At 42.7% G+C, this 72,089-nt stretch overlaps 2 protein-coding genes across 2 annotated transcripts; one reads left to right on the forward strand and one right to left on the reverse strand.

Moving 5' to 3' along the window:
* The first annotated feature begins 4,046 nt into the window (after positions 1–4,046).
* On the forward strand, positions 4,047–4,888 carry tmem126a (transmembrane protein 126A). The gene has a single exon (XM_015944817.3). The coding sequence runs from the start codon at positions 4,200–4,202 to the stop codon at positions 4,809–4,811; it is 612 nt and encodes a 203-aa protein (XP_015800303.1). The 5' UTR covers positions 4,047–4,199; the 3' UTR covers positions 4,812–4,888.
* A 4,559-nt stretch (positions 4,889–9,447) lies between these two features.
* LOC107375953 (ras-GEF domain-containing family member 1C) lies at positions 9,448–39,625 on the reverse strand. Its single transcript, XM_015944805.3, has 14 exons — positions 39,468–39,625; positions 20,644–20,859; positions 19,639–19,761; positions 19,341–19,478; positions 15,311–15,532; positions 14,101–14,175; positions 12,187–12,285; positions 11,784–11,886; positions 11,624–11,703; positions 11,438–11,533; positions 11,259–11,354; positions 11,047–11,170; positions 9,684–9,756; positions 9,448–9,606 (listed from the first exon to the last, which is right to left on the reverse strand). The coding sequence occupies exons 2-14, from the start codon at positions 20,851–20,853 to the stop codon at positions 9,582–9,584; spliced, it is 1,464 nt and encodes a 487-aa protein (XP_015800291.3). The 5' UTR covers positions 20,854–20,859; positions 39,468–39,625; the 3' UTR covers positions 9,448–9,581.
* Between the last annotated feature and the right edge of the window lie 32,464 nt (positions 39,626–72,089).

Genomic DNA, 72,089 nt, shown 5'->3' on the forward strand with positions numbered 1-72,089 from the left:
AAATGTTACAGATACAAGGAACATTACCGGTGCTTTAGCTCACCTAGTAAAATGTTAGACTCTCATGCAGAAGACCTAGGTTTGATTCTGGGTATGAACATAGTTTGTTATTTGGAGTTTCTTTTTTACATTAATGATAATTTTTTTTACAGTAATAAGACGGCCAAATTTTTATTTGAGACTCGCCGAAAGGCATTGAATTCACGGATAAAAAGATGTGGGTTCAACTTTCATTTTGGAACAATTTTTCAAGCAAGGGAAGGGAATGATCTGAGCATGCAGGAGGACAGACCCATCTTGAACCTTTGTCGGCTGTGCTGAAGAGAAAGGTACAGAACCAAATTATTTAATTAATTAGCTGCGTGTTCTCCTGTCCTCTGTCCTCCGGGCCACACACACACACACACACACTGCACGTTCGGCCGGCCGACGAGAAAGTGCAGCTGCAGAGACAGAGGCACATTATTTTTATTAATTTGCTGTGTTCTTCTGTCCTCCGGGCCACACACACACACACACACACACACACACACACACACACACACACACACACACACACACAGGACTGTCTCAGCTGTTATTTTTGTTAAGGAGTGTGCACGTACAGCATGCGCGCCTCGTGCACGAGCCTACTATTGAAGCTGCTGTTACGCTTTTGGCCTGAGGGGGCATTCGCGAGCATAAAAATTCAAAAGTCTGAAAAGTCCCTTTAACTCATTCACTGCCATTGATGACTAAAGTCGTCATTTGCATCTTTTTACTGTATGGGCATCGGAACAAGTCCCAGCACCGTGAGAATAAACATCTCAGTTCTAAAGCCGATCTTCATCCGCATACGTCACATGTCACGTGATCAGGAAGCAGAAAATCCATGTGTTAGATCATTTTGGGCCGCTGCTTTAAAAAAAGTGAGGCACGAACTGGAAAAGCTTCTGCCGATCACAATTCGACAACGAATTATGAAAGAACGGATAATGCTCGAAATGCGCGGATTCTTCCTGATGTAAGAGGTGAGGCTCCTCTTTGTTTTGGTAGTTTTGGCATCGACATCATCCTAGCGCACAACGTTCTGTGACTCTTAAAAAAACTGTAAAAACGGTGAGAAACGCTGGCAGCGAAGGGCTTTACCGATCAGGAAACGGCTGGCAGTGAATGAGTTAACATAGAAAGTACTTTTTTTAATCTAATCTGTATCTGCTCTGTCTTCTCAAACCCCCAGTCAGCCGAGACATGTGGCTGCTCATACTGAGCCGGATTCTGCTGGAGGTTTCTTCCTGTTAAAGGGAAGTTTTCCTCCCCACCGTCGCTACATGCTTGCCTAGTATGAGGACTGCTGTAAAGTCACTGACACAAAAAGTCAGTAACTCCTTGCAGTTTACTGGGTTTCCCAAGATAGAAAACTTTGACCTAACTGGAATAATGAACTGAACTCAACAGACTGTTTAGCGGGCTCAACTGAATTTTTTCCACCTAATAATGTTAGCACTTTTAGTTAGAGTTGGTGTTATATAAACAAACTGATTTGTATGGAATAGAATTTGGGCTTAAAACAAAACTAAAAAAAGAAACAAATATAAAATGTTTAGAATCTGAATAAGAATATTTGAAATATAAAACATAAACAAACAAACTAAAGCTTAAACACTATAAAAATGTCAATAAAATAAAGATAAAATAGAACCCCGCTTACAAAAATATAAAAAAAATACATATTAAAAAAATAATTAGCCAAACAAAAAAGTTACCTAAAATCTTTTAATGGATAAATATGAATAGATGTTGGTTAACCTATCCTCTACTTCCCTTTGTTGTGGTTTTCTTTGTTTTTTTCATTGCTTTTGTTCTTAAGTCCAGGACTACAAATACGCTTCACAAAAGTGACGTCATCGAAGCAGACACGGAGAAAACCGAGGGAAAATGGCTGTAAGTTCAGCAAACTTCCCACAGGAGGAAAGAACCACCATAAATCTGGTCATTTGGTAAGTAGCAGCTACTTTGGGGAGAGGAGATTATGTGGTGACGTTGTGACGTGCCGATTTCTAGTTTGTAGTCATGCTAATTACGAACTAATAAATCTCAAAGTACGTGACTGGCATGGTCGAAACACCCATCAATAGTTTTAATTTAGATTGCAGTACAACATATGTGCGATCCAGGGCGTAAGGCAAAGCGGATTAGAAAATAACGTTTTTAGCCCCGTTGACTTGCATTCATTTTTTCATTCTTCTGGGGACCCATGGTGCGGAGGTGATTTAAGCTCCCTGTTAAGCTTGGTTTATGCTTGACGCATTTACTTTCCGCTTGGGGATGCGGCTCGTGGATAGAATGCGCATCACAACTTGCAGCGTTTATGGTTCATGCGGCTTGTCTCTGCAGTGAGCATGGGCGTAATTTTCACTTTAGAGGTGGGGGGGGGGGGGGGACACGGGGAGGGGGGGGGGGGGTAGGTATCTTTACAGTGTGCTCTAATGGGAAACAGGCTTCAACACAAATGGTTGTTTTCCACATGGCCCTAGAGCTCAATCATCGACATCTAAATATTGGACAATGGGTTTCCGTAGCCTCCAATAACACGTTTTTGAGGCCACAAGGGAGGTGGCCATCACCGCCATTTTGACTGTGTCACAGGTTCCGTCAAGCCCAGACAATTCCACAAAAGGGAAGAGAGGTGGAGCTGAGGGTGGGGCTGTAAGGCTGGGATCAACTGATGACACCCGGTCGAACTAGCTACAAGCTAACCAGAAGCTAACGCGGAGGTGGGAGCTAAGCTAACGGAGGTGGCAACCTAGCTACAACCAGAGTTAACTGTGCACAACACCAGAGCTTCTGAGTCAGAGATACGCTGGGCTGACCGCTGGGTAAAACCGGGTGGAACACAGAGGTCTCCCGAGAGCTCCACAAGCTGGCAGCCGCACAGCAGACAAGTGCCGCTGCAATCTGAGATGCGCAGAGCTGCCGCTTGGGAGAACTGGGTCTATTAGTGCAATTAATGCCACAGCAAGTCATTTTGTCCAACAATTGCACAAAAAAGAATACACAAACACAGAGACTGAAAATCCCAGAACAGTTTCCAAGCCAGACGAGGCATGTCCCCCCATCCCCCCCCAAAAATTACGTCCATGGCGGTGAGCCAATATTCTCCCAAACTGTAGGGGGCAGCATGGAGCTCTATGGCATGCATCCAACACTACACTATAGTGTACACCATACACCACACACTACACCAACTCAGCTCTTTTAGAATTGGTGGAGTGTTCTTGTTTCCACCAGGATCACCGCTTTTCCCTTTGTCCCCCTTCCTTGCCTTCACATATCGGTCCCTCATGTTTTTCCAGCATTTTAACAGCATCCTTGTCTTTTCCGACAGTGCGAGCTATTTCATACAAATGTCTGTATTTACGAACCTCTGCCATAACTAGTTCTTGCCAGTCTGCCATGTTTTTCCGTGTTCGACCGTCCGCGTGTTAGAAAATTTCCTAGGTGCGCGGTGCGGAAAGTTTGGGCCATGCGTAGGCCAGGTGGTGGGGCGTGGTTGTTAAAATGACGCGATTTTGCTGCGCGGAGCCGTCCGAACCTCGTATTTGTATAGGAGTAAGTACACATAAATATAAAAAATAAAGAATATTCAATGCTAGATTCATTATTGTTTGTTTATTTTTATATTAACGTGTTCTTGCACAGCCAATGGGAAATCTCCCGTTTCTCCCGATTACCAGTCCGTCACTGCTGTGGGAGTAGCCTACCTGATATAATTTTACATTGGATTTTATTTATATTTATTTTGTATAATTATATTTATGTTTTAATGCCATACCTTGTTAGCCTAGTGAACTTGACCAAATTCTTGCTTTGCAAAGAATAATACATTTATTTAGTCTGGCTTGCCAGGCTAATACCTTGTGTCTGATTTCGTGAAAAAGCTTGATAAAATCTCTTTAGTTGGGTAAGCCATAGACAGACCCATCTAAAATGGCGGCTGGCTACTACGGCAGCTCCAGTCTGTGTGCGCGCGACACTCCTTGGGGCGTAACTCTTTGCTGCAGCAGCTAACGAATCCAACCGCATTGAATTGTGGGTATTTAACATGTCTGCGCCCGTTTTTTGCCCAGAGATCATCGACGATGCCTGACATCTGCCCAACTACATGTAATTAAATTGAGTTTTCGCGGACTTTTCACGTTAAGACTAAACTTGTGAAGATGTCTGAAAACACCGAGGGGAAGAGCGGCTCTCAGACCTTTACACGGGCGATGATAGCCGAGATGCTTATGAAGAATTTTGAGAAACTTCCTGACTCAGATCAGAAACTGTTTATGTATGGACCTTTGTGTGTCGGAGGAAACGCGGGGTTTGGGGGCCTGATCGCTAACAGTCTGTACCGGAGGGCTCTGAACGTGCAACCTGCGCGCATCGCCTCCAGCCTCCCGATGTTCGTGCTGCCCTTCCTGACGACCTGCGCTCTGTACCAGGCGACCGTGGTCACACCGCTGCTCACCGGTGACCTAGACTGTCCCTCCTGCTCCTTGATCCGAGGCGCACTGGTCGGTGTGGTCGGTGGTGGACTCTACCCCATGGTCTTGGCTTTACCCCTGAACTTCGGCCTGGCAGTCAGGTACAGCACGTGCCTGCTTCCCGAGAAGGAAAACCTGCTGCGTTTTTGTGTGGACGTCTCCAAACCGGTTTTTAATAAAATGAGACCAGTTATTCTGATCCAGGCCTTCTTCGGGGCCTACCTGGGCTCCAGGCACTTCAAAAGCTACTCAAAACTGACCCAGATCACCTTCAGAGCGGAAGAAGAGATGCAAGAATAACGCCAGTCTTTTAAACGGGTGTAAATGTGACTTTACCTGAGATGATTTATCTGCAAATAAAATCAACTGGTGTGTCAGCATCGACTACATTTGTGGGGGGAACAAAGCCAGTGGCTGAGATGTTAGAACACATGGAAGGCGTGACTCCGTTTGCCATTACAATATATATATATATAAACAATTATATATATATATATATATATATATATATATATATATATATATATATATATAAATAAACAATTATATATATAAATAAACAATTATATATATAAATAAACAATTATATATAGAGAAATAATTTTATATATATATATAAACAATTATGTATACATAAAAATAATTTTTACGTATATAAATAATTATATATATAAAAATAAGTTTATATATGTATATATACAGATCTTTATTTAAGTGGCATGGGGAAAATTATGTTCCTGTACAAAATCAATGTGTCTTATTTAGAAGCAAAGAAAAGCATTCCCACAAAGCCTCAGATGTTTTAGATGATCTAAAACCTAATATTGCAATAAACAAATAAAAAAATGGAAATAATGTATAGGGCTTACAAAGTATTTTAAAATACATTTAATGAATTCATAAAGATTTAACATAGAAGTAGAGGAAAAACAATGCCATTAACATAATTTTGAATATTTTTGTTTTAATGCAAATAAAAAAAACACCAATAAACAACACTGAAGATGTTTAGAGATTAAACAAGGAGGTGCTGGGAAATTGTTTTTATAAAATAAATGAAATATTTCATTAATTTATCTCTTAAGTTTAATTAATTGGGCTTAAATGTGTTGTTAATAACTTATTCTAACAGCTGACTTGTACTATGTCACTTTTTTTAAAGGCTCTGTCAACTCGTCAGTACCTTTTCTTCATAGTACTATTAACGGATAATTGAGCTAGGTTTTTACGAATTCAGAACCAAACATGAACAAAGGTAATAATAACAGAACACTGAAGAAAATGAGAAGTAGACAAAAATACTAGGCATGTTACATTTTATTAAAGACCAGTCACAAATCCTGCAGTGATGTCAAAGTCAAGGGTGTTTCGTAATGGCCCAGACATCCCAGTACTTATACCGCACATAGATTTGTATGTTACACAAAAATAAGGATGGATTTGGCAGTCTGGTAGCAGTTGAAAAGAGCTAAACCGATGCTATGTAGGTGATTGTCATTGAGAATACATAATTATCAGCACAGTTTTCATTAAAACACAATTTCACCATGAATGGCAAGTTTGACATCACATTTCTGTCAGTCAATAATAACTTATCCACGAACGAGTTACAGTTAAAGCAAGTTAATTCATGAGGAATGAGGCTGGAGGGTTAAAACCAGTCTGTTACAGAGGGGAATGGTTCTTCAAGAGAAAACACGGACATCAATCGATTACGGCAAACCGGATGTTTTAAAGAAGCGTATAATTACAGAGTTCCCACTCCTCTCATCCCACCCTCAGCTAAACACAAGAAAATCTCCACAAAACAAGTAAACATTTTGTTATGACAAACAGTGACTCATATGGCACAAGTTTCCCTTCTTTACTTCAGAGCAAGACAGAAATCTAAATTTCCTTCCACACACACACACACACACACACACACACACACACACACACACACACACACACACACACACACACACACACACACGCACGCACGCACGCACGCACGCACACACACACACACACACACAAAAAACACTGCAAAGTTTAGTAGTTAGTTCTCTTAAAGGTGGATACACTTATGCCCCTTTAAAGACACCTGACATAGCTTGTCATACGACTTCAGATTATGTAAAAGAAAGTGACGATAAAAACTTTACATCTGTCAGCACAGAGATCTCCAAATAATATATCAGACAACTGAACATCAGTCAGAGGAAAACTTCCTGACAGAGCAGAAAGATGAGGGGTACGTGTCACCTGTACACCATCTACACTTGGCCAAACGTCCGCTGTCCACACATTACGCTAGTTTTCCTACGCTAACGGCACAACACCTAAAACCATGAGTAAACACGTTTAGACAGGTCATTATCCCACCCGTCTTCCCCCAAAATAAATGAAAACAAAAAAGAAGAGATGAAAAATGTTCTCATGCAACACAAGGACGGTGAGCTTATGAACGCCCACTACACACGCCATTCCTTCCGTTGATTTGTGAAATTTGACAATTGTAAGAGCTAACCAGCACTCTTTTATATCACTGATGTTCTGGTACAATACTTAAAGCAGAAATCTGGAGTTTTCCCCTTCAGGAATTATATTTGCCTTGAAATCTAGACAGACCGTAGCAGAAGCAGAGCCGTTTTGCTCTGAACGTTGGTCTAGCCGCAGCCCAACCAGTCGGGAGGCGGGGGCTGGTGTCAGGAGCGAGCAAATCCTCATTGACTCCCATGTTAAAAATACCAATTTCACAGCAGAAATAAACATGTTTACAGCCTGGTACCAAAACACGTTTTTTGTTTAAATGATCTAGTTTACACTCATGACAACTCTGAGGGGGGTGAATTTTTTTCTCACTCTTCTGTTTAAGTGTATTAAAAGCCTAAAATTCTGTATAATTAATGAGCATCAGACCCACGTGACCGCAGAGCTAGCTCCGTGGAAAGGCCTCAGTAGAGCCTCGTCTGGCTTGGAAACTGTTCTGGGATTTTCAGTCTCTGTGTTTGTGTATTCTTTTTTGTGCAATTGTTGGACACAATGACTTGCTGTGGCATTAATTGCACTAATAGACCCAGTTCTCCCAAGCGGCAGCTCTGCGCATCTCAGATTGCAGCGGCACTTGTCTGCTGTGAGGCTGCCGGCTTGTGGAGCTCTCGGAGACCTCTGTGTTCCACCCGGTTTTACCCAACAGTCAGCCCGGCGTATCTCTGACTCAGAAGCTCTGGTGTTGTGCACAGTTAACTCCAGTTGTAGCTAGGTTGCTACCTCCGTTAGCTTAGCTCCCACCTCCGCGTTAGCTTTGGGTTAGCTTCAGGTTAGCTTGTAGCTAGTTCGACCGGGTGTCGTCAGTTGATCCCAGCCTTACAGCCCCACCCTCAGCTCCACCTCTCTTCCCTTTTGTGGAATTGTCTGGGCTTGACGGAACCTGTGACACGGTCAAAATGGCGGTGGTGGCCACCTCCCATTTTAGCACAAAAACGTATTATTGGAGCATATGGAAACCCATTGTCCAATATTTATATGTCGACGGTAGAAATCCATAAAGGTCATCTACCCTAGAAATCCCAGAAACAAGGAGAGGGTCTTAAAGGTGTAATACATTTTTCTGTGAAAAACTGGATTTCTGCTTTAGGCGTTCGTTAGTTACCTAATCAACAGAGGTGGAAAGTAACGAATTACATTTACTCACGTTACTGTAATTGAGTAGCTTTTTTGTATATTCATACTTTTTAAGTCGTTTTTAAAATCTGTACTTTTACTTTTACTTGAGTAAGTTTTTAAAAAAGAATTGTAATTCGCTACATTTTAAATCATATCCGTTACTGAATAAAATTAAATTGTAGGCTTAATAAATGAAAAATATTACGTGTAGCAGCGTCGGAACGGAAAGAGACACCTCCATGAGCACCACATCTAAATCGCGTGCGGGGGGGGTGGTGTACACTTTTACTCAAAAACATCAGTTCAGTCGATCAACTCGCTGTTTACTTCCTCTCTCCCTCCTCTCCTGAGGCTTGGAACCCGCACCTTCGCGCACCGGTGTGACGTCATCAGAATTCTGCTCGCTTCGGTAACCAGACTCGGTTCCGTGTTTGAAACGTGTTTGTCTACCGCTCCGCACGGAAGCAGCAAAATAACGTTTAGCGCTCCTACCAAGCGGATTATCAGCGCTCTGCTCATAAAACAGAAGACCTGCAGGCCTCTGTGAGTTAAAACATCCTGATACTGTTCAGGTGTAAACATTGTGCTCCATCCCTGTGTTTGAACTCAGAAGATGCTTCGTGATGCCACAGATATGTGATGATTTAGCTTGTTTCTTTATTTTACTCCAGAATAAGAGATTAAAGTATTACTAAAGCAGTTCAATGTAGTTGAATTAGTCATTCAAATGATTCTAACATGCTGCAGTGTGTGTGTGTGTGTGTGTGTGTGTGCATACACGAGCGAATTGTGAACTGCCGTTGTGATTTAGCACTACTTAGATGTAGCCATCCTTACACTAACAAAAATGTAACTAAGTAACTTTTACTGTGAGTACATGTTGTTTATGATACTTTTTACTTTTACTGGAGTAAAAATTTAGGCAAGTACTTTTACTTGTACTTGAGTAAAAAATTATCAAAGTATTGGTACTCGTACTTAAGTAGGAATTTTTAGTACTCTTTCCACCTCTGCTAATCAAGGTTGTAAATGAAGAGGGCAGAGAGAGATAAAGACATTAAACATTGAGACAGCGTCAGTACGGCTTTGACATGATAAAGTGGTTCTCCCTGTAACTCGTACGTCGTGAAGTCGTAAACATCTCCAGAGTAAACACACACATAAAGAGAAGGAGGATGGAGAAGCCGTGTCCCTCTCCAACATCCTGCAATTTAGCTCCACTTATCAGAATATCTTAAAATATGTTGTTTCACACTTACGCTGATGAATCCTGTTCATCAGTTTTTTTTTCTTCCCATATTTTGTTCATTAAAAAACACCTTAAGTACCAGCTTTAGGCTCCTTCACAGTCCAGTTTAGTGCAATGAGAACATGCGCTCCAAAATGTAGGTGGGAGGGTTGCTTGTCGCCATTATTGACTCATGTCTTCCCCAGGACGTTAGACCTGAGAGTAACAAAAGGGGGAAAGCTAAGAAAATGTTCTCTATTGGATTGAAATACATTTTTATAAGTGTCCCTCACCTGAGGGCTTTCCACCTGTCCTTCTCTACCTGGTTCTCTGGACTCTCACTTTCATAGGAAGCTAGGTAAAGCCCTGCAGAGGGGAGAGAAGAAAAGGTTTATTTATAAGGCACTTTTCGCAGACGGAAGTCACAAAGTGCATCACGGACAAAAACAAACAGAATTACAATAAAATGCCAATACAACATTGAATACTAAAACCAGAAAACTAACAGAGTTAAAATATCAAGTATTAGTGGTGTGAATTACTCGTTTAATCAATATATTTGCAGTGGTTTGTAGCCAAAGTGAATACCTTGCAGGCAGTACTCAGGGCACAAAAAAGCCCCAAACCTCTGCCTCAGCAGGACCAACGCTACGACATCACAGCTGAGCTTCAGAGGGCAGGATTTGTGGTCTTATTACCTGATGTTTGGACATCTAGCTAGCAACGCGACTCTACCACTGACCTGAAACGTGGATGTTTTACCTCCACAAATAACTCAAACCAGGAGGAGCTTCTGCCGTGAGTTGAAGTTGCTAATGCTAATGGTTAGCTTAAATTAGCGGCTAATTAGCGGACGTTAAACCGACAACAGCCTTCCCCGTCGTGAGTCACGATGGGAGAGTCCGTGAATGTTAAGTGAGGAAGATCTGTGTGGATTCTCAAATCCGTCAATTTTCTATCAGAAGCTAAAGCAGGAGAGGTGTAGGAGACAATTTTCATGTTCAGCCCGCATGAAAAAGTCAGACTGACCGAAATAACATAAACCAAACGGTAAAACTAGCACAGTGTATCACAGAGAAGGTATCAGGGCAGTTACTGAAGAAAAGTAACAGAGCCTTTCTGGTTACGAGAAAACATGAGATACTAAGTTGGCATTTGTGCCACACACATTTTAAGGTGACAGGACATTTCTGTAACTTGGAGTAAGTAAGAAAGCTAACCAGGAATGAATGTGAAAACAATAATTACAAAACTGGAAACTGATATAGTAATGTGACCAGCGAGGGGAGGGCATATATGGCCAGAGGGGGGCTAAACAGGAATAGTGGTCACTAAATAGGATGGATGCAGAGAAAAGACCATAGTGTGATTATTTATTAAAATAAAATCCATTTATGAGACTTAACAGAAGAATCTCAATAACATACTGTACTATGATTGGTAAGTTGTCTCTTACTATGCTTAATTAAACAGAAAAGGCATACATGTCTAGGTGAAACGAGTACAAATCACTATGGTAACTGGGAATCTTCATCTCTGATCCAACAATATCAAGCACCGTATTATCAGGTAGTGTAGTTTGGAGCAAAGCAGTGAGTGGTCTGAGATTTCCATCTATAGAGGAGTAATGTCGGACAAAACGAAAGTGGTTCTCACCATCCTCGCTGAAGATGGGAGCAGTGTGGAGGTAGTGTAGGATGGCCTGATCCTCCTCAAAGGGACACTCCACCTGCTTCCACGTCATGAACTCTCCTACTTGTCGTGCTAATTCCACAAATTTCTAAACAAACCAACAAACAAAGAGCAAATAGACTTTCAGTTTGGTTGAATTTCATTAAATAAAGAGGCAGAGTTGGATGGAAAGGCACCTCAAAGTTGACATGGCCATTGGGCAGGCGATTTGCACACCCTTCGTTCAGGAAATAGATATCTTTGATCAGCAGGCTGAAGAAGGGAATCACAATCTGAGGAGGTGAGAACACAAAGCATGTGAGGGTTTGTAAACAAACCAGCTGAGCTGATATTTCTTCCCAGCAGTGATGCTCACCTTTTCCCTGTTGCTGTTGGCAGTCCGAGAGCGATGAGCGGCCCCCCTCAGGGCCGTCCGATAGTTGTAGAAGTTTCCTGTAGGATCCATCTGGTGCTGAACAACAATTACAGCACAAACGCTTGATCAGCTTTGGGTTTTCACCTGCCCTGTGTGTGATAAGGTTACTCGTTGAACTGTGGTTACCTCTAGGATGAAGAACTTGGCCGTCTTGGCTTTGCTCCAAGTCTTCTTCAGTCGCGACACAGGAGTCATATTCATCCCAGCTGCAGGAAAACAGACTGATTTTAGCTGCTCATACCAGAGTGGTCACAAACCTGCAGCATATCCGTGAATCAGGACTTACAGATGATGGCCATGAGGGAGTTGAAGTTTCCGATGTTGAAACACTCCCTCGCCACATCGATGAAGAACTCTATGACCTGAGCCCGCTGCTTCTTCTTGGCTGGCTGTGAAAGGGAGACAAAAAAATATATATTTTTTTAAAGTTTGAACTTCATCTAAAGAGAATTCTTCTTTCTCCACTGATGCAAGCAATGACAGAGCAGCTGTAGTAACCCACTCTGTCCACAAGGGGGCAGTGATGCTCTGTAGCTGCATAAGCAGACTCACAAATAAGACAAGAAGAATCCTCTAAAATGTTCTTGAAGTAGATCTTTAACCCTTTTCTGTTCTTCATGAGTCAAGCGTATCATGTCCTGAGCAGGAGGGTGTTTTATCAGCGAGAACGGCCTTCGTTGTTCACTCACCATGCAGATCTCCGTTGCTACCAGGTAACACAGTCTGTTGAACCAGCGGACATATGCTTCCAGGTTGGAGGTTTTCTTCTTCTGATCACTGAAACACGGCTGCATTTCAAACACACACACAACAGCAGGTAAGCAGAGAAAGCACTGCCACAGTACAGGGTAAATGAAAAGTGTGACATATCTGAGGTTTCCCCTCATTCTGACACCTTCAGGTCATCTCAGACATAAGAGGGCTCTGATAGTGAGTAAGCACACCTGATTGGTAGTTTCACGTATGAATCTTTTTTGTGTGCTGCATCCTACATCCCTATCAACACATGCTCTGTTTGTTCTCCAACCGGCGATCTCCCTCTTTTCAACCCATCTAGTCAGAAATAACATTTCAATATCCACAACAATATTCTGCCTGAGACAAATGGCATCCCATTTGCTATTCATGAGTACAGATTTCTCATTACAGATATTACAACTCGGCTGCAGCTAAATTCTGATTAATCCTATTTCCAGTTTAAAATATGTTTATTTCTGCTGAATCCAAGAAAAATACAGTTGATTATTTTATAAATGAGTTTTTTTTTTGCTGCTGCTCTAACACACATAGTCGTATTTATTTGATGCAGATTAATTAAGCACCATGGTTGTGTTTGTGGATATAAGACTTTTAGAGCCACGCCACCTACTTTTCAAACTCGCCTGTAAACGGGGCGTTCCCCGTTTAGCACAACAATAAAAGTAATCTGAATCCCGTTACAGTGTGAGTCAGTGGTTCTTGTTGCTGTATTTCTAACATTAGCTTTGAGCCAGCTCTGACTGAAGCCTTAACAGAATTTCTGAGGCATAATTTCACATAAATGTTTATGAAACAAGCTCAACAGAAATGATCAAACACTTGCTCACACTCTCCATCTGAGAACTGGTCTATAACTGTTTGCAGAAACTTTGAGGTGCTAAATCTTAGAACCACAACTGCAGCAAATGTCAGCCATTTGCCTCGTCACCAAGAAGCACAGCAACAAGGGGACATGTAATGATGTCTTAATTTAATGAAGTTATAATAGTTCTATGGTCGATACAAACATGTTTATGAAGGTCTTTGCTCTAAAACCCTCTAACATGAAGCAATCTCAGCAGTTTTGGTCTCGACATTTTCAGCACCTCCCAGATTGAGTCGTTTAAGGTCTCTGTCACTTTAAAGACACACTTAGCAACTTTTTCATATTGTTAAATGATTTTCTTTGGCCTGTATTTGCCAAAATACCCCATTACAGCAGGGCTATTCAACTCCGGGCCTCAAGGGCCGGTATCCAGCACATTTTAGTTTTAACCCTGCTTCAGCACACCTGATTTCAATCAGCAGGTGAATAACAGGCTTCTGCAGAGCTTGATGAGCTACTGCACTGGTGATTCAACCACAGAATCTAGTGTGCTGGAGCAGAGAAACCACTAAAACGTGCTGGATAATGGCCCAAACTTGAATAGCCCTGCTTTACAGGGTTAATGAAATGTCATTCAGACCACCAACGCCCAGAATTTCATATTTGCAACTTCAGAGTGGCTGGCCTCCAGCAGCACTTCCCTCTTACATGTGAGAGGCGGTCCTACCCACTTGTGACGTCACAAATGGGGACCTTTCAAAACGGCTTCTTTTGAGCACACAATTCTTAAAACCAAACACGGACCGAAAACACACAGATGTTTTTCTTTCATGTTTAGAGTGTTTACAGAGGCTGTAGAGAACAGCATGGCAGCACAAAAGGATGCAAAAGGGAAATTTGCACGATATGTTGTTTAAAATGTTTCTTTTCCCCTAGAACGCTGGGATTACTTAGAGCCTTTCTACTTGATAAATCCCAGTTCAACTTTCAATTTCAGTGGTGTTTAATAGTTTCACATAAGCAGAAAACTAAATTGTACCTGTGTTCCATCTAGTGGGTCTTTCTGAACAAAGGCTTGGACAAACTCCTCTGGCCCAATACGGCTTAAATGTTCCTGAAAAACAGACAAACAGAAATGTTCGTCTGGGATCACGTTACCAGAGAAACGAATGACCTACATTCAGCACTGTATCAAATCTTTATGCAAACATTTAAACATCTACATCCTAACATTTGCTTACACTGCTGCAACATGTGTCCTAAAAGTGAACACGAACACACACACACACACACACACACACACACACACACACACACACACACACACACACACACACACACACACACACAATGGAGCTGCAACCATTATTAACTATTTCATTTCAGTAATGGAAGCCAATCGATAAGAGGAAGTTATGACTCACTGGTGTCATATTTCCACAAAGAAACACTTGAGGAGAAATTTACTTCCATTGAAAGACAGCAGTGAACTCCCGTGCATGTGTAAATCAAACTGACTCAGTAGACCCATCACACACTCAGAGCACAACATGACATTAAATTAGCTAGTTAGCCAGCAACGGCATGTCGCTGAAATCTACAAATAAGACAACAAACAAATCAACAATGTGTGAATTGTGCATGCCTGTCCATCTCTGCCTTTGTTCTCTTATATGTCTGTGTGTGTGTGTGTGTGTGTGTGTGTGTGTGTGTGTGTGTGTGTGTGTGTGTGTGTGAGAGAGTAGGAAGCTGTCAAGTCACATAAATCCTCAGCGGTTTTATCCTCTTTGTTTACCGCCCCGGGCACACTGCTGACTTCTGGGGTGATGTCACTGCTCAGACAAGGGTACAGCCTTACTCAGCCGTGCTCAGAACTCCCCCCCCCGGAACACGTGCACTGATTGACACACATGAACTGGCTAAAAGCACCGTGCACGGGCCTGTAGGGACGCTGCGGAGACCCTTGTCCTCCCTCTGCTTTGTTTTCTCTCTTTTATTACCACGGGTGACACAGATTTCTGAGGAGTTATAATCACAGATAAAGCTTCCTGTAGTTCTTTCATCTTTTATTTAAAACCAAGGACCATGACATGGACTAAATCTCCACTCATGCTTCATTATTCTTAGCGCATTAGCACTCCTCAAACATCCCTCCTCATGCATCCTTGTTATCATCTCTTATCACGACCTCTGTCTGACCCCTGAGCCCCCCCCCCCACCCCCCCCCCACCCCCCGCCCGTGGACTCACCAGCTCCACGTGGGTGAGCTGCTGTGCCAGCGTGTAGGGGTCGTTGCAGATGGAGAGAATGTCCTTCTGGATGGGTGGAGGTTTAGTCTTGAAAGCCACAAGCTTGTCAGAGATGGAGGAAGCGTTGAGGGAGACCTTGACGATGCTCTCTTCCCCCTTGCTCATCAGGGCCAATCTCTGGCTCAGCTTCTGCAGCATCTGGTTCATGGTTTTCCAGTACGCCTGGAGGAGGAAGAGGAAGAGCTATCAATAACATCTTTGATGAATCATTTATTAATGGACGTAGATTAGTGACCGACAGAAGAACCCGTGGGTCGGAGCTGCATCTTTTAGTCTCAGCTTTCATTTCTAACCACAGTTAATCTGTTTAATTATCAACAGCCATTGGTAGGCCGAAGGTGGCTGATGATGTGTCTATGCCCATTTGACTGAAGTGTTTGTTCACCACGAGCCTAGACGAAACGTAAAGAAGCTTTTAACAATGTCCATCTAGTAAGGACTCGCTCTTTGAGATAATCCAGTTAAAGATGGCCAAGATATTGAATCAGTTTCTGCAAACTAAAGAGACTTTACAGACATCAGGCTAAAAGTTGGTGTGGTAGCTGAGAGCGATCGTCACAAACAGAAAAATCAAGATAAAAGGATTATTTCAAACAACACAAAGCCTTGAACTCTTTGACTAGTAGAGTACACTTAGTTCCTTTATCTTACTCAATCAAGCACCGAACCGAAATAAAAACAAACAAACAACTGAAGTAAAAGATTTTGCCAAAATACTGGTTTACTTGGGACTTCTTCTAGGATGAGATTAGGAATTAAGCTGGAGCTTATTGCTTAAGCTATATTATTATTATCATCATTATTATTATTGTCTTGCATCATATTATAACTCTTATTGCCTAAAATGAATAAAAAATAGGAAAAAAAGCATTATTGAAATTTGTATAAATGCTTTCTATTATGACTTCAATGAACAACTCAATGTTGATTCATTCTTTTGGTTTAACAAAATGAATCAATATAGCAAAACATTATTTTTCATCATCAAATTAGCTCTATAAATCATTTTAAGTGGATCCATTCATACAGATACAGTTATACTAGAGCTGCCTTCTTCTGAATCTGGTATTTCTGACACCTTTGTAATAATACTAATGCAGTTTCAGTTAAATCACCTTAATGCATTTTCACATTTAGATACATTCAGATATGACTACCACATATTCACATTTTGTGTTTTGCTGAACAGCTAGCTGAATGTGAGGACACAGAGTGTGTGGGTGTGGATTTCTAAGGATTTTACAAAAGGTGCACAAACACACCCTTTACGTCAAAATCATGTTCCTAAAATCAGTAAAAGGGTGATTCTCAGAACTCGGTGCACTTCTCTGTCCCACAGGTTTACCACAAAGATCTTCATTTAAAGTTAACTCATTCACTGCCAATGACAACTAAAGTCGTCATTTGCATTTTTTTTTTACTGTGTGGGCATCGGAACGAGCCCCCGCACCTTGAGAACATCTCAGCTCTAAAGTCGACCTTCATCTGCATATGTCACACTTCACGTGATCAGGAAGCAGAAAATCCATGTGTTAGGAGATCGTTTTGGGCCGCTGCTGTAAAAAAAGTGAAGCGCAGACCGGAAAAGCTTCTGCCGATCACAATTCAACAGCGGATTGTGAAAGAACAGATAACGCTCAAAACGCGTTGATTCTTCCTGATGTAAGAGGTGAGTCTCCTCTTTGTTTTGGTGTCGACATCATCCTAGTGCGCAACGTTCTGTGACTCTTAAAAAACCCCAGTAAAAACGGTGAGAAGTGCTGGCAGCGAAGGGCTTTACCAGTCAGGAAACGGCTGGCAGCGAATGAGTTAATCACTAAATACATTTTAAAACAAGAAATTGAAAGGTCTAAGTTCCTTTGCATAATGACGCACAAACATTATTTAAAAATTATGTTTTTATTTGTTTTAACGATTTTCCAAACAGTACAGGTAAACCAAATGAGCATGTCTCCACTGACAAGCTTTCAATCCAGTGACCACATGTAGCTAGAGCAGTGTGTGTAACCCAAGGGGAACGAGCAGAATTTACCCAAACCACGAAGGCTGCCATGGAGAGAACTAACGCCACCCCTGCACAACGTTAGACGGAGAAGGAGAACTTTCATGTCAAAGCGCTGAGCATTGTGTCTTATTTCAAGATATTTCAAGATGGTGCAAAAAAAAAAAAAAAAAGAAAGTAAAATTTCAAGCTAATAGAAATATTCATTAAACGGGACTGGTGTGTTAACCGATACATAGAACACTACTACTACTACTACTACTACTACTACTACTACTACTCAATAGTAAAAAAGTAAAGAGTTAGCACACTGAGCCTGTAAACCATTCACGAGCCAGACGGGAGGTAAGACGTGGTTCAGCATTAGTGAGTTTTAATGAAATTATTCTCATTTAATAATCAGTTCTACTATTGGAGAATCATCGCACATCTGACTTGTGGTGTGAGAAAATGTCTCAGGGGGTAGAAGTCGTGAAAGGTTGGGAAACACTGACCTATTCAACCCTGTTACTTGGTATATTTTCATATATTCTCTGATAATGCTAACAAATTAGTTAAATATCTATTGATCTGCATACCAAGTTTAGGTGATAAAATAGACAAAAAACCTAAACTAATGTTCATGTTTAAACATATTTCCCTAATTCATGAAGACCATTTTTTGTAGTAAGCTGCCAAAATCTGCATATTTAGCACAAAAGCAATGTAATGGTACAAAAATATATGAGTGCTTAGTGAGGGATGAAGTATAAAACATTGCCAGCATTTTAATCAGAATGTTAAAAATGCTTTTACACTAGTGTGTGTGTGTGTGTTTGTGTGTGTGTGTGTGTGTGTGCGCGCGCGTGTGCCACTCCCTCTTGATGACTGCTCAGTGGTCATTAGGTCAGTCTGCCTCACAAATGACCTGGAGCCACAGCCTCCACCCCCGGCCCAACACACACGCACGCACACACAAACACACACCCTGCTGAGGACAGCCAGCTGCTAGTAGCAGCACATTGATTCACCACCTCTCCTCCCTTGACCTTCCACCGACCATCCCCCTCTCTTCTTCTCTGACTTCATCACTTCCTCCTCCTCCTGCTGTTCCACCTTTTCTTCTGTCCGTGGCCCATCCCCCGATCTTCTCCTTGTGTTTTCCCCGGAGGCTGCAGATGTACCTTCTTCCTCCCTCTGCTCCCATCACCTGCATTAAGCCTGTGTAACAGCTGGGTTGTGACTACTCAGCCGAGACCCTGACTGTCCATCACACTCAGCAGAGGAGATTACTATTTCTCACCCAACACATCCTGCTTTTACAGCAACCGTTTCTCGTTTCTCATTAGTCACACACAGATGCTGCATGTGCTATACTATTTGACATGCAGGGAAGTCGGACCCCAGGCGTGTCGGGGTGGATCCCCTGAGGTAAATACCCTCAGGGTAGAGTCAGGGATTCGGCCCTCCTGATTGGAGCACACGTGACTATCTGCTCCTACTGTCAGTCATCAGTCTTCACTCTGAACATGCAGCTGTAACTGCACATGAAAACATGGCACCCAGGTAAACCGTGATGCTGACAGACGCTGACTGTGTCTGTAGGTGACTTGATTCTTGTTAGTACACACCACTCCTTTATGTCCAATTATCCACATGCAAATCTTTTCCTTTCTGATGTCAGCCTCGTTTTGGATTTCATTTTAATTTATATCATTTTATTTTTCTCATTTTATGAGCATTATTGTGAGCACCTTGAGGTAGGCCTTGTGATACCTTTGTGCCTACAGCATGTCCTGTTGTTGTAAATTGACAATAAAGCTTTCTAATTCTAATCCAAATACTAATTCTATATAACTATTGGGCCAAATGGGGCAGAAGATTTACAGGAAAGGCCAACTGGCCCCTCTACCAGTGTCTGACTGACTGGTCAGCTTCCATCAGAATCTCTCACAAAGTGGAAGAATTGTATCTTTATGTTTCTAATACCTCGTCACACGGAGCTATCCGGTGGATGAAGTCTTTCAGGTGTCCAACCATCGTCTCGTCCCTGAAATCTGTTGGGAATGTTTCCGTCCATTCTGTGAGCAGCTGCAGGATCTTGGGACCAAATTTGCGCACTTTAGCCTGTTAGTGAACAAATAAATCAGGTGAACAACTTCCTGTACTTGTAGTACAAAAAAGGGGTCATTTCTTAGATGCAGAACACAACGACTGAATGCTTCCAGCTCATTAACTGGTCTGTGCACGCGCCGGAACGTGGTTTCATGTGTGGTGCAGTGCTGACCGTGTCCAGTGGGCTCTGATCCAGCTGCTGCTGTTTGATGCACAGCTCACACACTCTGGAAAGCAGCTCCAGAGGAGGAATGAACAGACGGGCGCTCAGCAAAAAGGTAAACACGTAGGCTTTCTGTCAGAGGTCAGAAGGGGACATTTAGTATGGTGTTCCCACTACAGCTACCCAAAAATACCTGTAATTAAGAAGAAACACTTGAATAAAAGACCTGATGCTGCTTAGATCAGATTCAATGATGTCTTTATGATTTTCTCATACAGATTATTTTCTGCAAAATCAATATGACTTTTGAAACAGAAGTTTCCACACCCAACTGGAAAAGGACTAAATCCAGATTAGCTGAAGAAGAGACGTTGAAAGGTGCAATATGTAAGAATGAAGTAAGAATGACATCCTGTGGTAATATTTGGGTACTGCAATCCATTTTCCTAAATAATAACGTACTATCTCACTACCATTCCAGAGTTTCATGGCTGTTGCCAGTAAGAGTAAGAGGAAATTTGAAAAATGATTAGGAACAAGTAACAGTTTCATCTCTCGATCACTAAAGAAGACGTGTAAATAAAGTTTATAGCTGAGGAGGAAACAGTGAAAAAGCCGCACGTTTCAGATGACATGAACAGAAACTACAGATGGAGTGATGGGACTCAGAGGAGTGGTTAACGGTGTTTGGTTTGATCGTGGACGTTTTACAGAGACACAGTGTCTGTTAATCTGAAATGATCAGCTGTGAGTTTCGTCGTTGTCCAGAGGAAAGTTCAGACAGAGTTCACCTGCTGTGTCATCTGTTAGCCATGCATGTCATATCATCAGCTCAACTGTTGCCAGGCAACGAACACCCAAACAATATGCAGGAACATTTCTAGAGATGCCAGTCAGTCCCTTTAGTTTTTTTTCTACTGGTTTGATTTTATTTACTCATCTTCAGTCATCCTTCTTCCTTTCTGGGATGATTAAAGCATTTGTGAGTTTTTGTAGGTAGCGATGTCACTTTACCTCAGGGTAGTAATCTGCAGTGGGCACCAGGTTCTGGATCAGAGTGTCCAGGGAGGCCGAAGTGATGGGAGGTCCGTCGGCCAGACAGGCCCCAGGCCCCGGGCCTTCCTGTGGGGTCTCCTCATCCTCCCCAGGCTCAGCACAGGCCAGATGAGGGCTGAAGCCACTGGGAGTGGTAAACATGGTGCCTGAGCACACAGTCTGGGGCATTCCTGACTACAACATAAACACAGAAAACATTGTAAACAGGACAGAACCAGGAAGAGGATTCAGGTTTGTTCGGGAAATGAGCTTAATGCAAGTGTAGTTCCGGTCAGGTTTTTCCCAGATCTACTTTCCTAGTTTGGGCCATGTAGGATAAATAAATGCTTATTTGTCATTATTAAACCTCTTTGTACAGAATTAATTACTTCTCTCCTTTTTACAAAAAATGTTCCCCAAGTAGTTAATGAAGGCATAATTTAAATGGATCCTGCTACTCTCCTGTTGCATGTGTTCTCTAACATCTGCAGGTTTTATTTCTATATTCATGTACCTGATGCACCACCCCACCCCCAGAAACCGGCCCCCTTCGGTCCTCTACCTCCACCAGCACAATGAAAGTGGGTCACAGTCGCCGTGGAGATTGATGCACTTGTGTGTCCTCTAACACTGCAACACTTTGGGTTACACATGTAAAATAACAGCCACCACGCTTTAATCAATACAGAAACGGTGACTTTGGTTGCAGTCACCTTTTATGTAGCTGCTTTAAAAGCAAAAAAATGATCATTTTTGACAATAAAAAAAAAACTTTAAATAAAAAAAATCTCTTCTATTCTTCACCTCTTGAATAAAACAGACAGCTGCTTCTGTGATTTTTTTCAACCTGCAGGAGTCAGTAGGAAGTCTGTGCCGGGGGCCTTGAGCCACCTTTTCAGTGGTAAACTGAATATTTTTTGTAACAACAAGGGCTGGTTTGAATTGCATGCAAATACTCTGAAATTGCATTGAAATACAATACGAAAGTGCTGTGAAAACAATGTGGCAATTGCTAGAACACTCCAGGCTTACTTTCACCTCCAGCAGTCTTCAATGAAGCATTACTGTAGGCTCCCACAGGTCAAAGGTCAATCACATGCAGGCTCATGTTTATGATTTTCTCAGTGAAGGATTCATCCATCCTTTGTTCCTCTACATTTGAGCACTTATTCATGCACTTGTGCACACCTAGACATAAAACCAAGCTGACAGGCAAACAAAAGGCCGGGGGAGGGGGTTACGTGAGCTGTTCTTATAGCCTTCCTGCCTACTGACTGACATGACTGTCATGTTTCTCATAATGTCTGCTGTGGTTAAAGTCGCATGGGGGATTAGCTCCAATTTTCTCTGCCGTTTGGTGAGAATTAACAGCTGACTATGGAGGCTCATCTGCATTAGATGGCGTATGTTTGAACTGCTTTTAAAGGAAAATGCACCATCAAAGAAGAGTGAACGTTAAAACTTCTTAAATTACTCCTAGTGCAGCATATATGCTGTTCTCCACTCATAAAAGTCCCAGCTGCTGTCCAAATTCAATTCCAAAACACCTAGGTCCTGGCTTGTCCTTGCAGCAACCTCTGCTTGATTTGATTACAACATGCAGACAAAGCGTGATGAACACTAGAACAGTCTAATTCAACACGTCTTTCTGGGAACTGTAGCTCAAGACGCGTGAGGAACTTCTTCCAAGAAAACCTTTGGGATGCCAACTTGGCTACAGCTGAGAAATCCTGTTTCTATAAATCTCCACAGCAATCAGGGACGTACCTTGAAATCTTCAATAAAACACCTGCATTTTGATATATAACTGCATAAAAGCTGTAAAAAAACAGATTAAATGAAAGGTTAAAGCTGCAGTCAGTGGCTCATTAAGGTCACCATGGTAACCCCACACCTGTAAGAGGCATGCTCAGACACACAGAAGAAAAGGAAAGTGAGCCTTAAACAAGCTGTGAAAAAAAAGTTTGACAAATAAATTCTTTAAATGTTCAAAGAGTGGCCCGGGGGCCATCTGCGGCTCTTAGGGGTGATTCTGTGCATCTGAAAGATGAGTTTTCTCTCTCCAGCAGGCTGTTAATGTAAAGCAGAGCTATTCATATCCAGCACGTTTTTGTGGTTTCTCTGCTCCAACACACTTGTTTCAGTGGTTGAATCACCTGTGCAGCAGCTCACCAGGCACTGCAGAAGCCTGTTAATCCATCCATCCATCTTCTTCCGCTTATCAGGAGTCGGGTCGAGACGCCCAGACTTCCCTCTCCCCAGCCACTTGGGCCTGCTCTTCAGGGGGAATCCCAAGGCGTTCCCTGGCCAGGTGAGGGACATAGTCCCTCCAACTTGTCCTGGGTCTCCCTTTAGGCCTCCTCCCCGTTGGACGTGCCCAGAAAACCTGTTAATCACCTACTAATTGAAATCAGGTGCGTTGAAGCAGGGTTAAAACCAAAACATGCTGGATACCGCCCCTCCAGGCCCACAATTAAATAGCCTTGATGTAGAGTGATGCTTTCTAACACTTTTAGGTTCAAATTTTCACTATGTTGGACCTATTTAAGGAGTAGAAAAGAAAAATTAGTCGTGCTTTTAAAATGTTCACTGAGTTACCGTGTAATACCAGTCCTTTTACGATTGGTCACTCTGAGTTGCATTTGCATGCTGAATGTGAAAAACTTCTTCTGCCCACATTGTCTGCATTATGGGCTCGACACACGGGAGGCGACAAACGACCGCGATCAGCGAAATTTGTCGCTGTCGCTTTTATTACCTGTCACACGGGAGGCGATCTGCGGCAGCGGCCAGCGGCAAAGCCGTCTACGCGTTCTGTTCCATGGCGAAATCGAAACTTCCGTTGTTTTGTTTGGCTGTGTCAGGTTGGAGGGAATTAAGGTTATTTAAGCGGTTCAGAGTTAATAAAGTGGTAGATATGATGTTTCACAAGGTGCTGCTAGAGTTATGTGAAATCTTACTTCTGATTTTACTATATAAAACATAATAATAATCAACTTCTCCTCCATGTTTGCTTGGAGATGTGCGGAGCATCCTGTCCGCTCATTGGTCAGTGAATGAAACCTCCGTTGGTTGGTCCTCGTCCGAGCGACAGCGATGAAAAGTTGAAAATGTTTCAACTTTCTGGGATCGCGTCGCTGGGTCGTACGTGCACGACACGTGCACGTGTGCAAAATTTCACACGCACGTTTTTCGCATTTCGCTTAGTAGGAGAGAGACCCGCGATTATCGCTTTGTCGCGCATGTCTCATTGAAAATGAATGGAGGAGAGGCGATGTCGCCTCCCGTGTGTCGAGCCCATTAGCTGCAGAAGGGAAATAAACAGTAAAACAATCTGGTCAGAAAAAGCATTGAATATAATGAATATAAATGAGTAAGACTTGTAATCATGTTGTTTTCCGCTACCCACCGCTCTGATAAACTTCTACCCCCTGAATCAGGAGCACCAGAGTGTTTTTACACAGAAAATGACTTGGAAGACATTCATTCATACCAGAGATGAGTTGGAAAAAATATCGGTTGTTAATATTGACCCAGTTTTATTTATTGAACCGATACAGAAATGTTTTAAAATGACTAACATTAGCCAATACTGATATATTGTCCATCCCTAGCACAGGGTATCTGCAGGTTTAAGGGAGCCAAATTTAAGACTTTTTAAGACCTTTTTTAAGGCCACTTTGACCAAATGTAAGCTATTTTTAAAATTAAATTTAAGCTATAATTTACAGCTATTGCCTGGAACAGGTGCTAACCACATCGCGAACATGGGATTAGTCATCCAGTTACCATTAAACTTCCACTTCCCCATGGCGCAAGCTCCCACTACCTTAACCTGCTAATGTGCTCATCTAAAAATAGCCCCCTTTCACAACCAACTGAATGTGTACGGTTCTGCTTACGCCAACATCGTACACAAAAAATGCTGAACACTAACTAGAAATTCACAAAAATTTTATAGAAATAAAATAATCTTGTTTATTGGGCCTTTGGTAATTTAAGACCTCTGGAAACTGTATTTAAGGATTATTGGTCATTTTTAAGGATTTTTAAGGCCTTAAATCTGGAAAAGCAAATTTAAGACTTTTTAAGACTTTTTAAGGACCCGCAGATACCCTGCTAGCAATAAGAGTTACTACTTTACCACTACTAAAAGAGGAACCTTTTTTCTGCATAAGGACTGACAGAATGATTGCATACTCAGCTAAAGTGGTCTCTGTGTTAACGATCAAACTCTTTATTCATGAGTCGTTTCATGCAAACGCTTCCATCTCATCTCTCTGTCTCCGACTGTATTCATAGGAGTGACTGAGAGTTTAATTCTACGTGATCAAACTGTCAATACGTTCCTTCTTAGCCTGAGATTATCTCCACTCCTCCTGCTCAGCACTCTGATCCTCCCTGATCATTTCTCAGGCTCTGATTCATGATTTCATCACAGCTCGGGTGTTTTGGCTGATATCAGTCAGTGGGATTTAAGGATGTAGACTTCGTTTATTACACCAGTCATCGGATCGGTGCTCGTTTATGACTGATGGTGACCCCGATGCTTCGGTCCTCCTAAAACCCAAATAACATCGTACGAGACTTTTGTCATTTTGGTTTTGAGTTCTTATCTTTTGGTGAATCAAATAAACAAAAGAAATGATGACATAAAATGAAAGCTAAAATACAACGTATTGCTGCCACTTCAGTAGAAACTAGCAAGGCCAGGAGCTGAATGCTGTTTTGATAGCATGGAACACGTTTTCCTGAGTCTTGTAATTTTAAAAGAACTTATTCCAATCAAAACCAAGTTTTCTAAAATTTCAACAACTTTTCAATCTCCAGCAGAAGATCCTTCTGTTCTTAAAAAAAGGACTTCATGGAGAGATCAGTCCTTCTATGAGGCCCCAAATCCAACAGAGATGTTATGATTCAATCAAAACGTTTCACATCAATTCTTCCTGTTGTAAAAATGTAGTGATGAGTCAGTTTTAGCCTAGAAATCTAGCCGAAACCATAGCAGCAGCAAAAGATTTTGCCCTGCAGGTCGGTCTTTGGGGAGAGGGCGCTCTGAGCAGCTCTAGGCGAAAAAGGGTTAAAAAGGTTCTCAATCACGGTGCAGGTGTGGTGCACAGAGACGTGTTTGTGCTTGTAAAAATCATTTTTTATTTCAACTATCTGTGACAATAAACGGATTGGTATATTCAACTGGAGTTTTAAAGAGCTATATTTTGGATTCATCCTTGTTTTATTTTTAGACTACTATCCTGCACTGTGAGTTAGCGTTCTTCCAACTAGTACATCACAACAGATCCAGCCACGCGCCATTGTAGCATCAGCATTGGCTAACAGAATGGTCTGGACAATCACAGTGCTCAGTGTTTGTAGAGTGGTGTTGGGCGGGCTTAGTAGCTGCAAAAGAGAAAGCTACCAAGAGGACATCGGCTCAGGAATAGCCCTTGTTTGAAATGGCTTTAGCATCTACTTTGGACCATTTAGACTTGAGCGTTTCTTTGAGACTTTAGCAAGTGGAGGTACTTAAGTGCATTATCTCATCAAATAATGTATTTGCTTCTTCATCAGTAAATGGCAGACTGTCCCATGGACTGCTTTCTGTAGATATGAATCCATCAGGTTATTAATTTCTCTGATTGATCGTAGCGCTGCCCATTACCAGAGTGTTTATTTACAGATATAGGAAGGCACACCAGGCTAAGTCAGCTTCTTATTTTATCCCTAAAATGGCACAAAAAAGCAAAAGCACAAAATTTACAAATATTGTTTATAAATAAACCCTTTTAGGATTAACTTCCATCACAGTTTACTATAATACATACACTTGACCCCAAACATAGTTGGAAGGAAGCACCTTTGAAACTGGACTTTTAAACTTGTAACTCATAGTTTATTTCATTGTAGATTATGTTGTTTTGATTCAGAGTGGAAAAGTTCTTTGTCAGTTTTACAGTATAACGTTAGAAAGACTTTTATATACTGTAAACATTATTTAACTAAGCTAAGTAAGGTCACAGCCAATTGAGATTCTACATTTCCTATTCTTTAAACACTCTAAAAAAAATCTCATTCTCTTCCGCTTATATGGGGTTGGGTCACGGGAGCAGTAGCCTAAGCCAAGAGGCCCAGACTTCCCTCTCCCCAGCCACTTGGGCCAGCTCCTCCGGGGGAATCCTAAGGTGTTTCCTGGCCAGCTGAGAGACATATTCCCTCCAGGGTGTCCTGGGTCTTCCTGTAGGTCTTCTCCCGGTTGGACGTGCCTAGAAAACCTCAACAGGGAGGCGTCCTAATCAGATGCTCAAGCCACCTCAACCGGCTCCTCTTGATGTGGAGGGGCAGCGGATCTACTCTAAAGCCGGGCGGACACTGTGCGACTTTTTCACTCGTAGCGCTCAGCTTCAGCTCAAACTGTACGACTTCCTCGCAGGGCAGATCTCACGAGTCATGTGCTCACACTGTACGACTCAGTTCTCGGATGCGACCTGACTGCTCACACTGTACGTCTGGTAGCAACACGTCGGACCTAAAAATATGCTAAAAATAGCAGTTTTTACACAACACGTCAGACTTTTTTTGTCTTGTTTTGCCTGTTGTCCTTCGGGAGTGCTGCAGGAGGACACACAGGGATTTATGGGGGTTGGATGAGGAAAACGAAATAAAGTAAATCTGTGTTTTGTGATCAGTTTAATTTGACACGAACACGACAAACACGCTTTCTTGACAATCTTTGTGAGTAAAAAAACGTGTAGAAATAAAAACGAACAACGTGTGTTATTAGGGAAATAGCGGGCGAGTGGTATTGATGCAGGATTGCGCATGCACCGTGAGCGGTTCTGATACATTTTGGGTCGCAGCTGCTCGCAGCGCCGCTTCAACAGTGCGATACCCTCACGAGGAACGAGCAAAATATCAAACACGCCAGAAGTCCGTGCGAGCTCACGATTGCTGATCGGTAGCTGGTCACGTGGTGTTAATCGCCTCTCGTAACCCCCTGTACACTACACGACGCTCGGCGCAAAACTCGCCCCGATCTCGTGGATTCTCGCACGAGTGGAAAATCGGCTCAAAAAAGTGAAAAAGTCGCACAGTGTACGCCCGGCTTAAGCCTCTTCAAGATGACTGAGCTTCTCAGCCTATCGCTAAGGGAGAGCCCAGCCACCCTGCGGAGAAAACTAATTTTGGCCGTTTGTATCCGCGATCTCGTGACCATAGGTGAGGGTAGGAACGTAGATCGACCGGTAAATCGAGAGCTTTGCCTTCTGGCTCAGCTCTCTCTTCACCACAACAGATTGGTACAACGCCCGCATCGCTGCAGACTCCCCACCAGTCCGCCTGTCGATCTCACAATCCATCTTTCCCTCACTAGTGAACAAAATCCTGAGATACTTAAAATCCTCCACTTGAGACAAGACCTTGTCCCTGACCTGCAGAAGCCAAAGTAAGTTTAATTTTTAATGTTTGTTCCACAATTGTAGAATTCAGGTGAAAAGTCCATTGTGATATAATAAAAATGAAAGTGGAAATGTTAAAAAGTGTCAGACACACAGACAAAAACTTCCACTCAGCAGGTCGTGCTTGTGTCGAGCTCACCAGAAGGAAGCAGCACGATTGTGAACAAGGTGTTGGTTTGACATAAACAAAACTACAACAAAGTCACTGTGAGTGTGCAGGAGATGGCGTGAAGATAGCATGAGATGACCTTCAACCAAATTTCCTTAAAGCAGCTTGAGTTAAGGGGAACTTCCTGTCAAGGATGAAAAGATAAAACACTCAAGAAGGCTCTTCAGATTCAGGTCAACAGTATGCACACTGTTGTGTTTTGGGTGAGGGACTTCTTTGTTTTCATTTTATTACCTTATGATTAGAATCAATGAATCCTTGCAGCAGGGTTTGGTTTGAAACCTGCTTTTAGCGCCACTGAGGGACTGATTATTTTAAGCATTTTCTGTTTATTGTGCCAAGTTACGTCATACGAAGAAGAACCTAATAGTAAAAACCTAAAATGACAGGTGAATGAGACAGTATCAAGTAAAATAGAAATTCATATTTCACTTTATGATTTATTTGTATTTTTATGTTTGGATCATGTGGTTTACACCACTTTCTGCCAGTGTGCAGAATCCCTCCACAGCTGTATTTTGTGTAGAACGTGTTACCTGAAGCTCCCACTGTGGCTGTCTGGGTGCATCAGTGCTGCATGAATAAACACACTGAGAAACAAGCAGCTGAAAACAGGTGTGTGTGCTCTTATCCCCCAGAGATCTCCAGCTGACAGCCAATGGTGGCCCCACACGCTCTCCGTCTAGACGGCAGAGAAAGTGTCATTGTTCACGTCGGGCTCTTATCACTGCCATCGAGGGGCTCCGCCCGCTTTGTTCTGACATGATTTAAAGAAAGGCACTGTCTGGAGTCACAGTTTCTGTCAGCACCTCTTGACTTGTTGAGCTGCGCCGCGCGTGTGTGTGTGTGTGTGTGTGTGTGTGTGTATGAAACAATGGCATTCATGCCTCAGTCAGCTTAAGCTGTCAAAAGGCTTCATCACTCTGTTAATCCTCATCTTCTATTAGCTTTTCAGAATCTGGTCCCTGCTAAACACGTTTTGCTAAATATAAGTAGACTTGCTCTAAAAATGACACCCGTGTGTAATTAGTTAGAATTTAAGAGAACTTAGAACGCACCCAAAGACCCTGGTCTGAGCCATTAAAGGGTAAGGAGCAGCTTTGTGCTGGTTTACAGTCACCTACTGGTTATGGATGGTTTGCCTTTAGGTTTGGGTCTCCACACATGGACTTTTTGTGGCGTGGTAAAGTCCCCTGATGCATGATCTAAATGTATCAACGGCATCTCACCCAGCATCTAATTGAGGAAAAAGGAACATGTCTGTAGGGGAACGGCTTTTTCCAGTTTCAGAAATAGTCCACGTCCTTTTAATCTTTAATAATTCAGAAACAAACTATTTATTAGAGCATAAATATGGGCAATAGTAACCATAACAATGAGCTTCAAATACAGCTGGAGCAAAAATCTTTAAACTTTTTAGTCCAAAGACATAAACAAAAGCATACTTTTTGGTTTTATCTCATGCTTGAAAAAGCCTAAAAAAGACAAAAATCAAAGTTTCAGAGCGTTTGGTTCATTTCATGAAGTACATGTAGTCCACAGACGACAGCACACTGCTGAACTTTTAAATCAGCCATTTCCAAAGTGAGGTCATCAGAGTCATTTAATATTTTAAAGTTTATAGCTACATTCCCTTCTATCGAATGTGTAATATAACAGATGCATTTCCCCAGTGACCTCGGCAGTGCGCCCCCAGGAGTATTTCAGACGGCTGCAAAGACGTTCTACTCAAATGATCACAAAATCATCAAAGAACTGCAAGATCACGTGTGATTTCGGCTGTTCATGCAATAACAAACATGCTGTTCATTTTATATCAGCAACAGATGTGTCACAACTGTAAACCTGTCTTTTATTTTGAAAGTAGCCAGATATTTTACACTGCTCCCCTGTTTGACTTCCTGTCTGGCCCAATCTGAACTGCTGTTTAAGTGTTCTGGAGCGTAGCGCATAAAGAATTGACTCGAAGCGTGAATTTAGTGAAGCGCTGCAACATTATGCTTCTGTAACGCACCCCTCACTTCCTGGTGGAAACGCACACATTGACTGTAGAGACAATTCTTAACTGCAGACTTGCTTCATATGTTGCAGGATGATTACACATCCAGTGGAAAACCAGGGTAACACGAGGCAGATATTGGAGCAGTGCAACTTTTCATAAATCACCACAATTGTTTTGTGCATCTTTTAAATTAGAAAGTCATATTTTTTGCCCACAGTGACTTTAATCTTCAAATTTTTGACCCACGTCTTAAAAGGTTTGACCACCCTTGATTTAAATGAATAGAAAACTAATATGTTTGAGTAAAACTATGATTAGAAAAGGGTTTTATTTAGTACATTCTTATTCATTTGAGCCTTAAGAGGATTGTTATGATCTATATGAACTCGTTTATTTCGCAACAAATTCAAATCTCCTAGTTTAGGACATTTAACATCTTTTTAAAAACAGATAATTCTGACTTTATGTTGCAAAAGTCTTGAGTTTAACTGTCTGGCCCTGTTCTGTTTGGAGAGGATATAAAGCACTGATGCAGCACATCATCAAGGGAAAGCAAAGCAGATATCCAGCACAAGGATGGCTTTTTTATGTCTGTTTCCTGGTTTCAGCGCTCACACTTATAAGCCGGGCAACAAAAAATAAATAAAAAGTCTGGTCAAATCAGCAAACCCCCCCCCACACACACACACACACACACACAGGCGCGCACACACGCACACACACACCCGGGGGGAGTGCAGACAGTCTGGGCTCTTTAGGTGTAACATCAGACTCAATAATCACCTCTTTTGTCTCTGCAGACAGCAGCTCCCTCCATATCCACTCATTTACATACTCCCAGCACTTCCTTTCTAATTCAGGACCCACATGTCCATCTCGTCTTTTCTCACATCTACTCTTCATCTATTTTGGGAGTGTGTTCCACAAAAGCAGACACTTGCGTATTTTCGGCTCTGATACTGTTTTGTGGACCTCTGAGGATTGCAGCTGTGCCCCAATTTTTCCACTCTGTTCTTTGAAAGCTGAAATGTTGCAACAGAAGAACTCCAAAAGCGGCGGAAGCAAAAAAAATATATATATAGAAAAATAAATAAAAAACATTTTCTTTTTCAACCATTCTGAATGGTTTTTGATGTAAAAGATTTACTACGCTTCTGATCTACCTCTTTCAGGAGAAATACTTAATGATAGATTTGATGACCAAAGCGTATTGCTGCTGTTTTAAAACAGCTCCAATCTCATATTGCTGCTATAAGAAAATGTTTCCAACCCCCACAATTTCACAGTGGGTCAGGTAGGCATGATTCTGGGCAGACCCGACCCCTGGATGCACCAGAAGTGCTACGCTTCACTGCTCATGGTGTATTTACTCGAGGTGCACCACTTCTGGTCTTGAGGCCAATGCAGTTATCAGGTCTTGTACGGTTTTGACCAGCCAGTGTTGTTTGTTTTTATAAATATGTGTTTGTTATATGTGTTCACCCCCAGTGAGTCATGGCGGATAGCTTCTCCTGCGCTAGGATCCTCTGGAGGTTTCTTCCGGAGTTTTCCTCTCTACAGTCGCTACATGCTTGCTTAGTATGAGGATTGCTGTAAAGACTCTGACACTAGTCAGTGACTTGATGCAATCTGATGGGTCCTTATTTAGGGAACTTTGAAATAGAACTGAACTCAGTTGGAATGTTTAACTTTGGGAAGTGTTTAATAATTTGGTGCTACGTATATAGAAGAACTGAAAAGATTTGAACATTTCAGACAATCCTGCTGAACATTGGCCAGTTCGGATCCCCAGCGGTTATTTCTGGAGCATCTCTAATATTTACACATGTCAAAAACCTCATATTTACATGTCAATAGCTGTATAAAATATAAACGGTTTATATAATGTTGCACTGAAGCGGTTTAAATACGGTCTTAAAACACTTTGGTTTTCCTTGTTATTCTTTCACTCCAATTCTCATTTCAAACATCTACTCTGTTGCTCCTCTCCTCCTCTATCTCCCTCTCTGTGTCGCCCTACTTTTGGCTGTGCCCAGTCAGGACGCCTGTACAGATGGCCCTGCAGGAGTCTGCTCTCCCAGCAGGAGCTGCTGGCACGGGGGGGCTTTTTGGCCCTCTGCCCCCACTATCATCCCCAATCTCCACAGGAGCCCAAATGTGTCCTGGCGTCCAGACCAAATGTCCAGGCGCCCGGATCGAGCCAATCTGGCCACTGAACCTCCTGGCAGCACTGACAGAGGAACAGCAAAAATACCACACATGTCCCCACACACACACATAATCAGTGCAGTGTGGTCATTCGGGGATGGCGTGTGTGTGTTTGCTTGCAGCAACGGGGAGCTGACAACAAATGAGAAGACACGACATGCATGCACACTTGCATCCACCGTCAGCTAAACACACAACGGAATTCCATTTGAGGCATTCCGGTGTCCGACTCGCTCCTCGGCTCATCTCTGCAAGAATCCTGTTCAACAAGGAGCACCCTCCCTCGTTTGCTTTCGCTGGAATTCCCCTGTAGTGTGTGTGAGCAGGGTTAGGCTCACACTGCAGCACCTGTTCCACACTCAGCTGTTCCATCTGTTCAACGCTCACTGGGAATTCTGTTCCACAAAGGTGGCCCAAGCATGTGCGTGTGTGTGTGTGTGTGTGTGTGTGTGTGTGTGTTTATTCTCATTCCTGAACACAGCTGTGTGTTCATGCAGGCATTTGAGTCTCTGTTTGTGCATGTGTTCACCAAAAGGCCGAGACAGTCAAGAGATGAAGCGGTTTTCTCAAAATGAAACAAAAATAGAGCCAGATAGAACAAGGTGATGAAATCTAAAGGGCTGCATCACAAAAACGTACATTCACATCAAATCTAGAGAGATCACTCTAACGACATTAAGTCAATGCTTTTGAGACTAAAGGTTTGGCTCTGTTATTGGCCAACTCAACGTTCAAACACTTCATTCCAGTGAAAAACACTCCTACATTCATTCCCTCTGGTTTGGCAGAAATTCAAATGGTGCATTTAAATGAACTTAACATCTCCATTCTGATGGCTCAGGACAATTTATCTTGTTATGCAGAGATAATTAGAGCAGAACGCCGATTTGCCTTTCAGCAGGCACACAAACGCATTTCTGAACACGAATCCACGGAGGTCAAAATGCTTTGAAAATACAGCCATGCATTATTCATAGCATTCAGATTTACAGTCAGATCTAAGTGTGAGCCTGACTCGTTCATGAAGAGGCATCATTTTGTCACAATCACTACTTAAGATGAACCATCAGTCGGACAAATCCAAGAAAACACTGCTTCTGTGCAGCTAGCTGAGCAAACTCATCTCTGGTCTTTTCTTACGCAAACCTGCAGAGTAACCACTGCAAGCTAATGAGTGACACAATAACAGATGCCCGTCTAATAACCACAGTGCTGATATCATCTTGGCTGTCTCCTTTCTTGTTAAGCTGCATCTATCTGCTCATTACAGCCATAGCGGGGATGAGGCCAAACGCCGCCTCACTGATGCACGGTGTCAGAGCAAACTAATTAGAGCCATGTCCTTGTCTGTTCACAATACATGTCCCATGTGTTCATAAGATCAGGTAGATAGTGGTCAAAACGCATGGTTCACAGGCTGGTTCTTGGACATTTTTACAAACTGTGTGCCATTTTTGCATGTCACATAAGGTGTGCTTGTGTTGATTGGCTGTATTGATGTTTTAGATGTTTATGAACAGTTTCTGCAAAACTGCAACACTTCCTGCTTAGGGAAAGCTGAAGGCCACAGGTCAAAACACTGTTGCCTCAAAACAAAGTGTTACGATTAGGGATGTAAGAAAATATCACTATCGCAATATATCGTGATATTTTTTCCAGCAATATTATATCGATATTCAAAAGCTGTGTATCGGAAATATCGATATGGCAATATATCGTGATATTTTTTCTTGCGGTTATTACATCGATATTCAAAAGCCGTGTATCTAATTTTTGAAAGAATTTACATGCAAACATTTGTGTATTTTCTTTTCGTTTTGTGCAATCCAATCGCCACCCGCTAGTTGGCAGCAGTGTGCAACGGGTTTTGTTTCCACCATTGAAATGTAAATCCCTCCATCATGGGTCAGATACCTCATGTTAAACATGTTACGTATCAATTTGGACTGTTTATTGAACATTCTTACAATAAATTTAGTGAAAAAAAATTGCTTGTAATGTCTGACTGAATGTATTGCAATATATTGTGATATATCGTATCGTCTCCCCTGTATCGTGATATGTATCGTATCGCCAGAATTTCAACAATACACATCCATGGTTACGATCAGTTCTGTACTTCACCTGTGAGTGGGATTTTGGTCCAAGATGGATCATGCTTTGGACATGGCTCAATACCGTTTCAGTGTTTGATTAATCAGCTCATTTCCCTCCTCAGTTTTTGTCTGTAACTGCTTCATGCACAGCTCACAGTCTCTGCAAACAAACACATTTTACTGTATTCTACTTTAAAATGTGATGAATCCCGCTCTGAATAACATCAAGACTAATATCAGTATTGTTATTATCATTTCTGAAAACATCATAGAGCCCCTGCACTGATATGATGGAGTTGGTGCGTGTTGTGTACTCAGTACACATAGTTGGGAAAAGGGTAAGTTCTGGTTCCCACGGCAAGATAATCACACAGATTTCCCACTAGATTCCCCTCTTCCAACAATCTTAAAGATGACCCAGGTTACTAGCCTGGCAAGTCATCCTATATATGTAAATATAGAGTCCTGATCCATAGACAGAGCTCAGTCGTGGGGCGAAATCTACGGTTATCATTCAGACTGTCTGCACTGAACTGGACATCGCTAGTACCAATCAGAACAACACACAACATATTTATAGTGACTGAGATCAGACAACAGGGCAGTCCACCACACATTGTCAGAGAAGTTAAAGAAGAAGTAACTGCTCATGTCTTTGAGAAAGTCCATGTCTGAATCGTCCAAAGTTGCTGCCAAAGCCGTTTCAAACAAGCACCGCTCCTGAGCCACCAACAGGTCTCGTCTTCCACATTGGTTTATTTCTAAGCTACGTTTAATATTGAAAGGTTTTACGAGATTTCCAGTCTAATCAGGGAATGTGTGTAAGTGAAATTAGCTTGTGAGTGGTGTTTTGTTTTTGCCATGTGCCCACACACTGAAGGGACCAAAACTGTTACATCTGGGAAGTTTTTGTTGCCAATTGTTGGGTCTCTCATGTTTTTAAAATCTTCTGTTAATTTTAAAATGCTGCTGTGTGAACCAGGCTAATGGTGAAACCATTGCACCACAATAGATGCCAAGTTACGACGTTTACCCCTTGCACCAATGTCCTTGTCTAGCTCAACCCAAACTTTAGGATAAATAAGGGACTAACAGTGCCAAAAATAAAGAGTGATTCTGAAAGTAGGCAGAGAAAGGACAGTTTTATTGAAGGACCGGGATATGAGAGGCGGGTTACCTTGGTGCACTAGTTGCAGACCCCCATCCTTGCCTGCCTCCACACCTGTACTTGCCTCCCCATCAGGGTGCTGAAGGTTAGGGTTAGAGAACACCCATAAGGATTGTACAGCCTATTGCTGAGCATGAGGTGACTACTTTAAAGATTTCATGGCAAAATGTGCTGCTTGTAACAGGGATTAAACAAAATGATAATAAACTAACAAAGACAACTATTTTACCACACAGGGAATGTAAACTATGGGATTGTTTGACCTAAGCTGCATGGCGTCTCTTAGATAGCCAAAAGCATACTCACTGACCGTGATATGTGATAGGCCAGTCTTGTAAAACCCCCAAACTACACCTTTAATCCGTGGCTATGGATGCTATCAGATATGTAGAGAGACAATGTTTATAGCCACATGTGTGTATGATGCAGTCCTACACACAAATGTTGCAGGGGATTATGGAAAAATGTTCGTGCTCTACCCACATGTTTAGCTGTGCCACTCAACCCATGGCAAAGGTGTCTTGTCCAACATAATCTGATTGCACGTGCAACTTCAGTCTTAGGAAAGTGTAGGAACAACACAGTTATTGTAGTTTAGGACCAAAATGTACTAGTAAACAAAAACAAGAGTTTCTTCGTAAAGCTGTTACAACAACAATGCTCACAAGGGGCATTCTAGAAACTTTCTTATTGAGGAAGGGTGATACACCCGTTTACCTGAAGTCAGAAAATAGGCTCCTTTCATTTCTGTGAATTTATTTCTAACGACATATCCTTGAATCCTGCTTTGTGGGTTTACTCGACACACTAGGGATCTAATCACAGTCCATTGCTTTTTTGACCCTGGCCCATCTATAAAGGCTGACTGTCAATAACTGCACATATGACCGCACACAGGCACAGAGGCAAGTGCAGCTCTGGAGAGCGCTGGCCGTTTCCATGGAGTCAAGGCTCCAGTTGGGAGGTAATTAGATGCCTGCCGAGTCTCCACTGTGACATCCTCCCCTCCTCTCACTTGTAATTCACCAAAATCCCCTTGTTTCCCCTCCCTCTTTGTGTCTCTGCCTTGTGACAGAAGAAATGGCTTTGAGTGGTTCGTCTGGCACGACCTGCCAGCGAGATCAGCCCTGTCACCCCCGAGTCAGTGGCAGAGCTGCCATGTAGCCACAGCACATCCGAGAGCCTGTCAGATGTTCGTGCTATCACAATGTTAGGGCCGTCAGTTGGTCAAGCTCCTCGGGAGTAAGAGAGACGGTTGTGTGAAGAGTAAAAAACAACAATACTTTGATTCCTTTTGCAGCTTTGGAAACAACCCATACTACAAGTATCTTTTTTCACCCGGTGTGTTACTCAGGCAGGTGTTTTATTCACAGTTTGAGTCATTTCACTTTTGTTGCGTTCTTTTAAACTAATTTAATGCCACTTTGTCAGCTGATGTATTCAGTCTTTTTTTACTGTGGAGCATCCTTGTTCCCTACTGCTGTCATGCTGTTTTTAAACATGTAGTATGCAACCTCTCCAAGGTGTCGCTGTGTGTGTGTGTGTGTGTGTGTGTGTGTGTGTGTGTGTGTGTGTGTGTGTGTGTGTGTGTGTGTTTGTACCTCCTGTTGTCTCACTGACTTCCATTTAACCTGAGCTCACCATATTGGCTGTAAAACCTAAAGTGAATGGTCTACTCAACTAGTCAACCCCTTCTAATAAAAAAAATAATAACACACACACACACACACACACACACATCTCTACCCTTGATTTCTGTCTGCTTGTTTCACAAAGAGTGCTGTCAAAAGATAGTGTGTGGTTACCGTGGTGACAGTAATAGACCACTAGCAACAGCTACAACATTTGTATTTAGCTTGGGCCTTTTTACTACTTTACAGGTTATAGGTATTACATCATGGCTCAGACAGTTACTAAAGTGGAAAATCACTGGAGATTGTGGAATAAAGTTAATTTAGCTGCAACACAAGGAAGTGGTTTCATATTTTATTCAGAAATTTTATTAAGATTTTTTGATACCATTACTTTTTTAATAACATAAACAGGTAATCAGACACTTGACCGACCAATCAGACGCAAGCAGCAGATTTCTGTTTGAAAGACAGTGGAGGAATTATGTCCCATGAGAAGAATACAATAGGAACCGAGCTATGATTACCACACACACACACGCACACGCACACGCACACACACACACACACACACACACACACACACACACACACACACACACACACACACACACACACACACACACACAATGCCCTTCCCCCATACACACACAGCCATAAACTTCCTGGTAGCAATAAAGCTGTCACTGCTACCCGACCAGCAGCTACTGTTTACGTCCCAGCTGACCTACAGACCCCCATCCTTGCCCGCCTCCACACCTGTACTTGCCTCCCTATCAGAATGCAGCATCAGACCAAACAATGCCCTCATTAATGGCACGCCTGTTATTCTCAGCAGACTTCTTTTAGAGGAAAACATCCGTCCTGCAGTCTCTACCTGCTGCACACTTGTTCCTGGGTGACTTCTGGCCGACCTCTGCTCTGGTGGCTCATACTCGCAGGACCCCTGTCTTCAGTGCTGTTAGTGCAAGTTGTGCTTTTTTCCATTTAAATCCCCTTATACTGCTGAGGAAAGCAAGCCTGTATGGTGTGAGCCCAGACAAGGTCAAGTGAAGCGGCAAAACCCAAGAGGAGGCTGAACAAAGAGCCTCTCCATCATCGGAGAGCAGAGGACGATAACGATACGACTGGACTGGAACTATTAACCGTTTATCCGTGGGTAAACGGGATTTCCCTCCAAAGCTGCAGGCGTGACACAGAACGAGCAGAATGCATGTTGGTTTACATGTTTGCCTGCTCCTCCTTTAACTTCAGTTTCAGGTTTATTTATGCAGTAAAAAAAAAAGCAAAATGCTTAGAGAGAGAAGCTGCAGCTGAAATGTGACTGGTGTTTGACTTCTGGAGTGGCTTTAGGGGGAGGTTCAGCTGCTGCACGGAAGAGGAGGGCGTGGGAGTAAGTTACAGGAGAAGATGTGGCTTTACCAGCAATATCAGCAACCTGGATGAGAATTTCCTCCCACCAAAGTGGTTTCTGACAGAACAGGTTTTACTTTCATCCTGGCTGCAGTAAGCTGCACGAGGCAGATAGCAAATCCTCCTGGCTTGTGTTGGGAAAGATGCTGCATCACCCTGAGGTGAAAAAGCTTCAGGGTGCTTAAGTGGATGATGTGGATTTCCTCTTTTTTAATTCTATAAAACTGTTTATTCTACCTTCCAACAAGCAGAAATGCTAATTTTCTACAGACACTCGCATAAATAAACATGAGAATTAAAAAAAATCGCCCATTTCATGATCGGGTTTGTTATTTATCATCATGTCTGAGCTACTGTTTTATCACCACACACACCACATAGGCTACACGTGTCAGCGGCAGAAGACAGGCTGGATCCTTTCATCAGACACCCGCTGACTCACCATGATGGTAGTAAAGTGATGCAAGGGGCGCGACGGGCTAACACGAGACTGATTAAGATGTCAATGTCCTCACCGCTCCAGTAAAGTTCCAGCTGTGATCTCAGCACACCGGTACGTTCTACCTCACGCCCAGGTGCATGAACACAACAACACACGAGCTGCGGGCAGCTAAAGCAAACTGAATATGCAAATGAGGAAGTTGTTGCTTTTGTTGTCCACTCACCAGCGCTACACTTTGATCCCCATCTTCGATTCCACGTTAAAACCAGTATACTCCCAATTTAATCGACGCTAACGAGTGAAGTCAAGCGGCATGAGTGGGAGAAGTCCCGAGTGATGAGGAGAGATCGGGAAGCTGCTGTTAGCTGAGCCACAAGTCCCGGTTCGATCAGCGGACCCTCTGGGAGGACTGGTGCCGTGAAGAGGTGCGTTGCTGTCGGCGGGGTGTCCGTGCTGTCCTGCGCCACGGAGACACGGAACCGTCAAGTGCACCTGCTTGCGATCTGAGCCGAGTGGGGAAGGCAGCGGAGGAGGCAGGAGACTGTTCACACTTTCGTCAAGCTAACAAATTAAAGCCACTTCCGGTTGCAGGTTTAAAAAATAAAAGTCGTTTAGCTAACAGGAAGAAGCACGATCTCCTTCTTCTTCTAGTTGATATATTTAAACGTAGCCTAATTGTTTGATGTAGCCTTTTAATGTATTATTTATTTAAAAAAATAATGTCAACAGGCTATGAAAAGGTGATAACGATTACAGTGGTGTATTCTAACAGGTTTTTTCCCCATTTAAATAGAAACTTCATGATCAATGGAGTTAAGTCTACCCAAAGGGTAAGTCAGCGTTTGATGGAGGTGAAATGAAACAGGTATTATTTGTTAATATGATGCTGCTTTGAAAATTCAGCACAATCTCCGTTTTAATTTCATTTAATTCCACAAAATAAAAATAAAGAAATTGAGGCTGCATGTTATGGATGGAACATCTGCTGTTTTGAATCTTGCCTGTGCAGGGTTACAATGTTCTCTTCATGCATAGTTTTTCTCCGGTTACTCGGGTCTCCTCCCACAGATGTCTGTTCCCAAAAGAAGTCTGTCATGTTGATTAGAGACCCTAAATTTGGACATCTCACCTTGGGTTGCCTAACAGCAATGCGACTCTGACTCTGTTTGCTCTGCGGAGTTGAAATTTTATCTCAAATAATCAAGCCCCCACAATTCTGCAGCAAATATGGAGCCATAAAAGAAGTGGCAAAAATTGCAGTTACACCCTCATCCGCTAGGGTCTGGCAGCGGAAGTGAGCACATGACTCCCTTGTTAAAAATTCTATTTTCACAGCAGAAATAAACATGTTTACAGGCTGTTTCAAAAACCCATTTTAGGTTTAATAGATCTAGTTTACATTCATGACAACTCTGAAGGGGTGAATTTTCTGTAACTCTTCTGTTTAAATGGAATTTAATGCTTAAACATCTGAGTAATTAATGAGCATCAGAGCCATGTGACTTCAGAGCTAGCTCCTGGCCTCAGCCTCACGTTAATAGATGTTCGGCCATTTCAACTCTCTGAACTTTAGTTTTGTGTGTGTGTGTGTGTGTGTGTGTGTGTGTTTAGATGTTAATCATGGAATGAGTTGGACAAAAGGGCAATCTGTAGTTACTAGATCATCCGAAAAGTTTCTGCTTCTTTTATCAGTAAGTAAATTTATATTTCTGTTCTTTATTTTGCTGGATGAATGGGGGGGTAAATGCTGTCATTTAACTGCTTGGTCAAACATGTTAGTGGGGCTCCATAAGAACTTTTAGCGGGTGCCCAGTGTCACACTCTGTCCTGTCTCCCCATTCTGTTCAGTCCTGTGTCCATGTTAATGGCTCTCATCACCCAATCACCCAAGGTCCCAGCTCCTCCTGTATTTAAACCCTGTCGTCCTTTTTGTCTTGTCGGTTCATTGTTTTATGTCCAGCGTGTTCCTTATTAAATCCTCGTTTTAATGTCCCTGTCTGCCTGCGTCTTCCCCTGCAACTGGATCCTCACCTTCGCTCACCACACCCGCACGTCGTGTCACCCAGCTTCTACTGTCTGCTGCCTGAGAATAGCAGGCGGCTGCCTGTTTCCATATCCAGGGGCAGCCAGGTCAGCTCCGAAGCGAGGTTGTATTCATGCTGGTCAATAGTGGATCTCTTTTTGTTGAAGCTGCTTCACTTTTGAGCACTCAACCACATGTTCCTCGCTGAAAACGCCCGGAAAAACCCTGTTAGCTTTGGGATAGTATGTAGCTAACGTCCCGCTGATATCCGGCTTCCAGAGAAGGGGACATAAACAGCGGCGGACGCACAGATCTTTCACTGCAGTGGACCAATGAAGCCCGATATCCTCGGTCAGCTTACCTAGTTATGATTTTGTTACTAAGCAGGCTGGAGGTGCCTTTACTTTGGAGTAGCGCTACCATATTTTCCTTGCTGAAAACGGCTGGTAAAACTCTGTTAGCTTTGGGTTAGCATGTAGCTAATGTCCCACTTTTCTCTGACCGTGGAGCAAAAGCTGATGTAAGGCCATGGTGCCCAGTTACGACAGCAGCGGTCTGAGGCTCCCCTTGTAATTTAACAGTCCCAGTCCATATTAGATCTCCACATGCGACCAGAATGACTACAGCCTCACACGGGAGCCAGTCTGCCATGCGGGTGGAAACCCCAGTCCAAGGAGCACTTCTTAGCTTCTTTGGTTAGCTAAGTTAGCTAGTAGCTACACTGGTTCATTTGTTCCAACCCTGTTCCAAAAGTAACAGCCCCACCCTCAGCTCCACCTCTTCTCCCATTTTTGGATAGTCTAGGTGTGACAGGACCGGTGACGTGGTCAAAATGGCGGTGGTGGGGACCTCCCATTTGGGAAAAAAACTTATAATTTGAGCCTATGACATTAATTGTCCAGAATGCAAATAACACCAGCCTACAGTTCTGTGTGGTGGAGTTGCTAATGCTAACGGTTAGCTTCTACCAGATGAGACGTTCTCTGCTGATTCCTGGACACTAAACCAACAACAGACTTCCCCGTTGAATTATGATGGGTGAGTCCAGGAATACTAAGTGACATTGTGACATAGATCTGTGAGGATTTTCAAATCCTAGAGTTTCACTATCTATTTTCTATCAGAACTCAGAGTGACTGATTATGACCAGAAATTATTTAAAAAAAGTTTTTTTCAGTCAACCACAACTCTAAATTTGATTTAATTTATAATAACCAGAGTTAAAATCTGACTATCATTTGAAAGTAAACATGCTTGCAAATATAAAACAAAGTTCACCAACTATGAAAAATAAAACTAAGAAAAATCTCATCAGTTGCTTTTTTACTTGCTCAAGGGTGATCCGTGCTTTTATTCTGAAGGGAAAGTCAATTTCCGGTCATGTAGTTAATCTTTGCATCAATGGTGCTGCGAGGATTTGCTGAGACTGGTGCTGTCTCATTTTACAGGTTTAACAAGTTTTAAACATTTTTGCACTAAACTGTTAAAGCAACATTCATACATACCTGATGAGAATTGGTGTATATGTGATATAGAGGCTATGAGAAAATACAAATCACATTGACCTCAAAACCAATTCAAGAGCAAAATGTTCATCCACTGATCAAAAAGGTCTTTGCTTGGCTAACCAGGTGTCTCAAAGCAACTGTGGGTAAATTACTGGAACAAATTAGCTTGTTTTTCATGTAATTTCCAGCCAACTCTTTTTCTGCAGCCTGGGTGACACATGACCCCTGAATGACAGGAGCATGAATATGGAAATGAGACTAAAATGTAGGCTGTTTTCCATAATTTTATGAAGCAGTTAACAACATTAAACCGAGTCAACACCAACAAGGGACATGTGAAAAATGTGATGTCTTTTTTTTTTATCTGAAAAGTTTTTTTCACAAGGTTGTTGGCTGTAAATGAAAGAAAAACCAAGCATTTTAAAAATAAGTGTTAAACAGACTAAAACACTTGCAGAGACACTGAATAATTAAGCAGATGGAATTCAGAATGAGTCCCTGTAAGGCCACGGGGGTTTGAGGGAGCTGCTGCACCTGAAGCTTCTACGCCTGCAGCATCTGGATGAGAGTAGAGACAGTGATCTCTGGTTCCTGTTTATAGGCTCCTCCCACATCTGGACAAGGATCCTGTTGCATCAAAGGATGAACCACACACACACACACACACACACACACACACACACACACACACACACACACACACACACACACACACACACACACACACACACACACACACACACACACACACACACACACACACACACTCCAATTTGACACATTGAATACATTACTAAACTTTTAAATAATGTTCATTTTATTGATGTGTAGTTTTTAATAATGACTACTGTGTTCCAAATTTGTAACTAGCATTTTTACTTTTTATTTCTAGTCTCAAGTGTGTAGATAAACATTTGTCCTGTCACTATAGCTGAAGTGTAGTCATGGCAACCCTAAAACCACAGAGCCTCTACACGAAGTGTTTCAGCTGTGTTAATCATTTTTTCTCTCATAGCAAAACCACATCCACGCATCTTCAACTAACACAACTTGCAAAAATCATAAATTCAGTGTTTTACAAGATTAATTTCAGCATTCTTATCAGGACAAACTTCCTCAGCGGGAAACGACTGGTTCCAAATTCTGGTTAGAACAAACTGATTGTGGTAAATGAAAACATTCTGGTTAATGCATATTATTTTATTTCCACTCGATAAGATTCTGACCAAACCCAGAGCTCAAAGCTACACTTTGGGCCATTTTCAGTACATCTTTTAAAATGACATTTTGTGCTATTATTAAGGCATTTATCATTTTACAGCATGGTTGGATAAGGTCGGTCATCAGAAAAAAATGTAAAGCAACTAATTTTGAGAGAAAAACATAAAACTCCTCGTTTGTCACAAAAGCCATGATACCTGCAAAGTCTGAGTGTTTGGCGACGGAAAGTTCCTCTGCAGATGGATGACTGGTTTCCTGCAGAGTGACTGTGTAAACAACACACACACACACACACACACACACACACACACACACACACACACACACACACACACACACACACACACACACACACACACACACACACACACACACACACACACACAAAGATGTCCATGGAAACCACTGCTCTGTCCATGCTGCTGATTTGTGTTTGTCAGAGTTGATCTTGTGGTTTTAGTTCCTCTTTTAGGCTCTTTTTGAGTTGTTATTGTTTATTACAAACTTGAATAAATCATTCAATAAACTGTTGTTTTTTTCTTCATATGTGCAGAAAATTCATAAATTTTCAGGCTAGCATTTGGAAATAAAAGCAGAGAAATAAACAAGTACATTTAAATATTTCACACAGCTTCTGCTTCCCGCTCTGGCGTCGCAGCCTCTCATCACACAGGGAAGCTGTATCAGTGATAGATGCTTCTACCAGCTTTCACACCCCTGGTGTCTGAAAGTTTGTGTGCGTTTTTCTCTCCTTTCTCTCTTTCTCTTTTCTTCGAAATCAGTTGCATGCTGTGTATTACACCCGCAATGCACCTTTATGAGGAGCTGTTGCTTGGTGCTGGCTTGAGAGCTCGGCGCTGCAGAGAAGTGCCGTTAATAAAAATCAGATCTAACACTAACGATCAACAAAAGGGAGATAAGATCTTCACACCAACTCCAGCAGTCAGCATTCAACAAGATGTTTATTTTAGGCACGGCTGTGCGAACGGCGTTTATACTCCTAGGTTAGTCAGAGAAGCGACAAGGATTTTAGCCTTCGATACTAACGATAACATTTTCATTGAAAGGCAAATGTTTGGGAAAAGGAATTGAAAAGATCCATACATTCAGATTTTTACAAGAGGGCCTGTGTAAAAAAGTTATGAACAATAATCTTACCTGGTTTAAATAACTCTTTGAGCAACCTCAGTTTAGAGAAACAAAGATGACCAGATTGACAAGCTAATGGCTAATCACAGTCTTGATAACCATTTCAGTAAATAGTATTTTATTGATCTTTGCTTTGTAATTGCATGGGTAATCTGGCAGGAAATATAGTATCTTTCAATATCAATTAACTGGAAGTGCAGCAGAAATCTGGCTAGCTCTGCTCTTAAGTTTCATGGCTACTGGGCCTGAAGCATGCTTATGTTTTCATTCAAGATTTCAGCTCAGTGCACCAGTTGGCAGAAAAACACTTCATAAAATTGAGGAAGTTTAAATTAACCAGAAGTTGTCACAGGCTGTTTTTATTCTCACCATGTTTTTAGGTCTAAGAGTCTGCAGGTGAGCGTGTCTGGAGAGCAGGAGCAACAGCCAGCTGCAGCTCATCTCCAATCATCCTCAAGGGTGTATTTAAGGAGCTGACTTCCTCAACACTCTTGCCGGATGATTACTCAACCTGGGTAGTTCTAGCCAGAATAACAATCTATTGTTAAGCTAAAGATTAAGACTTAGACTAAGAAATGTTTTTGTGAAGCAGATTTCTACCAGACTAGGACCAAGATTAATCCTTCCTCCCTTCAAGGAACCATCTCCTCCAGCCATCTCCAAGAACTTCTCATCAGCTCCACTTCATTCAGCTCCAACCCCTGGCTGTACGCTCTCCACTACGCCCCTACCGCCTACCCTTTCAAGCTCACCACACAGGAACTCTGGACCTCGTCTTCATCAGGATCCCTTTACAACCCATCTTCATAGACCAACCAGTGCTCCTTCGCATGCCCTCTAGCCACCTCCTTACAGTAAGCCTAAACCTTTAGTTATCCATCCCATCATCTCTCACGGATATTAACCTTTGTCTCTCTTTTAGAACATCCTGGCACATCCTGCATCAGTTTGAGCAGCGCTTTGAGTTCTCCAGTCTAAAATAAATTATTTATTTTCTTACCTCCCTCTTCCCGTCTCTGATTCTGCATGTCGTGGGTCAAAAGAATACCACAGAACATGACAGAAGCTGGACAAAGTTCTGGGAAGAAATGTTGCTGCAACTATTGTGCATGAGGATGTCCGATATTGTTGTTCCACCAATATTGTCTGCCATTATTGGCCTTAAAATTTGATATCAGAAAACATCTGTATCGGTTTGTACTCTTTTAATTACCCAACATTTACATATCATGCACATCTTACACATCAAGCTCTTCGGCTTCATCTCTTCTCTCTTAAAAGGCTCAAATTTGACGCATCTGAAGTTTATTTTTCTAGATATTTTAGTTTTATTTGGCACAACTTGTGAATAATTAGTCGTTTGCCTCGTATGGAGGATCTGCTGTCCTCAGAGCATGTAGCTACAGCCCTTTTAACAAAACGCACCGTGCCAGCAAATCTGCATAATTTTACCACAAAGGTGTGTCTTGAAAACGTGTTGTGTCGGCACAACGATACACGAATTTTGTGGCGTTCGTTCTGCCTCGCTTCGTAGTAATGTTGTAGTGATTTTCTGTCTAATGTACGGCGATTGTGCCTTGGCACAAAACAGGGATGTGTCATGATCATGTGGGGAGTTACTGCCTTTGTTGCACTGTTTTGTAAAATCGGTTTATGTGTAGCTAGCAGCTAGCAAACAACTAAAACAAGCACACGAATATACACCCATGACTTGCTTTTCTTAAATAAAGATCTTTATACATGTTTTATCACAGTAACTACAATACAGAAACAGAAAAAATACATTATTGATTATTACACACGTGCTTTGCATTTAGCCTTGCTTAGCATGTGTACGCCCACGCTGCTACATTTTGTCGACTAAGTAACTTTACCACCCGCCCAAACATCCCCTAAACAACGTGATAGTCACAAAAACAAATGTTACCCAAGGCATGAACGTATTAATATAAATAATCTGTTTATTATCTTGTTTCTAAATGCAAACACACTGGGAGTGGAGGAAAACTATGTCACTGATAGATCTGAGGTGTGAGAGCTCACTATGTCGCGTTTGGCACAGACTATATCACATGTTTGTCTGCAATGTCTCACTTTGATCTGTTTTCCAAACATTAAAAAATTCAATCTTTTCTTCATTCATTCACCTGTAATATTTATTAACTTACTAATCAAACATTTTTCCATCCTGAATTGAATAACAATCTTTGACCTGGAGTGTTTGTCTGGATTGTCTCCAGGAGAATTTCATTCAGCTGCTGTTGGAGACAATTAAGCACGCCATTTGTTTCTATTACTAACTTAAATTTAAGTAGTTGCAATTTTGCACAGATGTTTAAAGCTTAAGCATTCATGAAAGGAAATATGTTATCTTAGCACAATAAATGATTTAATGATTTCTTTTCTATTAGGAGCGGACCCCGCATATCGGTATCGATGTCGAGCATCCCTAATTGTACATGGTTCACTATTTGGATTGACAAAAAATAATGTAAATATATAAATATGACAAATACAAATGTGGTCATTGTTTCTAAGTAGAATATTTCTTGAGTTTATTTTTTATATTTTTATAAAGAGTAAAAACTGAATTGTGAGTTACTAACAAGCCTTTGTGTACGTACAGATAGCAACTTTATCAGAATTTCAATTACTGACATCAACACATCACGTTTTCTACATATTTCGCACTCCTTCAGTCTAATATACCACCATGTTTACACCTACAACAGCATCGCTTTGACTTCAGAAGGTCCGAACCATCCCACAAAGGTAGTCTTCTGTTTTTGTTGCCCATATTTCATGTCTGTTCAGTCTCCCCACCTCTCTCCTTTTGTCTTTCTCTAACAATGCTGCTTCCTCTGCTCTCCTGCAGGGTCCAGCATGCCCTGCCAGAAGCACATTCATTACTCATGTCATTTCAGATGTACCAAAACAATGTGAACTCACTTTGGCACCTGTTATGGGCATAAATCACCTCAAAATGAGGCTATAACACCCTCTGAACAGATAGGCTTTGGCTCTATTTCCATGAACGCAATGAGCTTTGCTGCTAAATCATTTTTTAATTCTGTGAACTGAAAGACAAGGCTACACTTAAGGTCGTGTGTGTGTGTGTGTGTGTGTGTGTGTGGTTAGAGATGATGATGCTGGAGAATATAAAACTGAAGCCTGGACAGAACAGACTTGGTTCTGAGGAAGGACTTTCTGTTTTGTTATTTGTTGGTCTACTGCTCGTTGTGAAAAGAGTAGGTTGGTCAAACCGTCGTTCATGCCAGAGTCCCGTCTGCGGCCTCTTTGTCTCTGAACGGCTCCTACTCGTCCCACGGCTGCCCCCTGACAGGAGAAAAGTAAGAACAAAATGAGACGACAATTTGGGACGAGCCTTTGTGGTGGCTGAGGAACAAGGGGAGGGTTGTCTGACACTATCAGCAGGCGAATCTGGAAAGCAACTGAGCAAACACAATAACCAGGCTCAGAGGCTTAGCAACAGAGAGGAAACACAAAGATTCAGACAGAGACAAAAGTCTGTGAGGACAGCACAACCGGGTGTGGGTATGCCAGCAGTTCAGAGGGGGTGTGTGGGTTTTAGCAAGTTTTAATATCAGATTACACATAAAACCACAGACTTTACAAGTTTAGGTGAAAAGTTTCATAACAAACACCTTTTAGTGCTGTATTCTAATGGTGGTGGAATTATCATGATTTGGGCCATTTTTAGTCATTTTTACTCTTACAGCAAGTAATAGATTAAACTTAATGGTTTCATTAAATTGGTTCAACATAACAACATCTGTGAACACACAATTGAAAATAATGTATCCACCCACACTGATGATTGACGAATGAAGGAAAATTAGGTCTTTGGGCCTCTTAAACAACCATTTGCTACAGGATGCTCGGGATCTGCTTTAGATAAAAGGTTATCTAGAGGGAGTTTAATGCTTCTGCTCCCCTTCACCAAAAGAAGTCTGCTGGTGGCAGTATATTTTAGGGTTTAACAACATACTCAGTTGGTGCTCCAACCATTGATGGTGGAAGAAAGCCAAAGGTTTTGGGATGTGTTGGACACTAAATGTTTGCCATTGGGAAACAAAGCAGGCCCAGAAGATGGTGATGAGCTCATCGGTATCATCATATCTGGCTTCTTCTTGGAGGACTATTGGCAGGATCATAGCACTTCAGGCAAGAGCAGAAAAAAATTTATATGAGCAGGTTTAAAGAGCACAGAGAAAAAAGACTGAGTGCAGCGAGAAGGAGCTGAAACTCCAGACATTTGTATGAACTTGAGAGCAAGTGAAATATTTCTGAACACAAACATGGACTTTTGGAGTGTGACCAGAACCAGACCTGTGTATGAAAACAAAAACTGATGCTCTCTAATCAGTGAAATACACTCTTGATTAAAGGCACCTGGCTACAAAATCACAGCTTTCCTGTTGGTGGTCGCAAGCAAGGTGGGCGAGGCCATGCATTCCAATTTTCTCTGTGACGTAGGTCCGTCTGGCTTTTTATGACCCAATCATTTTCCTATGTTCTTTCAGTTGCAGAGGATATGATTTTAAGACAATGTTCACGTTCAGCATGCATGGGACACTCAGACTGACCAATCAAATTTCAAAACTAACAAGTGAAAGAAGGGCATTTTTGTGTAGCGCCTCTCAAGATAAAAATCACAAGGCACTTGGTTTGTCAGTGAACAAACCCTTCAAGACTATTAAGTCCATCAATCCATTTTCTTTAATCACTTGTCCGCTCAGGGTCATGGGGGGCTGGTGCCTACCTCCAGCAATCTCTGGGCAAACAGGCAGGGTACACCCTGGACTGATGACCAGTCCATCGTAGGGCAACACAGAGACACACAGGACAAAAAAAACCAAGCACACACACTCACACCTAAGGACAATTTAGAGAGACCAATCTACCTGACAGTCATGTTTTTGGACTGTGGGAGGAAGCCAGAGTATCCAGAGAGAACCCACGCATGCACAGGGAGAACATGCAAACTCCATGCAGAAAGACTCCAGGCCGATGCGTGAAGCCAGGACCTCCTTGCTGCAAGGCAACAGCGCTAACCACTGCGTGTAAAAGAGTACCCTAAATCCTCTAATACAGGCCCGGGCCTGTATTTGACTCAAGCTCATCAAGCTCCAGGCCTTTATTGGAAGGAGGGCCAGTATTAGAGGCAGGCCTCTATTTCTATTTGAGCAAAATGAACTAATGGTTCGCTGGAGTTTTTGACAATTAAAATTGCGCCCACATTTTCAAAGTTAAACACATTTCTTTTAACAACGGTAGTTTCTGCTTCAGCCCTCTCCCCCTCCCTCTGCGCAGCGGCCGCAAACTCACTGATGCGCCTGCAGCCTCTCAGAGTTCCTGCTGCTCTAAACATTAAAATAATTATTTCATTTTCTGTTCCTCACTTCTGATTACCTTCAATGGTGTCTGTTTGTTGCAACCAGCAGGTACAAAAACTAACTTGTTTTTATTTGACTATTTTTCTGTCCTGTCTGTTTATTATCTTCCTGCATCTCCTCTCAATCCTAAAGAAAAACTGCTACCTGGGTTCATATATATTCACCTTATGAGTTACCTTTGAACTGCAGTTCTAAAAGATCTACCGACCCCAAAAACGGCGGAGTGCTCGCTGCTTGCCGGCCGCATCAGTGATCGGTGCGTCACCGGATGACAAGGTGATGCGCCCCGCTCCACAGCAAAACGCATCAGGCGCAAATAAAAGACAGAAAACATCAAAGGAAATGAACCGACATGAACGATCGCGTGTTAAATAATTTGGCAACACCTGGTTGTTACTGTGGCCGTGCTCAGGAGGCAGATTACCGACCGCAAAAACAGCGGAGTGCTCGCTGCTTGGCGGCCGCATCAGTGATCAGTGCGTCGGAGGACAAGGTGATGTGCCCCGCTCCACAGCAGCGAAACACATCAGGCGCAAATAAAAGACAGAAAACATTAAAGGAAATGAACCGACATGAACGATCGCGTGTCAGTACCTACTCTCTGGCACAGCGCGTTGCCCCACCGAGCGCAGGAGCTTGTCACCTGCTGACAGCAGGCTGCTGTCTTTTCCGAGGGCTGCATCTTGCCGGTCATTATCACGTGACAGCGACTAGTCGATGACAGGCATAAAAAAGTCACTATAGTGAAGTCGACTAGATCATACAACCCCTGTTGCTCCCCAGAGTTCTGCAGCGCACGTTCTCTTTGAACTTGATATCAAATTTTCGCCTCCTCTTTGTCTCCGCACGGTTAAAGTTACCCTCGCGGTCTATCACTGGCAAATCAAAAGTGAGACGATGACACAACCGCCCCCGTACTTGCTTGTTACCACATTCCACCCGGCCACAATAAGAGACCGGCCATTATTCACCTCCGCCGACTCCGACACCGGCCAAAATATGAGACCCGGCCTTTAATTGAATACCGGCCTGTATTAGAGGATTTACGGTATGTATACACAGCAGCATGTCCAAAAGTTTTAGGTAGATGGGAAAAATACTGTAAACAAAGAATGTCTTAACAAATATAAATAAGGATTGTTTATTTTCATCAATTTACAAAATGCAAAATGAGTGACCCCGAACATCCAGAGTTATTCAGAACTATCCTCAGGGTAAAGAAGAACAGTCCTGGAAGTGATGGTCCGGCCCCCACAGAGCCCTGATCCCAGCGTCATGGAGTGTGTCTGGGATTCCATGAAGCGACAGAAGAATGTGAGGAAGCCTACATCTGCAGAAGATCTGTGGTTAGTTCTCCAACATGTCTAGAACAACCTACCAGCCCAGGTCCTTCAACAGCTGCGATCAAGTGTAGCTAGAAGATCTGACGTTGTTTAGAAGGTAAAAGGTGGTCACACCAGATATTGATGTGATTTTGATTTCTCTTTAGCTCATTCGCTGCTTTATGTTAGTTGATGAATAAATGATAAACTCTTCCATTTTTAAAGCATTGTTTGTTTACAGCATTTTTTCACACCTGCCTAGACCTTTGCACATCATTGTGTGTATAAAACACGCTTTTATACTATACAGCCGTTAAACGTTTACCCGTGTTTAATTATTCAGAGTCCTGTGGTAGATACTTGTGTCTTTTCCTCCTCCCAGTTAACCTCTGCACCAGATTAATAAACAGACTAATTATAGAAGCATTAGGTGTGCAGAATAACTGCAGCGATACACAGTTTTTACTAACACAAAAAAATGCACACACGTGTGAGGAAGCACACCAGAGAGGACTGGAACAAACGCTGATGGAGGAAGAAGACGACGCAGTCGGCTGTTAAATGACTTTGTTAGAAACCGCCTGGATGATTCAGTGTGACATCTGTAACCCTCTGTCTGTGTAGGTGTGTGACAAAGCTCCAGCATCTTGATTTGTCCTCACCTGAAGGAACCAGCAGAGACTGTGATGACAGGCAGCTATTCACAGATTCATCCTCCCACTCTGTGCTTAAGCCCTGTTATTCTGTCGGAGGGGAGGATGTAAGTAATGACTTGATTGTCAGGTACGCCTGGATGTCAATCACACGCTGAGTTTTAATCCCACTTCTTTGTGTTTGAGGGGCTCTCAGTGTGAAAGGATATGTGTGTGTTTCTTCATCTCGGAGGGATCAGGATGCAGATCATTCTTTGCGGGATCAGCGGGGATTCGGGAATTACAAGACCCCTTATTGGGAAGTGTGCTGTCAGCTCAAGGACACTGGTTCATCCCCTGAAATGCTGAATATTCTGTACTGGCAGCAACAAAAGCCTTAATTATTTGCAGCTTTTTTGTGTTCTTTTAGCGAATTCCAGATGCAAATCCGTAAAATCCAGATTCCCTTTTAAAATCTTTGTCGACTTTTATTTAGAAACGAATGTGTGTTTCCTTTGATCTTGTCCAGCACGTCTCATTGCTCTCGTCCAGTTTGCGAGGGTGTCATTGCTGCTGCGGCACTGGCGTTCCCGACAGCTTCTGACATGTGTCACGTCTTGTGTTGAATCAGTGACAAACAGGCCTGACTGGCTCCTACAAGGTCACTGTGGAGACGAACGGATCCTATCTGGCAGCTTTGGTCCTGGCATCCGGCATCTCCCAAGGTTTCATTGCAAAAACCTGCAACGTGGTCAGTGGAAAAAGTTAAGGAGAGAGGGAATCCTGTAGGTGTTCATTTATTACATCTTTGATGGTTATGGAGCAACTGGATTTCTTCACAGATTCTGTCATTTGTTGTGGCTCATGATGTTTTTGCCTCTCCGTTTCATTCATCGTTTCTCAAAATCTATTCATTTAGTTCAAACTATGGAAGGAGGCAGGTGACAGGAATTATTTTAAGGATTTTTAGGTATTAATTTTATACAGACGTTGCTTATTTCATGCAAAAACATTAGATAACTGCTGATTTAGCAGTTCACATATACTTTGTGTAGATAAATGAAGTAAACGACGATTCGGTAATCCTGTATCTTTTTCTAAACTCATAGAAACCAAAATAAGGTGGAATAATTGTTTATTTGATGCGTTTAACAGTGTCTCACTCTGGTTCAGCAGTAGGAGATAAGCCACTAAAGGTCTATTAAATTATGTTGGTTTCATTAATGGAAAACAACGCAACACCTCACTGTAAATGCTCATTCATCACCATTTGTTTAACCCAGAGTTTCTTTAGAAATGGGGAAGGTTTTCTGTTTAAAATAAGAAAGAATTATATCAAAATACAGAAATGATCTGGAGGAAAATGACTTAAAATGAAGCAAAAAAAAAAGAAAAGAAAAAGTGCACATGACTCACCTTGCTCTCAGAGACATGAAACCAGATTAAGCACACACAGAGAACCCAAATATGTGTCATTAACTTTGATAGTTAAAGAATTACGAGATTATTTGTCAGCTGGTGTCCGGCTGGACCACCTCCGTGTCTACTGTGAGACAACTTTGCTTCCTTTCAGTTCACTGAATAGCTAAGATGAAAGATCATTTGTTGGTTTTTATCTATTTTCTTTTATGTTATTTTTATTTCAGAATAAAATAATAGAAAATTGAGCATAAACTTATTTTCTTTCGGTTTCAGGGAACGTTTCACACACGCATTACAGCGATGAACAGACATGTCAGTAAAGCGATGAAGCTCGGATGAATTCCACGTTTATCTGATCGGATGTGTAAGCAGCGGGAGAATACACGAAGAGCTGACCTTTACTTTGGTATCACCCTGTTCCTTCTTGTTCTTCTCCTCCTTTCAGATGTTGCAGGAGGTGGACTGATTGACAGACTCTGCTGGATGTCGGCTTTCCCACCTCGCTCGTTGCCAGGGTGACACATGGGCTTTCTCTGCTGAAACACTCACTCTCCATCTCTGTCACCTCGGGTTGGTGAGTGTGTGAGACGGCGGGGTGGTGGGTAAGCCTTCCCCTGACAAGACACCGATACAGATGCACATGGAGTCGTTTGTGTTTGTAACTGAGACGGTGTCTTATTGTCTATGACACCCTGAACAACACGAATCCCATCGCCCTTTTCTTCCAGCAGCTCTTCCAGAAAGCCTGCGAGTACTTGTCTGTGACTCACAATAAAGGCATTTCTTTCCCCTCTGTGCGTGTGTGTGTGTGTGTGTGTGTGTGTGTGTGTGTGTGTGTGTGTTTTGCCTGCCAGCTAAGTCAAAGGTATTTGAAGGGGTTTTGATTTGAAACCAAAGTGAACAGGTCGAAAAAGCCCCTGCAGGCTACTCTCCAGGCTAAAGTGAATTCTGTTTTATTTTCGTCCCCCCTTCCTCCCCCTTCTCCCCTGTAGGATTCTCTCTTTGTCACCAAGAATCAGCTCTGATTATGCTGCTATTAGCACAGATCATCATTCACTCTGGCAGTTTCCATGGCACAACTGGGCCATTGCCAAGTGAAATGGGTGACATCATTCATCGCACTTATTGCCCATCCAGTCCGCCTTTCAGACTTGGCCATTATCAGCGCTGAGCCATCGCCATCACCCTTCAGCCGCTTTCTCCAGGGAGACCCTGACATCATCCATCTGAGTCAATTATTACAACTGCTCGTGTCTCATAATCTGTTTTACCGCCTTAACTACTAATGCTTACAAGTCCAGGATCAGTCCTGAGCTAACGCAGACATCCATCAGCCTGGACCAGGTGTGAAGTGTGACTCATTTCCACACAGCAGTATTTTTACACCTGCATGTGAGGAAGTTCTTTTTAATGAGCTTACCTCCTCCTGTTGCCTCCTGTTTAATGTAATCAGGTGCTGTCTATCCAGAAACTTTCACCAGTCAGAAGGATCTGACTCATACGTACATTTAGAAATAACAACAGCTTTGAAAGAGACAGCTTTTATTTGGAGCTGGGTTTTCATCCAAGTGCATAGCAAAATGTATTAAAATTTTAAGTAAACCTGCCAAAATATGCTAATTTATTCATTTTACCATCCAAAGCTGCTATGTGATAATTAAGAGTTGGTTCATTAAAATAAACTGGATTGCACTTATTCTACAGCCAGAGTGACAGAAGAAGGTGCCAGAAGCTTGAAATTAGATAAAAATAACGAATGAAGCAACATTTAGGATTTTCTGGTGTGGCTGCCACCTTACCGTGGTGGAGGGGTTTGAGTGTCTCAATGATCCTAGGAGCTAAGTTGTCTGAGGCTTTCTGCCTCTGGCAGGGTCCCCCATGGCAAACAGGTCCTAGGTGAGGGATTAGACAAAGAGCAGCCCGAAGACCTCTTATGATGAATTATATAAATGGAAACCGTGTTCCCTCGCCCGGATGTGGGTCACCGGTAGGGATGGGTACCTTTGACATTTGAATCGATTCGGCGCTAATTCCCGGTACCTAGGAATCGATACCGGTACTTAACGGTACAAATTTTTGATACTTTTGAGTGTTTAATATTTTAATTCTCTTTTATAATTAAATATATATTTTTCTCAATATGTAAACATAATTGATAAATATCACAATAAATAACATTCAACTGTTTGTATTTTAACATCGTCCTTGTAGTTTTATAAGCTGATAATTAAACTGAAGCAAACATCTTTACTGTGAACTAAATTTACTGTGTATCTTCATTCCTTTTGCCGTCCTTTTTCATTTGATTTTTCCTACTGGGAAGTTAGAATTTCCGAGGAGAAAGCGAATGCACCACTAGCTGATAACAACGGTGGCAATGGAAGCTTACATATCAAGCTAACGTCATCTTAAACAGTTTATTTAACTGCTGGAGCCAAGGGCGTCAGTTTGTTTTCAGAATTGCTGGGGACAATAACCATACACTTGAGTGGGGTTTAAAAATTGCTGGGGACAATAAAGTAGGCTAGCACAGGGGTCGGCAATCCGCGGCTCTGGAGCCGCATGCGGCTCTTCCATCCATCTGATGCGGCTCTCTGTGCTTGTAAAATAATAAATGGATATTTAAATAAAATGCTTTATATTTTACTGCATTAATTTTACACCTGTATGCCAATTCTAAATGTAAAGATTGTCTGCGTAAACCTGAACAGGTCCAACCCGGTCTGCGGTGGTTGACCGGTCACGCTTGCGCGTAATCATATAGGCACTTTATGAGCTGAAGAGGATGTGAGAGTCTGGGCTTCTCCTCAGACGGCTCCTGGATGTGTCGCCACATTGGAGCCAGGAACAAGCGCTATTCAGCCAAAGTTTCATAATCAGGGAACATTTTCTAAGTGACAAGTCTCTCTGAGAGACGGGGTTTGGAAAACACTCGCTTCAGTGGGAGGAATCTTCCCGCATGCGCACTGCATGGTTCTCTGCGTGGCTCTAGGGTTTATCAAGTTTAATTGTTTCTCTTTGCAACAATCTTCACAGGAAGGCAAAACAGTTAAACGGCAGGTTACATATATTTCCATTTGACTGTTTATTTTGACAGATGAACTCTAGGATGTTGCTTGGTTTGAAAGAATTACCCCGACGCACACGGATGCTCATGGATGAGCTGACATTTTAATCGTTAACGCACATCGCGGAGGTAAAATATTCCCATCAGAACATCAGAGCTCTTTATACTGGACAGTGTTCAGCGCGGCTCGGAGCGCCCCCGGTGGACAGTGAGCTGAAGATCTGGGGTTCGCAGTGCAGCGCAGTGCAGAACCACGCGCATGCGATGATTTCCTCCCACTGAAGCGTTCTGGAAACCCGGTCTCTCTGAGGGATGTGTCACTTGGAAAATGTTCTTTTTATGAAATTATGAAACTTTGGCTGAACAGCGCTTGTTCCCGTCTCTAATATGGAGACGCATGATGCGTAGAGACATTTGATCACGCACAAAGTTTATGTGGAGCAGAAGCGGTCGGGCCACGGCAGGTGAAACGTTCCTAGCCTACATGAAGTGAAACTGTTTAATTGTAACATTAATGTGTTACTGGACACGCTGGTCTGGTTGGTTAGACCAGTGTTTGAAGTGGAAAACACACACACACACACACACACACACACACACACACACACACACACACACACACACACACACACACACACACACACACACACACACACACACACACACACACACACACACAACCCAATTAAAATATAAAATAATGCTGATAGCGTGGACTAGAAGACAGGTGATGGTTTACGTATTTAAATGATGATCAGGCTGCTGTAAAATGTAATCTCCATCCACATCCAGACACAATTATCCTCTATTCTTTCTCTAGTTGCTCTGCTCTTGTCTGGGCTGATCAGCTGATGGTGCGCGCGGCGCGCCTAACTAGCGGCTGATGCACATTTTACGCATTTGGAGAGGTGGGCTGGAAGCTTTGCTTTTACTGGAAGATGGTCCACTTAACGCACGGGTGTAGACTACATATTAATGACAAATGAATGAAAATTAAATTGTGAGTTTTTACTTCATATTTTAGTAATAAAAATGGGGGGGAACACATTTATGACATCTTTTTAAACGAAATTTTCTAGCGCGACCTGCCTGCTTCACTTAAGTCACTGCTTATTAAGGTCCGTCCAAAATTACCGTGGGAAACGGGTAATAATGGTTCTTTGATGGGAACAGGGTGCCGACCCCTGGTATAAGATCTGAGCTGGTAAAACAAAAATCCTCATCAGCAGGCGTTTTTGAAAGTGGGGGGGGACACAGCTGCCAATCACAAATTTTGCCGGGGACATGTCCCCGGCGTCCCCGGTTAAAATGACGCCTATGGCTGGAGCAGATTAAAACGATGATGCCTCACATTTAGATTATTGTCACTGGTTTCATCTTCACCCAATCACCCGTCGCATTTAGTAAAGTGAAGCCAAACTTCAGAGCGCGTTCGTGTTCTTCCAGTCGGAAATTCGGAGTTCCGAGGAGAAAGCAAATGCACCATTAGCGAGACAGAAGCTAACATATCAAGCTAATGTTATCTCAAACATTTTATTTACCTACTGGAGCAGATTAAGATGAGGATGTCTCACTTAGATCATTGTCGCTGGTTTCATCATCACCCAGTTACGCATCACATTTAGTGAAGTGGACCCAAGCTTTAGCGTGCGTTCTTTCTACCATGCTGCTCTGTTTACAACTGGCTCGCAGCGACCGACGACATAACGCTCTTGCGCATGCGCAGCTGTCTAGGCAAGTTCTCGTTATGAAGGACGGGTACTGAAATGAGGCACCGTTTGAAATGACGTGAATCGGTGCTCAGTCAGTACTATGGATTCAGTCGGTACCTTAAAAAGTACCAAATTCGGTACCCATTCCTAGTCACCGGGGCCCCCCTCTGGTGCCAGGCCTGGAGGTGGGGCACGTTGGCGAGCGCCTGGTGGCCGGGCTTTCACCCATGGAGCCCGAAGAGGAAACGTGGGTCCCCCTTCCCATGGGCTCACCACTCGTGGGAGGGGCCAAAGGGGTCGGGAGCAGTGTGTGACGAGTGGTAGTCGAGGGCGAGGACCTTGGTGGTCTGATCCTCGGCTACAGAAGCTGGCTCTTTGTACATGCAATTTCATCTCTCTGGTGGGGAAGGAGCCTGAGTTGGTGTGTGAGGTTGAGAGGTTCCGACTAGATATAGTCGGACTCACCTCAATGCTTGGCTCTGGCTTTGGAACCAGTTTCCTTGAGAGGGGTTGGACTTTCTACCACTCTGGAGTTGCTCCCACTGAGAGGCGCCGAGCAGGGGTGGGCATACTAGTTGTCCCCCATCTTGGTGCCTATACATTGGGGTTTACCCCTGTGAATGAGAGGGTAGCCGCCCTCCGCCTACGTGTGGGGGGACGGGTTCTGACTGTAGTCTGTGCTTATGCACCAAACTACAGCTCAGACTACCCACCCTTTTTGGAGAGTTTGGAGGGGGTGCTGGACAACGCTCCTTCCGATGACTCCCTCGTTCTGCTAGGGGACTTTAACGCTCACGTGGGCAACGACAGTGAGACCTGGAGAGGTGTGGTTGGGAAGAATGGCCCCCCTGATCTGAATTCGAGTGGTGTTTTGTTATTGGACTTCTGTGCCAGTCATGGATTGTCCATAATGAACACCATGTTCAGACATAAAGGTGTCCATATGTGCTCTTGGAAGCAGGATACCTTAGGCCGCAGCTCGATGATCGACTTTGTTGTTGTTTCATCTGACCTGCGGCCGCATGTCTTGGACACTCGGGTGAAGAGAGGGGTGGAGCTATCAACTGACCACTACCTGGTGGTGAGTTGGCTCAGATGGTGGGGGAGGATGCCGGTCAGACCAGGCAGGCCCAAACGTATCGCGAGGGTCTGCTGGGAACATCTGGCAGAGTCTCCTGTCAGAAGGAGCTTCAAATCCCACCTCTGACAGAACTTTCAAAATGTTCTGAGGGAGGCGGGGGACATTGAGTCTGAATGGACCCTGTTCCGTGCCTCTATTGTTGAGGCGGCCGACCGGAGCTGTGGTCGCAGGATCATCGGTGCCTGTTGTGGTTGCAACCCCTGAACCCGCTGGTGGACACCGGCGGTTAGGGATGCTGTCAAGCTGAAGAAAGAGTCCTATCAGGTCTTTCTGGCCTGTGGGACTCCAGAGGCAGCTGACGGGTACCGGCAGTCCAAGCGGAACGCAGCTCGGGTGGTCGCCAATGCGAAAACCCAGGCATGGGAGGAAATCGGTGAGACCATGGATCAAGACTTCCGTACGGCTTCGAGGAAATTCTGGTCCACCACCCGGCACCTCGGGGGTAGCAGTGCGCTACCAACACTATCTATAGTGGGGACGGTGTGCTGCTGACCTCTACTCAGGACTTTGTGGATCAGTGGGCAGAATACTTCGAAGACCTCCTCAATCCCACCAACACATCTTCCAGTGAGGAAGCAGAGTCTGGGGACTTTGGGTTGGCCTCTCAAACCTCTGGTGCTGAGGTCACTGAGGTGGTTAAAAAGCTCCTCTGTGGCAAGGCTCCAGGGGTGGATGAGATCCGCCCGGAGTTCCTTAAGGCTCTGGATGTTCAATCAATCAATCAATCAAAGCTTTATTTATAAAGCGCCTTCCGCAACCCTGTCAGGAAGCCCAAGGCGCTGAATGTTGTGGGGCTGTGTTGGCTCGCGTGGACATAGGGGCAGTCCCACGTGACTGGCAGACTGGGGTGGTGGTCCCCTTATTTAAAAAGGGGGACCGCAGGGTGTGTTCCAACTACAGGGGGATCACACTCCTGAGCCTTCCTATTAAGGTCTATTCAGGGGTTCTGGAGAGGAGGGTCCATTGGATTGTTGAACCTCAGATTCAGGAGGAGCAATGTGGTTTTCGTCCTGGCCGTGGAACACTGGACCAGCTCTATACCCTTAGGGGGATCCCAGAGGGTGCTTGGGAATTTGCCCAACCAGTCTACATGTGTTTTGTGGATTTGGAGAAGGAGTTTGACCGCATCCCTCGGGGAGCCCTGCAGGGGTTACTCTGGGAGTATGGGGTACCAGGCCCTCTGATACAGGCTGTTAGGTCTCTGTATGACCGGTGTCAGAGCTCGGTCCGCATTGCCGGCAGTAAGTCGGGCTCGTTCCCAGTGAGATTTGGACTCCGCCAAGGCTGCCCTTTATCACCGATTCTGTTCATAACCTTTATGGACAGAATTTCTAGGCACAGCCAAGGTGTGGAGGGCCTCCATTTTGGTGGCCTGAGGATCAGGTATCTGCTTTTTGCAGATGATGTGGTCCTGTTGGCTTAATCAGAATGTGATCTTCAGCTTTCGCTGGAGCAGTTCGCAGTCGAGTGTGAAGCAGCTGGGATGAGAATCAGCTCCTCTAAATCTGAGACCATGGTCTTGATTCGGAAACGGGTAGAATGCCTTCTCCGGGTCAGGGATGAGGTCCTGCCCCAAGTAGAGGAGTTTAAGTATCTCGAGGTCTTGTTCACAAGTGAGGGAAAACTGGAGCTTGAGATCGATAGGCGGATTGGTGCTGCATCTGCAGTGCACTCTAATTTCCCTCTGGGATTAATAAAGTATCTTTGAATATAATGCGGGCGTTGTACCGGTCTGTCGTGGTGAAGAGAGAGCTGAGTCAGAAGGCGAAGCTCTTGATTTACTGGTCGGTCTACGTTCCTACCCTCACCTATGGTCATGAGCTTTGGGTAGTGACCGGAAGAGCGAGATCGCAGATACAAGCGGCCGAAAAAAAAATTCTCCGAAGAGTAGCTGGGCTCTCCGTTAGAGATAGGGTGAGAAGCTCGGTCATTTGGGAGGGGCTCGAAGTAGACCCGCTGCTCCTCCACATCGAGAGGAGCCAGTTGAGGTGGCTCGGACATCTGGTCAGGATGCGTCCTGGACGCCTCCCTGGTGAGGTTTTCCGGGCACATACAACCCGGAGGAGACCTAAAGGTAGACCCAGGACACAGTGGAGGGACTATGTCTCTCACCTGGCCAGGGAACGCCTTGGGATGCCCCCGGAGGAGCTGGCCCAAGTGGCTGGGGAAAGGGAAGTCTGGGCCTCTCGCTTTAGGCTACTGCCCGTGCGACCCGACTCCGGATAAGCGGAAGAAAATGGATGGATGGATAGATGGATGGATGGTGTGGAAAACAAAAATGTGGCAGATAAAGTAAAAAAACAAAACCAAAAAAAAAACAGGGAAATTAGCTTGTTGGTACTGCAGAAATCCTGCATGTTCATTTTCATGTTTTGCATAAATCAACTGTCACCCTGCACGTCCCAGCATTTGGCTAATTTGACTTAATTGGACTTTTTGAATGACTGTCTAATGAAAAGTGGCCAAAAACCCTTAAAAATGTCTCTTTAGGACATATGAGTTCTGCAGATTTAGGATGCAAAAATGGAGCTAATTTACATTTGTGGGTGACGGTGGCATAGGAGTTAGGTGTTTGCCCCATAATCAGAAGGTTGCAGGTTTGAGCCCTGCTCAGTTTGTCTTTGTCGATGTGTCCTTGGGTACTTAACCACCATCACCTGCTGGTGGTGGTCAGAGGGACCGGTTGTCATTTAAAACAAACAGATCAGTCTTTTCTAAAAATGCATGTTTTTGTTTTATACCTCATGGAATTTATATCAGTCATAATATAGTTTGGTGATTTTGCTCAAAAGGGCTTTTTTCAGGTATACGCTCTTCAGATATTTGAAGCAACATGGTCTGATGGTTATGTCCAGAATAAAGTGAATTTCTTTAAAAATATATATTATTCTTCTTTCAGTGGACCAATATTTCCATCTCATCTGATTTTTGTTTGAAAATAAAATCCATTTCCCTAAACAGCTTCAAACTTTCCCAATCCGACTTAACTTATGATGTGTAGTTTTTATTATTATGATGTTTCATCTTCCATTGGACCTTGTGAAGTTTGGCTGATCCTCGCTGATGCCTTCTTTGGCTGTTTTGGCAGAACAGTTGGAGCCATCTTGCTTTTTAATGAAAAAGTAAATAATCTCGCTGCAGTTCTGGACGATAAAATGCATAAATTAGCTTTTATTTGGGCAACATTTCAAAACATTTTGACCATTTTTGCTTACATTTGTCATTTTGTAGCATCTTCTATGTACAAAATAAGAGTTTAATAAAAGATTTTTTTCAGCTGATTTGAGACTTTTATTTTGAAGGAATGAGGGAGTTCTGCAGAGGAACTGGCTCAAAGACAACTTGCTTTCTAATAAAATGTCTCATTTTTTATAGTTTAACTCACCCAGAGCTCTGGGATACAATAGTAATGGAAACAACTTTTAATCTTCTTCTCAAAATACTGTTGCCTCAGTTTTTCAGTTTTATTATGAAAACAATATTTTAAACTTTGACTTTTTTCCTCAGCATTGTGACTTCAGACTTGATAGTCTGTATTATTTGTTGTCAGTGGTGCCATTTTTACCATTTATGTAACATCAATGCAATTATCAAAAAGAATATGTATCGGACTGAGTTAGGCTTTAGTGATCCTGTCACACTGAGTGACCACACACCAACCAAAGGTTGGCTGAACTTCTCTGTGTTAATAGACAGCCTGTTTATTATTATTAATCTACACACCTTAAAACTCCTATAATTGCAGTTTTTGTATTGACAGAGCATCCTATTTCCTAACTGCTCTGAGCTCTGTGCAGGTATTTGGATGTAGGTACACTGTCACCGTGGCGGGAGTCAGAAGCGTGAGAGAAAAACCAAATGAGGAAACAAGATGAGACTCAGCTGTCTGCAGAGATAATCAGAGAAGACGATGGACCACACACACACACACACACACACACACACACACACACACACACACACACACACACACGCAGCAACATAAACATCTGAATCCCGTCTGATCCGACAGCTACGATTCAGCAGGTATGTGACATGTTTAATTATGGGTAGATAATGAACATGGTGTCGGATGATCAGACGCGGTGCATTACAGCAGGAGGAGGACGCTTTCTGGTTCACAAAGCCTGCAGGTGTTGGTTCACATTCACACACACAAACACACAGAAATGCAGATTTTCTTTGCGACGAGGCTGGATGTAAGAAGCCAATTATAAACTGGTGCCAAGTAAATGAGAATAATTTGTCAAACAACTTTGATATTTGATTCATTTTTGCTCTTCAGTGAGTGAGATTCTGATGAAAAAAAAGTCCTAAATTAAATTAATCAGTCAAATAAAACATTTTTAAAAATGATCTTTTGTGTCCTTTTGAATTTAAGCAAGAAAATTGAGCAATAAACAAAAGTTCTTGATGTCTGGTACATATACATTTCCATAATCCTGTGCGTGAAAGCCCAAAGTGTCGTGGTGTGATGCTAAGTCAGCAACCTGCACGGTGTATCAGCCACCCTGACAGCATTAGTATGAGAGAGGGGAACCTCTGCAGCATCACCGAGTCACACTGACGGTGCATGAATACAGATCACAGAGGAGGAAAAAATAAAAACACACGCGCTCTGATAGCAGAAACACAAGATTAATTTGTTAAATGCAGTCACACTGATAAAGGAGATGTTTCTATTAATAACTTGAAAGAGCAGCAGCAGATTTACGTCTGTATTTTATTATCCATGAGGCTGCAGAAGCCTCATGCTGAGAATCGTTTAGGAGCTGTGAGCTGGTGTCCGATCCTTAAACAGGCTTAATGCAAAGATGAGAGCTTTCAAAGCTGCTGTAGGAGGAGATTGTGCATTTCCATGTGACTTAATGTCCTGCAAATGCTTATTATACATTTTATTGAGAGTTCATGCTGGACATACATACATTTAAACAAATGTAAATCACGTCAGAGTGGGTACATTTGGCTTTGATTTAGTTCTTGTCCTGTAAAGCAGGTATTTCTGTTCTGTTTGTCAAGCCTTACGTTATTTTTACTGTAGAGTCTGACAGCTGCCCATCTGTAACGCTTCCTCCTGAGGCAAGAACTGGCGATGAAAATCACGACTCTTTCTGGCTCACTGAGTAACATTTTTCAGGAAAAACTCTCTTTCATGAACTACCTCTCGTTCTTTTATTTTTTTCCCAATAAATTACGGTCCATGACACTGCCTTGGGGTGAGGGGTAGTGGTGTCTGGACAGAATGTGAGTCTATCATAACAAGAAAACACACACACCTGCATGCTCAGGCTCCCTTCTCCATGGGAGGACATTTGCAGAGAGGACTAATCCAATTAGGATTTGAGATATCTGACGGTGGATAAGAGAGAGACACAAAAAAAAAAAGACAGAAACAAATGTGGATGTTGCAGTAACTGATAAGTGTGGAAGGAGCATCTCACCTCATTATGTTTGGTAATTAACCCATGTGCTCCTTCTCTCTGTGTAATTATTAACACGCAGCACCATCGTTACAGGGATTAATGCAGACACGGGCAACATAAACAGAAACACGCTGAAGGAAATGCAGAGAGGGCAAACATGCGTCATAGCTCGTTAATAGCCTCTGATGGTTTTTGTTGTTTTTGAACAGTGATTAAAATAATTTCATTAAACCAAACTCTGTTTTTGAGGATTTAAAAACCTTCTTTTATCATCCGTTTCTTCCTTTTGGATCATCATCCTTCCATCCTCAGAGCTGTCCTGGTAAATCCTCACATCTGTCACATCGGTTTCTTCCAGGGTTTTCATTTCCCTACACAAGGCTGGCTTGTTTTTGACAGTATGTCCACAGGCTTCCTCTTGGGTCTCCTAACAACAAGTTTGTGTGAGGGATGCTGCAGAGGAGAGGGGGGTCAGCAGCATCCCCATCCTGAGTGCACTTTAATTACATTACTAGAAGGAAAGCTGTCTGCATGTGCACCCCCCACACAGGTGATCTACTCAACATCGGTCTTTAGGATGAACCTTTAGAGCAGCATGTAAATGTGAGTGTTTTAGAGTGATGAGACGAAAAGGATAGCCATTCGTCTTCTTCAGATTAAAGTGTTACAGAATCCTGAAATACACGATGCATCAGTAACACACTCATTACACACTGAGCTGACATCATCATCAGTGAGTCAAAAACAACCCAGTCATAATATTAAACACTTTGATCTTAGTAATAAATATGAAATTTAGTGCAGCATTTATGTTCATCTATGAAACAAATTCATTTTACAAAAGGAAGGACTGATTGTTTTTTCTTATGTTGAACACTTATGTGAGGAATTTTAACAAAAAACCTGGAATATTTCCACAAAACTGATCAATATCCATATTTTCAAAATTAAAAGGTTTACAATGAAGTTGAGTTTTGGGTGTTGAAGTTGTTTAAAAGAGGGGGCATGTGCAAAACTCAACTTTTGCATCTTTTTGTGCTGCTATTGAGTCTTCTACTGCCTCTATGAAGTTAAATTTAAAGTGGACCCCCTCAATGCTAAGTGTTCATTAGGGAGGCATTGATTCCCATTGTTTCAAAGTCTTTGGCATAACCTGACTAAGGATTTGAACCCACAATCTCCCAGTCTCAGGGTGGACACTCATACCACCAGGCCACTGAGCTGGTTGAACATTCCAAACATCAATAAAAAAAAACATCCTTCTGTTTTCTATCAGTGGTTGGTTTTAGGAATTATGTCTAAAACAAGCGTTTCAAAAGGTCTCCATTTGTGATGTGAAAAACTGTAAAAATTGAAAAAAAAAACCCACCTCTCACCTGTCTACAATGGAGGAGGAGTGGCTCTACTCCAAGCCCCACCCAGGTGTTGGAGCTTCTCAGCTAATAGCAGTCTGAGCAGAGGATGGGTGGGTGTGGCCAGCGACAGCTTGTCTGCTAAAACTGATTCAGTTCAAAATTCTTCATGAAGATGTTTTGGATCTGCAAGAGATCTATTATAACTTAAAGAGGGCCTTCACTAAGAAACCAATTTTTACTTATCATTTTTGAAAATGATCGGTTACTCTGAGCTTTTCAGGTTGAACCTATCTCATGCATTAGCTTCTGATAGAAAATAGACAATGAAACACTAGGATTTGAAAAACTTGACAGATCTGTGTCACACTGTGACCAAAGAGCAAGTCACATCAAAATCTACTTTAATGTTGTTATAGACATGTGCAGTCATTATTTTTGCATTTTGGTGCATTTTATTTAAAAACTCAAAACTCAGTCTAAAAATGTCAGTCTTGCAAAACCTTCAGTTTCAAACTACACATTGAGTTTGACTCTGCATTAGCCAATTGATAAAACATACAATACGTTGTCTACTACGTAGCAGCGCTATGGCTGCGGGTTATAAAAGAACTGGTGTCTTGGCCACGCCCAGTTGGGACTGGATTAGAAAGTGGGTGTTTGCGCGGTATCTTAGCTATTGTTTAGCATTGCGTTAGAGTCCTATCATAGCTTCTAGTATTATAATTAATTTAGTAGCTTGGAGCTTAGATATTGTAACTTATTGTTTTTACATATGACTACTTCACCATCTTGTTGGAGTTTGAACAGGGTTATGCTGGACTCCACATTTAAAGCGCATTCCACCAATTAGTCCAAACCCACCGTTCCACTAATGAATCAAAGCCTACCAACTGCTGCCTCCCCATAACATAGATTTATAGACTCAAGTGTCTTGATTTGCGATGGGGAAGGCTGTTGTTGATTTAGTGTGCAGGAAACAGCAGAGCGCATCTCGGTTAGTAAAAGCTAACTGTTAGCATTAGCAACTCCGCCAGACAGCAGAACTCCTCCAGGCTTGTGTTTTCTGTGCAGATAAAACATCAAACAGAGTCAATGGTTGAGTTATGTTGCTGTTGTTAGCCAGTTCGAGGTGAGATGTCCAAATATCAGGAAATAAGACTCCAAATCTTGTCGCCTGAAGCTACATTCTTTTCCGGCGGAATTCTCCCTGCTGAAACAGGCGCATCTGGCTGGGCCCTTCAGGAATAGTCGCAGAGTTGCCATGAAGCCACTCCTTTGTTATTTTAGCTGTGTGCTTAGGGTCATTGTCATGTTGGAAGATAAATCTTTGGCCCAGTCTGAGGTCCTGAGCACTCTGGAGAAGGTTCTTGTCCAGGATATCCCTGTTTTTGGCCACATTCATCGTTCCCTTGATTTGCAACCAGTTGTCCTCTCCCTGCAGCTGAAAAATACCCCCACAGCATGATGCCGCCACCCCCATGCTTCACTGTGTGGACTGTATTGGACAAGTGATGAGCAGTGCCTGGTTTTCTCCACACATACCGCTTAGAATTAAGGCCAAAAAGTTTTATCTTGGTCTCATCAGACCAGAGAATCTTATTTCTCACCACCTCGGGATCCTTCAGGTGTCTTTTAACAAACTCCATGTGGGCTTTCATCTGTCTTGCACTGATGAGAGGCTTCCGACGGTCGGGTGGAGAACTCCAGTGATGGTTAACTTTCTACAACTCTCTCCCATCTCCTGACTGCATCTCTGGAGCTCAGCCACAGTGATCTTTGGATTCTTCTTTACCTCTGTCACAAAGGCTCTTCTCCCCTGGTAGCTCAGACTGGCCAGATGGCCTGCCTGCTCTAGGAAGGGTTCTGGTCATCTCAAACGTTAAGGATTATGGAGGCCGCTGTGCTCTTAGGAACCTTAAGTGCAGCAGAGATGTTTTTGTAACCTTGGCCAGATCTGTGCCTTGCCTCAATTCTGTCTCTGAGCTCTTCAGGCAGTTCCTTTGACCTCATGATTCTCATTTGCTCTTGACACGTGAGCTGTAGGTCTTATACAGACAGGTGTGTGCTTTCCTAATCAAGTCCAATCGGTATAATCAAACACAGCTGGACTCCATTAATGGTGTAGGACCATCTCAAGGGTGATCAGAAGAAATGGAAAGCACCTGATATAAATATATGAGTGTCACAGCAAAGGGTCTGAATACTTAGGACCATGTGATATTTTAATTTGTCTTTTTTAGTAAATCTGCAGAAATTTGTAAAATTAGGGGTGATGTGTTTACATTAATGAGGAATTTTTTTTTATTTGATTTTAGCTAATGGCTGAAATATAACAGAGTGAAAAATACATGGGGGTCTGAATACTTTCCATACCCGCTGTATGCTCTCATTTGTCATCTGTCATCAAGCTTTTATTTTGTCAGCATCCCACCTGCTGTAACAGATAATGAAGTGGCTTGATGTTGCATTCATAAGGTCTTGTGGGAATAATAAATTTGCTGATGTTCGCGTGTTTAATGCTCTGTCAAGTATATGCAGATCACATAATCTGTCAGTCCACTTTAATAATCTAGTTAAAGAGCAAGTCAACCCCTACCAGAGTCTAACTCCACTCCCACTTCATGTTTGAAAAATGCAACACATGCTGTTGCCTGGCAGACCGAGAGGGCGGAGCCGCTAACAAATACACACACACTCAGGCTCACGACAGCATTGTGACATCATAATGTACCAGTTTACATCATAGCATACTTCTTAGCCAATAGCGGTGGCAGATTTAAATTAAAATACAGTGCAGAGTTTTTACCTGACAACGGCACAACACTGCCAGTTTTAGGCAGAATATTTAAATTTTAACTAAGATGCACTGAAGTGCCAAATTATTGATGACACGTGTCTGCAGCAAGATTAGACACTCGTTTATTTAGTTTATCAGCAAAAAAAGTTTATTTGGGGGTGACTTGCTCTTTAAATGTTAGTAAATGTGTTAAGAGCTACCCAGACTCCAGACGCCCAAAGTTCCCTCTGTTCCTACTGCAGGGAATGTGTCATGGTCTGTTTCAACCAATGCAACGCACAAATTGCTTGTATTACCTTTATTTAAAAAAAAATAGTGCATTTTATGGTGAACTTGGAATTGTTTTCAACAGCCTGAGAATAAAAGAACATTTAAGAGAACCAAGCAGAGCAGGAGAGATAGAGGGAGGACAGGAGGAGAGGAATCTCAAGTAGCCTTGGGGAGTGTAAAAAAGGGAATATTTCACTTGAAACAAAGAGTTCCCTGTGGAGAAACTCAAACTGTATTTCTAAATCTGTAATCTGAGCTTGGGTGCATGTCCTTGTGTTCTTAGATCCCACCTTGCTGTATGTGGGTGGATTAGGCTACCCACACTGGGACGAGTTAGTCATAAAGATGCTCCTTCAGGCTGAATACCTCAGTAGTCCCGACGATCTTCGACAACATTTTAAAACTCATTTTCTGTTAAATGATTTGATACAGTAATGCTGCAAAATCCCACATTTCCAGCTTTCAACCTTTAATCAGGTGATTTTCATGGAGAGTCGAGCACCAGGAGCATCAGTCCCACAGACCCTTCACCTGGGATTAAAACAGGAGTTATTGCACTAATGATCCCTGACAGCATTTCTTATGTAACACACACTTACTACTGAAAACCCACACGCTGAAGGCACCACTTGAAATGCAAATGATGGGACAAGAAAAGAAAATTCTCTTAAATGCCCACAATCTGCTCCAGCTCCTGTATTTGTTTGTGTCAGCCTCCAGCTACGGCCGCCTTCCTCCAGAGCCCGGACCGGTTACTATGGTGAAGCGCTGTGAAATCTGCTAATTTTGCTCTCTGTTTTCTTTTCTCATACTTGATGTGAGTGTGTGCTCAGCTGACTTCCATCCATGCTTTGAAAGTCAGAGAATGAGGGACAAAGTGACTCACGCAGCTGTAAATGTTTAAGTTTAGCGGTGACTGCGTGTGTGTCTTTGTGATAAGAGTTCCTGAGGAATCAGTTTGATGCTGCTGGTGAGTCAGTGTGTAGGCCTGCTGTGGTGAGAACGTGCATCTATGTATAGAGAGAGTGTGTCTGCAGCCAGCTAAACACTCTGTACACATCAGATTACGTAACACTGTGGTATGGAAAATGGAAGTGTGTGTGTGTGTGTGTGTGTGTGTGTGTGTGTGTGTGTGTGTGTGTGTGTGTGTGTGTGTGAGTGAGTCAGAAGCTCATCGTCTCAGGGATTTGTTTTCCTGCCCACTTCGTCTCTCAACAATGAGGCTTTGAAGATGAAGTGCCCACTGCACCCAGAGACAAGTCGTTGTACAAACCCACTCGTGCTGTCTTGGGCTCACGCTGTCATGGTGGATACAACTTATTTTATTTTCAGAGTGCTGTTTTGTTTTCCTCCACAGAGAATCCCCAGTGCATGCACACATGTGCTTATCTCTGGGTTAGGGATAGAATATCATTTGCATTTGGGACGCTGTGACTGACTTTGTGCACACGTGTGTGTGTGTCTTTCAGTTGCTGCAGCGAGGTGCTGAATACCCTACACATGTTTATCAAATGATTCCTAACAACTGGGTGCCTAATATATTTGATAGCGTTTAATAGCAGATGTACTATTTGAATGAATACAGAGCTGTGTGCATGCAGGCTCACAGAATACAATGGCAGTGAGTGTGGTGTGTTCTTTTGGTTGAATTAATGAGCAGACTCAGAAATGTCCCCTCAGGTTTAGAGAGTGGACGGAACGTTCGCACACTCATTACATAAGAGTGTAACCTCCTGTCCTGTGTCCTTTATGTTTTCAGGAGGGCCTAATTTCCCGCGAGGTGCATCAGCTGCACCTCTGCTCAGATGGCCTTTATCGGTCCCTGTGAAGGCCTTTTCTGCAGCACCGTAATGCCACATGCGTTTGAAATCGTATTTATAAGGAGGTATTTTAGTGTGCTGAAAAAAAATGTTTTTCAATAAAGTTAAAAATGAATCTTATGTCAATATCTCACTTTGCTTTGACTAGGGGTGAGCAATTTACCTCTCAAATCAGGGTCCTTCGGTTGGATTATTAAACGATTATCATGATTACCTCTCTCACCATGATTTTTAATTCTCTCTCACATCGTAGCTTTTTACTTTCAGCACACTGAACAAATTAATTCTAGTTATGAAATGCATTTTACTCCACTATATTATTCATGTAAGACTGAACAAATATTCTATGTAGGTTTGCATGAAATCTACGGGATAAACATAAATAACGAAACTAAACGTGTCAGTGTCGCTTTTATAAACTGAATCAGCTGAGAGTCAGCACACTGGAGCGATGTAGAGAAGCATAGCGTCTGCTCTCCACATCACCTGACAGTTCACGTGGGACTGTGAAGAACAAACATATTTTGGAGCGGCTCGTGAAAACTTAAGAAGCTTCAATCGGCGTA

This window comes from Nothobranchius furzeri, chromosome 1 (genome assembly GCF_043380555.1).
Source record: "Nothobranchius furzeri strain GRZ-AD chromosome 1, NfurGRZ-RIMD1, whole genome shotgun sequence".
NCBI lineage: Eukaryota > Metazoa > Chordata > Actinopteri > Cyprinodontiformes > Nothobranchiidae > Nothobranchius > Nothobranchius furzeri.

Coding starts and splice junctions, on each gene's coding strand:
- tmem126a (XM_015944817.3), top strand. CDS start 4,200: ATGTCTGAAAACACCGAGGGGAAGAGCGGCTCTCAGACCTTTACACGG.
- LOC107375953 (XM_015944805.3), bottom strand. CDS start 20,853: ATGCCCCAGACTGTGTGCTCAGGCACCATGTTTACCACTCCCAGTGGC. Junction 19,479..19,638: donor ATCAGAGCCCACTGGACACG/GTCAGCACTGCA, acceptor GTTCACTAACAG/GCTAAAGTGCGCAAATTTGG. Junction 11,704..11,783: donor CTCCCTCATGGCCATCATCT/GTAAGTCCTGAT, acceptor GTTTTCCTGCAG/CTGGGATGAATATGACTCCT.